Source organism: Natrix helvetica (genome assembly GCF_964273705.1).
Source record: "Natrix helvetica genome assembly, chromosome: 6".
NCBI classification, from domain to species: Eukaryota; Metazoa; Chordata; class Lepidosauria; order Squamata; family Natricidae; genus Natrix; species Natrix helvetica.
The window spans coordinates 27,927,349-27,984,548 of NC_138553.1; the positions used below are offsets into that span (position 1 = coordinate 27,927,349).

General features: G+C 39.5%; 1 protein-coding gene across 2 annotated transcripts; it reads right to left on the reverse strand.

The window, feature by feature from the left end:
- Window positions 1-31,232: 31,232 nt before the first annotated feature.
- IFT27 (intraflagellar transport 27) lies at window positions 31,233-40,860 on the reverse strand. 2 transcript variants are annotated; one of them, XM_081958776.1, is made up of 7 exons: window positions 40,095-40,499; window positions 38,530-38,609; window positions 37,957-38,016; window positions 35,657-35,716; window positions 33,860-33,977; window positions 33,477-33,586; window positions 31,239-33,335 (listed from the first exon to the last, which is right to left on the reverse strand). In XM_081958776.1, exons 1-7 carry the CDS (start codon window positions 40,126-40,128, stop codon window positions 33,237-33,239), a joined length of 561 nt encoding a protein of 186 aa, XP_081814902.1. In that variant the 5' UTR covers window positions 40,129-40,499; the 3' UTR covers window positions 31,239-33,236. The 2 variants fall into 2 exon arrangements, with proteins under 2 accessions (XP_081814903.1, XP_081814902.1); XM_081958777.1 differs by lacking the exon at window positions 37,957-38,016 and having other exon boundaries at window positions 31,233-33,335; window positions 40,095-40,860.
- Between the last annotated feature and the right edge of the window lie 16,340 nt (window positions 40,861-57,200).

Below are 57,200 nucleotides of genomic sequence, written 5' to 3' on the forward strand. Positions count from 1 at the left end.
GAGTGGGGGGAGGGGTGGGGGTGGGGAGTGGAGTGAAAGGAGGAGGAGGAGGGGAGCAATAGAGACTCCTACAAAGATGGGCGAAAGGAGAAAGCCCCCCCCCCGGCTCTCCTTCTTGACACCCCGCCTCCTCACCTCCCCGCTCCGCGCCAAATGTCCTGGAGCCAGAGGTACGTGTCCGAGGATCTAGAAGCGCAATCGCACAACCACAAAACACGGCGACAGCCCCCTCCTCCCCCCGTATCTCTGCTAAGGGTCGCTTGGCTTCTTCCCGACTGTTTCCAGCGCTCTCTCTCCCCCATCAGCCAACTGCCTAAAAATCCCTAAAGCCAGAGAAGGGCGCCGAAATAAGAAGGGGCTTTTCTCCTTCCTCGCCCCCTCGGTCCCCTCCTCCTCTAAGCCCCCCTTTCTTGAGCTTTCTAGCGGACGCTATTCTTTCATCGAGAGGTCACATCGCGCTTTCATTTCGCGGTTAAGGAACGGGCTGCCTGCCTGATAGGCTGTCGGGTTGGTTGGCTGGATGGATGAACATTGGAACGTATAATCTCACTTCCCTCGAGGTGGACGCGCGCCCTCGGGGGTGTATTTGAAACACCCTCGATTAATTGGCTGCTTTGGCTTCCCCACCCCCCTACCCCTGGCTTGAAGATACCCAGGCGGAAGGTCCTCTGCAGAATATGTTAAAAGGCAGCGGCTTGGAGAGAGAAAGGGCACCAAATGCAGTATGCGTCAAACAGACCATCGCTCAATGAAGTCACTTAGCTATTCAAAACATGTTCTGCCATCACTCAACCATTTGCACCAAGAACGGCGCGCGGGGCGGGTTGGGGAGGGGGAGGGGGAAGATGCTCTCTTTCCTGGCTGAAATCGTTTCCAAAGAACAGCCTTTGCTTTCTTTTTTTTCCCCCTTTCAATTTTTTTTTGCTTTTTAGGCGAGAGAGCGAAAAGAAGGACTATTAGGCCAGGTTGGCACATTTGATGTCCTTGTTCCTGCTTCTACAGACGATCCCGCTTTTGCAATCTTGTGGGATATGCTTCTCCGTTCTCAAACCCTGGCATCACTCAGGACTAGCTCGCTCTTGAGGAGGGGACACAACACAAGCCCTGTAGACTCGTGTCCACTCGTGTCCTTTTTCCCATGCTAGTTCTAATCCTAAAGAGCACGGGGTATTAGGAACTCCTATCAACCACCCCTACCCTCCAGATGATCTGAATGGTCAACATGCGATTTTCCTCTCCATAGTTGTCATCATCATCATCATCATCATCATCATCATCATCATCATCTCCTCCTCCTCCTCTTGCACACTAATACTCCTACATCTCTTGCAAACTGATTCTCTCCTCTTCCAGTGCCTGATTTTTCAGAAGCCAGCTGCCTGCGGCTTCTTCAGCTGCCACCCCGGCATATTACGGGTGAGAGCAGACTTGGCATGTTCTCCTTCACTTTCCCACTAGAGGAGGAGGAGGAGGAGGAGGAGGAGGAGGAGGAGGAGGAGGAGGAGGAGGAGGAGGAGGAGGAGGAGGAGGAGGAGGAGGAGAGGAAAGAGTTAGAAAGGGTGTTCACCCTTCCTGTTTCCACCACTTGTTCATTTGGGGATTTGAGTGTATAAATCCCCTTCGTCAGCCCCAAGTTCTAGAAAGGAGAGCAAACAAAACCACATCTATCCCAAACTATACATTGGTTGCCTGGAGACCATTATGAAAGCTCCCCCTCCCATTGCTTAAAAAAAGAAACTCTTCTGGACCAAGGCAACGAGGGACATTTGAGCTTACCAAATGAGACAGCTGCCCAGACATAACAAAATCTACAGTTTAAGAATATCAATGGTTGCAAAGAAGATCAGCTGGATAGGAAGTTTGCCTTTCTTTCCTTGGTTTCCCTGTCCCAGACTCCATCAATCCAGTTCAAAAAAAGAAGACCACTTATTTTTGTAAACCCAATAACCCATTCTAATTATGTAACTTTTGACTTGCATTTTATAAAGGAACTCAACAGAAACCAGAAATTACCAAGCAATTCAGGGCATACGGAGACAAATGGAGGGACAGGGGAGGGGAGAGTGGGATAATGGGAACGTGCTTGCCTTATATTGACAACTTAACTGTATCTCTTCTGTAACTAAATCAAACACCCTGATTTCTTTGTGGTTGGGATTGAAGTGAGAAAATGGTGGAATGGGGAGCATAGGGAGAAAAGAAAGATGAAAGAATTGAAGAGATCTAGATTTAAATACCTTCCAAGCAGCAGGTTCTCCATAATCCAGAATGGGTCATGACTTCTTCATTCTTTTTGCTGGTTTCATTATCTCCGGTTCCTTTCATCTTGCAAACCCCTCTGGAGTAAAGCCAGTAATCGGTTCCCACAGCTATGGTCATGAGGCTGAAGGCAGCGAAAGCACCAACGGTGGTTAAAAGCATCTGAACACCTCTGTCAAAGAGCCCCATAATTCTTCATTATACAAATACCCAACTGCTTTCTGATTCTTGGGCTCCCTGTGTGTGTGTGTGTGTGTAATGTTAGTAAAAGAAATGATAATCTTAACTATTTGAGATCAATAGAGAGAATCTATATATAAAAAAAGAGGTAAGAAAGCCCACCGAATCAGTGTAAATGAAAAAAAAAATCACACAGAAGAGGCTTGATTTTCAAAAGGAAAAAAAAAACCGTTCCAGTTGTTAATATTTTATATAATATTATAAAGAAAATAAGAAAGAAAACAGGTAACCCTCCCCCCAAAATGAGATGCCTTAATCCCTTTTTCTAAAATTCTGGTCTCCAGTTTCCATATGTGATGGCTAATTTGGAGATGGCTTCCACAGTGAACAGGGGAGCAGCAGCAGCGGCAACCGAAGCAGCATTCTCAACACACTCTCTCATTATCTGGACCTAGACAGTTAGAGACTGTAAGAGTAGAGATGCAACCTTCAGTCTTCTTGCTTAGCTCTGCAGCCTGCGCCATGAACAATCCTTTTCTTCCCAGTGTATATTCCTTGGATTTCCCCCCCTTACTTTGCCTGTTTGCTGGTTTTGGTTTCAATTCTTTTTCTTCTCTGACCCCGTTTTTCTTCTCCTTTTTTTTCTTTTTACCACCAAGCCAGACTTGACAGTTTCTTGTAAGCCCTTGCTTTCAACTGAACAGGTGCTGAGCATTTGCCTCCCATGGCTCTTCCTCCAAGGCAGTGGTAGAGAAGTAGTTGTTATTCTTTTTTATTTTTTTTAGATGGTGAGCTTCAGGAGTGGTAGTAGCTAACAGTTGGGCAGGGGAGGGGGGAATTTCTGCCAGATGGGTTTTCGAGATGGATTTCCCCTTCCTGCCCCCTCTCTGCAAAGCTTCTGAAGATAAGGAAACCAGAAAGGCTTGCTGCAGGATACGCTGCCCGTCAATGTCTCTCGCCTCGCTTTCCGTGTGAATTCCGCTCTCCACCTACTGCATTAACGTGGTGGTGCTGAAATGGACAGCTCCCCTGCACTGATCACTCCGCGGTGCTGAAGAACAGCTCTGTTACCTCTTTGCCCGGAGTGCTGCCGGGAAAACCGAGGAGGCATTGGAGATTGGGGTGGGGTGGGGGTGAGGGGAATCTTTCACTTCCTAGATCCTCTTCACCAGCATCTGTAAGTGAGAATAATTGTCCTAGCTCTCAGAAGCAGGAAGGGCGGGGCTATTAGCCTTCCTGCTTGTCCTTTTCCATTTTCACTCCTCTTCTCCCAGTCCCTGAAGCATATCTGGATTCCCCCCCCCCCTTCTGTCCCCCCTTTATTTGCACTTCAGTCAAACCTGCCTAATGCTCTAAATTCAATTGTCACATCACAATTAGACGAGGAAAAAACTTCAACTAGAAGACAGTGAAAATGAAATAGAGAAAAATATAGCGCATTATGTGTGTAGGCAAAACAAAATAAAAGCAAGAAAAAAATCAATACTAATCATTCTTCAATGTGTGTTTGGGGGGGAACAGATAGCTACTATTGCTCAATGTTTGTTTTATTCCTTCTTTAATAACCTGAAATCTCTTTGTTTCTCTGTGTGTGTCTCTCTCCCCCCCACCCACCCCCACCCAATTTAGAAGATTTTGTAAGAACCCGATATATTTTCTCTGTAGAATATAGACTGAAGCAGAAAAAAGAATATGAATATTGTATTTGAAACACCTTTACATTCTTAAAGAGAGAGGAGAGCACAAGGTGATAAGAAGAACCCTGCAGGATCAGACCAAATCACTGCCAACCCCATTACTTTGTTTCCTGAAGTGACCTGGGAAACCCATGAGTAAAATTTGAGCGTACCCTCATTTAAGTCACCCGTGTATGATAATTTGAACATATGTGCTCGTGAATCTGGATGTAGCATACAGAGATCATAACTAAATGTATCCTCCATGAAGTAGTTAAACTCCTCCCTCTTTAAGGCCATGGAGGTTATTTTAATTTCTAACTATGTAGTAGGATAAAAAAAACATTGGACTGATTGTGATTCAGTGTTATGTGCTTACCACAAAGTTAAAGCCTAATGTAATTCATTCGTTTGGTCATAGAAAGTTACGTGAACACAATAATTGCATTCCTTTCCTAAGCCGTGTTAAGATTTGACTCGCTGCCTCAACAGTGGGTATTGTATAACAAACTATTTTGTGAAATTCCAACATTGAGATTTCTTTGTTAAACAAAGGTGATAACCATTAGATCATAAAGCATTTAACAAATAAATTTGCTATAGTTCGTTGTCTTTCCATCTCTTTTCCAATTGTAATTAGTTAATAATAGACCTAAGAAATATGTGAAAACTCTAAAACATATAAACACTAATTAATATAACAGTGAAGGACACTATATGGTTCTCATCTGCTTTCTGATCCAATTGCAGACTACAAGACCAGGAGCACTACTCAGGTGACCCTGAGGACACAGATAAACCTACAAGTGCTCTAAAAGGATGCAAATGATCAGATGTCTGCAAGGATTATAAATCCTTCCATTCCCCACTATCCTGTAAAGCTGAAGAAGCTTCTTGGATGAGAAGTGAAATGTCTTCAAAAGAAAAAAAAAACAAGAAAGTTCAGTTGCTTCCTGAAAAAGCACCTTTGGGATTTCTGATCCAATCAATTTTATTTATCTCTAAATAATTTCATACATCAGAAAACTAGATAGACTGGAAAGACCAGTGCAATTTTGTCAGAAGACTTTGTGGGGAAGATGAATTTGTAGATGAGATTGAGATGTGTTACATTTTCATAACCCTGTTAGCCTTTCTTGCTCTCTCTCCTTCTCTCTTTAAAGGCTGAGCAGGTTTGGTTAAACAATCATTCAAGGATCTGATCTCCATTAATCAGTATGTGAAAGATAAATGGCTTACCTGCCAGAGTCATATACAATGATCAGTCATATACAATATGAGAAATATTCATCATTCTTTAAGATTACTTGTTTAAGATCTTGAGGATTACCCATATAATGATTAAACCCCATTTGATCATTGGTGGCCAGTTGCATTCCACAATGTGGCTGGATGTGGCATCCTATCTATGGATTTGGATGCCAGGATAAGGTAGAGATGCTGTTGATGTACAGCTTCATCATCCTTTTAGTAAAGTTGTTTGACTTCATGCCCAGGATAATGATGGGTCCCCCAGCCTCTGGTGCAGGGAAGTTTTAATTTTGATATTGTGGTAGGAGAACTGGATAGGTTTAGATGTCATAGATTTCCTGTCAACTGTGGATTCATCCCAAATTATCATAGGCCTGAACTGCATAGGGGAACCAGTTTGAGCCAGCTTGGTCTAGTAGTTAAGACACTAGGCTAGAAAGCAGGAGACTGTGAGTTCTAACCCTTTAGCTGTAAAAAGCCAGCTGGGTGACCTTGGGCCAGTCGCTCTCTCTCAGCCCAACTCAACTCACAGGGTTCTTGTGGGGAAAATAAGGGGAGGAAGTTGTGTTGGGTATTTGAATTGTTTGTAAAAATAATAAAGGTGGGATACAAACAAACAAACAGACTTTGGATCCAACTTTTACTGTAAAATAATAGGAGTTTGATTTGGAGATGGAGGTTATCTCCTTTGTCATGGAAATGCAACTTCCTGGTTAAGATATGGTTAGATGACTCTGTTAGGAAGATAAAATAAGAGGGTCTACATGAGTTGCCTTATGGATTCTGATCATTTTCAGAATGAAGTTGTGGAGTTTGCCAACAATCTGACATACTGTTCTATCAGATGTCTGGCTGACAGTAAGAAGGGGACAAAAGTGCTTAACAGGATTTCTCTTGAGTGGCCTCTCTGGGTAATCAACCTAGGGAATTTCTTGAATTACTGAGAAAATTGAATGTCACAAGAGACAAGCAGAGTTATAGGAAAGACAAAGAGCAAATATAATTGACTGTAACCAGGAGGTAAGGGTTGACATCTCCCTAGTGTTGCTGCAACTTTGGGTTGCAAGTAAATACCCTGTTTAGGGTTACCTATTTCCTTTTGGGGAGTAATAGAGTGGGAATTTTCTTTTAGGGTACTATGACCTATTTGCAAAACACTTTCAAAACAAAACCACCCATATTCATTCTGAGATGGGTTGGTGAAGTCTCATGACAGGTGATTTGAGATTCAAACTTGTGAACTCTGAGGAAATGGTCAGAGTTGTTTGCAAGATGAACTCCATCAGCTATATACATGATCCTTGCACTGCAGTGGAAGCCACAAATGGCCATGCATGAAGCAATTTATATGGAGCCCTTCCAGTCTGGGTTCGGTACAGGGCAGAAAACAGAAAATGGTTGACTTGTTCTTGTAGATGAATTGCAGCAGGATCTAGATTAAGGGAGCACGCATCTCCTTGCCCTGCTTGGTTGCTTGGTTACATTTGATACCACTGGTCCTGGTATTTTCTGGACCATCAGTGAGCAGGGGATTTTTGGAACTATTCAAACTTTTAGTATAAGCATAATTTCTGTGACAGGGATGTTTCCTAAACTTCTGGTGTCCTTTCAAAATTGCTACCGGTATTATTCCTTTCTATATCTGTGTTTCAAATGTAACCTGGCCAGTTTTCAAAACGGATGTTATTCTCTTACCCAGTTTGCAAAATTATCAGTAAGCAAATATGGTCCACTGAGAGGAACAAGACAGTTTCTGGTCCCACTTGCTTTGCAGAGGTGCTGGCCTTTCCAAGGAGTTCTTTGCTGTTGGATATGCACCATTTCTTTGCTCAAAAATTCAGTACAACATGAATTAAGTCTGGGAAGAAAACATTTTTTTAAAAAAAAAACACAAACATATCTTAATTCTGTTTGATCTAATACAGAAGGGAAGCTGACCTGCCTGAGCCTGAGATTTTAGCACCTTGCGACAGGTAAGCTTCCATTACTTGCCCCAGTTCCTGTCTACCTAGTAGTTTGAAAGCATGCAAATGTGAGTAGATAAATAGGTACCACTTCAGTGGGAAGGTAACAGCATTCCGTGTGCCTCAGGATATAGTCATGCCTGCCACATGACCGGGGGTGGTTCGCAAATGTGAGCGCCCGTCCGTGCATGCACTCATGGTTCCGCGCATGCACTTTGGCTAAAAAAAGTGCCAAAATGGGATGGCATAGAGCCAGGATGGGTGGGCTGGCCCATTCCCACCCACAATTTCTGCTACTGGCTCAGGCGAACCAGTCTGAACTGGCAGAATACCACTTCTGCACATGACCATGGAAGCATCTTCAGACAATACTGACTCCCTCAGCTAAGAAACAGAGATGAGCGCCATGCTGGACATGACTGGACAGAGAAATCTTTACCGTTAGTATAAGTATATATATAAAAACAAGAACATGGCAAAACGGAAATGCCGGCACACATCTGAATCCAACAAGGAGAATAATTTGTTGGCGAGTGGGAGAGGTAATTGGAAGGAGAAAACAGATTTGAAAAGGATTACACTTTCCGTGTTTTTTTTCCCTTTGACAATGTATGTATTTTCATCTGTGCATTTTTCCAATTGTTTTTTGTCACTCTTTTGAAAGCAATAAAAGAATAAATTAAAAGTCTTTGAAAGGATTAAATAGTTCCCCTAATTATCACCACACTAGTACAAAACTCTCCTTTCAGTTGTTTTTCTTACATCAGAGAAAGATTATTTAAATAACGTAATGAATTTTTGCACTGTGGAGCATAGTTTTGCAGAGTTTTGGCTTGAAACTTTATATCACATCATCACTGGATGCTCTCTAAATGCCTCTAGGATTTTGCGTATTGATGAAATTACAGAAGTTGAATAGTTGCTTACATAAAAATATAGAAGATCATCACTGCAGAATTGCTGTATTAATTCCTTTTTATGCTGGGGGTGTAAATGCTAGTCATTGGAACTGGCTAGAGGATTCTGAAGAAGCTATGTAGCAGACATGCCTAAAAACAGTTCTGTTGAACCCTTTCTTTATCCGTGGATGAGCTTAGATGTATGTCAGGACTAGGTCATGGCCTATAATAGCTGAACAGAAGAATTGTGTAGTTTAAGGTGAAAATTGTGGTGGTTAACTCTGAGCAGAGATTTCCATCTTACCCAGCACTCTATTTCTAATTCTTTTGACACTCATCAAACTGTTCCTGGTTTGGGAGATGTATCACATAGATTGAGCCAACAGAAGCCTGATGGGCTTTATTGTAACAAAGCCTCCATTTGAACACAAGGTAATATACCTGTCCTGAGATTTTAGTTCAGCACATTCTGTTAAATGGAAGAATTCTGAATTGGGTAGATTTATAGTTTGGGATAACTCTGATGAACTTGAATGGCATTTTGAAGTCAGCAGGAGGGACAACCTTTATGCCAAACTGAAATAATAAAGACACTTCAAGTCCATGGGCTGGCACGACACTGATAACAAGAACCATTACTGACACCTGTTCTGTTTGGAAGTTATCGTCCTTTTCTTTTTGTGAGGTGTGATGCTCTGAGGAAGAGATGCGTGACTTTGTCTCGGTTTGTTTTAATAGTTTTATTTCATACTGTTCAAGTGTATATTTCTCTTTTAGAGGGATATCTTCTAACCAAGTGTCACAAAAAGACAGCCGGACAATTCTAAAACATACACAGTTCTAGAATATACACAACCCCAAGGCAAAATGAGGGTGTGGTGCTCAGTGGTTAAGACACTGAGCTTGTTGATCAGAAAGGTTGGCAGTTCGAATCCCTAGCGCTGCATAATGGAGTGAGGTCTCATTACTTGTCCCAGATTCTGCCAACTAGCAGTTCGAAAGCATGTAAAAATGCATGTAGAAAAATAGGAATGACCTTTGGTGGGAAGGTAACAGTGTTCTGTGCTCCTATGGCATTTAGTTATTCCGGCCACATGACCACGGAGATGTCTTCGGACAGCGCTGCCTCGGCTTTGAAATGGAGATGAACACTGCCCCCTAGAGTCGAGAACAACAAGCACATATGTGCAAGGGGAACCTTTATCTTTACTTTAAGACAAAATTAGTGGAAAGTTTAGTGGCCAGAATAGAGTTTTCAAACTTCCTCTTTTTTATATTCACACATTTTAAAAAAGTGGAGCTTTAATCATACCAACATGACTGCCATTTGACTTTTTTGACCACATCCTGTAGCAATCTGAGCACATGAGCTTCACTCTCTCTTTTAAGATAGGAAACTCATGAACAGCCAAACTGTTGACACTGAATGGCCAGGTTATCAATAACATCAACAGAAATCCCAGTTTTGCCATTTAAAAAATATTGGTTCAGAATTCAAATTTTTTAGTATAAGCATAATTTCTGTGACAGGGCTGTTTCCTAACATTCTGGTGTGCTTTTCAAAATTGCTATTATTCCTTTCTATATCTGTGTTTCAAAATTAACCTTGCCAGTTTTAACAACTGATGTTATTCTCTTACCCAGTTTGCAAAATTATCAGTAAGCAAATAGTTTCTGATCCCACTTGCTTCGCAGAGGTGTTAGCCTTTCCAAGGAGTTCTTTGCTGTTGGATAAGCACCATTTCTTTGTTCATAAATTAAGGCATATTATAGCATGGGAAAGGAGGTGCGTGGGGGAGCCCCATTCTTCAGTCCTGGAAAATACCATCACTTTTTTTTTTGAAGCTGCCGTATTCAGCTCCCATAAGAAACAAGGGGAATAAAGGAGACGTCAAATCACAATACTGTTTTTTGTATCCTTGAGTTGTTTTGTTCTCAGCCACCAAATTGGTGGTATATTCACCTACAATTCACACCATCAAACACAGTGAAAAATTGGGAGGAGGTATTTCATAACTGCTCTATTTAGCTTTGTTCCATTCCCAGGCAATAGGCTTTACAGGGAGTCTGGAAAATGGAGGCCAGTTGCTTGGCATTGCAGCAGCTAACTAGGTGGCCCACTGTTTCTTCAGCTTCTTCGCTGAGACAGCATTTGCTGTCTCTTGCTGTCATCTCAATTCTGGCTTGGTATGTTTTTGTTCTTAAGACTTGATCTTGTGCAGGCAGGAGTAGCCCTCTCTCTCCTTAAACTTTACTGCTCTTAGCTATTCCCAGATTTTGCAATTCTCTGCTTTTCCTGTTAGTTTTTAATTTAATGTATGTACTGGCCATGTGATACTTTGCATTGCCTTGTCTCTTTTCTATTCTTCTAGTAGGTCATTTTTGTCTCTTTGACATTCAGTAAGCTTTCTTGGTGTACTAGCTTCAGTGCATCTTCTTCACTGTCCTTCAGATAATCTTCCAATAACCTTTTATCTTCTTTAACTGTCTGGTGTACTTGCAAAATTCCACATTCACCTATGCTCCTTGGTAAGATAAATCTTCAACACTGTTGTGTGGATTTATTTATTTATTTATTTCTTAGATTTTTAGACCGCCCCTCTCCCAAAAAGGGATGAGAGGCATGGTTCATTGTCATTGTTTTTCTAGTCTTCCTACCCAGTGCCTCTCATTCAGCTTGAGTCCAGTGCTCTGTTCTAGCTCTATGTATCTAATGACTGGATTTGCCCAGATGTTAATTGTCTTAATGGCATTTCTGCCACTGAGTTGGACTTTTAAGGATGCCCAGGTATTTGGAGTGATCCAAACTCTTGTTATTTTCATAAAACATCTTGATTCCTTTGCTTTTCACTCTGGTTTGCCCAGGTTTTACAACCATGATTGAAAAATGCTGGTTAAAATATGAGCGCTTGAGCTTGCCATCTTTAGCACATTCTTTTATGTTGAGTTTTTCCTGGTGAGTGTGCTCTGGGAAGCCAGAGGTGTCCAGGATATTTGGAGTTCTCTTTGACTGAGGAAGAACTATCTTTGGGAGCAGATATCAAGTTGCCTCTTTCAGCATTAAATTTAGGGTCTCGATTTCACTTCTCACACTAAAACAGATTTTGATCTGAGGATTCAGTGGACTCTTCTGATTCAGTATTTGTTCCCAAGGAGCGAGCACTAGGAAAGATACTATGGGATTATATACATGAAAACATTATTTTTCCTGACGTGTAATCCTGCAAATACAAGTAGAAATAATCCAGTCCACTGGGCAGCCCTTGGAAAAAAAAATCAATATAGCTGATCGATATCTAAGTCTATTTTTCTAAGTGTATGTCTCCACAGGAACCACTCTAAAGGGTTCATTTGGAGGAAAGTATTACAGGTCGTCCTCAATTTAAAAGTATTCATTTAGCAACCATTTGAAGTTATGACGATGCTGAAAAGAGTGACTTTTGATGTATCCTTGCACTTATCACTGTTGCAGTATTCCCACAGTGATGTGATCATGATTTGAGTGCTGTGCAACCAACATATATTTATGATGTTTAGAGCATCCCAAGGTCATGGGATTACTATTTGTGACCTGCCCAACCAGCAAGGTCAATGGGAGAAGCTGGATTCACTTAATGATTACGTTTCACTTAACGACCATAGCAAAAAAGGTCATAAAATCAGGTGTGGCCAGGTAATGACTCACTAAATGACCACATTGTTAGGAACAGACATTCCAGTCCAACAGTGATCATAAATTGAGGACTACCTGTAATGAAGCTGGAATTATGTTTGTACACGAGACCTATGCCAACTCCACATCTGGAGTGCCTTAATTTTGCCATTTTTATATTGCTTTGCACAAACTTCAACTACAAGAACACATGCTGTTGAGGGCCTGGTTACGCAGAGTGTTCCTTTTGAGCTCAGCACATGCCAAAACAAGAAGAGGAACACAGAAAGCGAATAAGAAAATAGGAGACCCACATCTTCTAATGTTTTTGCTCTGCTTTTCTTCTATTCTGTCTATATATTTTCAATAATGGTGAATACCTGTAACTGCGGTATAGGAAGAGAGTGAAGGTTCATTCTCCGAGCTTGTGAGTTGGTTTCCAAACCTTTCATTCCCAAGCTAGGTAACATCTTCAGTGGAGTTTAGGGGATGTCAGTGTCCTTCTCCAACCAGACTACAAATCCAAATTCAATGCACAGCTAGCCAGAGACAGCACCGATCCTCAACCAACCCATGCAAGTGTCATGACCAGTACTTCATCTTCCAATGACCCACACCTGATGCAACCTCCCCATCACAAGACTCCCACTGATGACTCACACCTGGCCCATTGCAAGACCCTTACTTGACATACCCACACCTGACCAATCACAAAGACCTACTGGCTACACGAAGGCCTTATAAATAAGAGAACATTGACATCCCCTAAACTCCACTGAAGATGTTACCTAGCCTGGTAATGAAATATTTGGAAATCAACCCACAAGCTCAGAGAATGAACCTTCACCCTCAGTGTTTACTTTCGTTTTTCCACCTAGATTATTTTCCTTTGCTTCACTTCATTTTTTTAAATTAAACCTATAATAAAATATTTGGGTGTTGTTGTTGTTTTGCTTTAATAGTGATAGCATGCACCTGACATTACCTGATGTCAGAACGGCAGGAAAGGCCCTGTTAGTATCTGAATGGGAAATGAAATCTGAAAGAAGACCATGGCAAATCATTTCCATAATGCTGCTTAAAAAACTGCATGGATGCAGTTCTTAGGAGTTGGGCTTAACCTGAGAGAATTGTTACATGGTATGCATATTTTAAATTAGCACTCTCTGATTTTCTTTATTTGACTATCTTTTGGGTGTGATATATAGGGCTGCTAAAATTCCCAGTCAGTATGGTTCCTTAGTATCATGTAGATATGGAGCTCCCTGAGGAGCAATGTGCTTCTGGGTACATTGAAGCTAAATAGAGGATTCTGATCTTTTGAGATATTCCTGGATCTGACATTCTCTGGATGTGTCAACCCTTCAAGGTAGATCAGATTAGCATGATATCATGTAGGTCAGTACTATTTTTATTGTAAGGCTACAGTAATGGAAATTTGCAAGTCTGAGTGCATGTCCCTCTCTCTTTATCTTTGTCATAACTAGGGAGGCTCTTATCTGAGACATTTACTCAGGTTACATTCCTGTCCCAGACTCAGGTTTCTGTTATCTAATCATGGCCTTGGTAGCAGCTCCTCCTCCTGTCCCTCAAGGCCATTCTCTCTTCCCTCCTACTTGCTTTAGAAATGCAGACTCAATTAGCCACCATTTACAGAATGAGTAGAATTGATACAAACCAAAGTGTATTCATAAGAACCCAGAGCGGGATGGAGCCCATTCAATAACTCGTGTGATCAGCTGTCGCTGGGACGGGAGGTGGGGGGTGATTTTATTACATTAATTTCTTTGATTTTTTTATTAGTTTTATTGTTTTTAGATGTGGTTTTTATATTTTGTAAGCTGCTTTGAGTTGCCATGGGTGAATAGGTGGCAATATAAATTTAATAATAAATAAAATAAAAAAATAAAAAAAATAAGAGCCTTTTCTGCCAATCTGCAGTTGAGCCCTCAATAGGATCTGAGACTCGGCCCCGAAAGATTTCCTTAAAATCTTGGCTCTACTTAAAATAGTGACTTGTTTTTTTCACTGAAACCCTGAATCTGACATACAGACATATATAGCCTAGCTTATTGTAGTAGTTCAACAACACAATTATACTCTAGGGGGGTCAGCTGATCATTCTTGCTAGGAATGCTGGAAATTAAAATCTGAATACTGTACATCCGCACTAGGTTATCAAAGTGTGGAATTACTCCAATTCCACAACACAGGCAAGTGTTAGAGTGGAATGTGTCATCCCACTTAAGAGGAGTTTGTGAGAATGTTTCTCTTCACCTCCAGATGCAATTATTATATTATTTATCCATTGCTGGAGGCATCCTCCTTTATCACATATAGAAAATCAGCATGACTTGGTGCATGTAAACTGCATGTTAAAATAGGAAATGCTTAATCTTTGTCAGAATTCACCAACTTTTAATTATAGTAACGGATCCTATACACTTGTTGTCATATTACAGGTGAAATTGGTTATCATCTCTAAAGCCCTGAGTGGCCTAGGACCAAGTGATTTGTTGGACTGTCTCTCTCTAAGGGTTCCACTAGGTCTAAAAGGGTGGGCATACTTCTGGTTCCTTCCGTTACATGATGCCATCTAGTGAGACCCAGGCATTGCACTTTCTCTGTAGCTGCCCCTTTCCTCTGGAATGCCCTTCTTCCTGAGATCGGGCAGGCACCACCTCTTAGCTTTCTCCAGAGATTTAAAGGCCTTTTCACACAATTCACAAACATTGATTTAGTATGAGACTATTATAATTGGTACTATCTTTGCTTTCTTTTGCCACAGTCATTCTGTTATTATTATCATTACTACTATTTTACTATTGTTTGTGATATGCCCATGGTTATGCTGCATAAAATGGGCGACTACATAATTTCATCCTCTCCTCTCCCCAATAAATAAATGAATAAATAAATCTGGATCCATGATTTGACATTTCTGAATTATTCACCTTCAGCATCTTTACATTATTGCTGAAATAATAAAGCTATCTACACTGTTATTATTTTAGCACAGTGACGTCTGGATGACTCTCAAAGTTGACAGAAATCATTACTACTATTAGTAAAACTGTTACTTATCTGAATTTAACTGCAGAAATGGAGATCGTGGTAAAGAAGCATATGGGATTGCAGTGGAGAACAACAGTGAATATCAAAAACAATTTATAGGGTCAATAGAATTTACATAATGTGCTTTTAAAAATAATTTGTTGCCTTTGGTTGCAATAATTAATTAAATTCTTAATGAAGAGAGCCAAGGGTAATAATAAACTCTGGAGCAAGAGGAGAAAGACCAGTTTGACAGTAAAATCAAATAAGTTCAGAAGCTTAGGTGAAGAATATTAGCGTTCTAACCTCCACAATTATGGAAAATGAACAGAATATCTTTTGTTCTCTCAAAAATATACGGTACTCCAAAAAAAGATTGGAGGGTGCAGAGAGATTTCTGAGACAGGAAACAGCGACAATTACTCTGATCACACTCAGAGCAATTCTGCAGTGTAATTCTACATCAAATATTTATTGATGGATCTTTCATTAGCTTTCAAAGAGAGATGGCCAGAAAATGGGATCACATAATCCCAAAACGCCAAAGACTGGAATCCATTAAATTTGTGGTCTCACAAAATTTTCAGCAAATATGCAGTACTTTGGGACCTTTTCATAATATCCATATAGGTTTAATGTGCTTTTGTCTAGTCTGAAAACATTTTCAGATCTGAATGCATATTCTAATATGCACTCAATAGTTGTTAAACCAAACCATGAACCTAGGATAGTTTTATAGGTACATCTAAAATGCAGATCAAGGAAAGAATCAAATGATTTCTCTTTTGAAAGGGGTAATTTCAAGCAGTGCTGTTACATTTTATTTCAAATAGTTATGGTAAGAAGGAATTGGATGAGACAAATGAGGGTTAAGATTAAACAACAAATTAAATTAATCCCTTCTATTTTAATTTGTCTGTCAAGTGTGCAATGTAAAATGCTATGATTTAGTTTGGATATTTTAGGGATTCCTCTGACTGATTAAATAAAACAGGGCAGGACATTTGTCAAGTCTAACAAATACCAGAATCAAGTCCAACAGCATCTACATTTTCACAATACTGGCAAATACCGGTATGTTGAACGTATGCTTGTAATTGAATTTAAGAGTAGTAACTGAATTGATGAGAGATAATACAATTATTTTATTGGCTTTGTTGCTTTTCAGTGGCCCTTTCCATTTCTGAAATTCTGCTGAAGTGAACAGGAATACAGCAGTGTAAGACAAACATTTCTGCCAATGTTTTTAATAAATTACCAAGAGGCCTCAACAGTATATGTCTAATAATAATAACAATTCTTATGTAATAATAATAATAATAATAATAATAATAATAATAATAATAATAATAATAATAATAATAATAATAATAATAATAATAATAATAATAATAATGAGAAAACATTACAATCCCACCATCCGTAATTGTCTTCTCAACACCATTTGTTCATATTGCTATCTGCCAATGGATAGAACTTCTGACCTTTAAGAGTTTTCACCCACCATTTCAGCTTTTCGGTTCACCGATTCAGTTTTATATCTGAAAGGTCAATTTTGGCTCCTAATTCTTATCATAAATTCACTGCAGAATTTTCCTTGCCATTCATATGGCTTTCCCATGTGCTCAATTCACGTTATCTGATAAATTCTGGCTGACTCTTGTGAATTGATATGTCCTATTGAATGCAGTAGGATTTAAGGCTTACAAATTAGAACAATTCATCAGTGGAACAGCTTGCCTCCAGAAGTTGTGAATGCCCCAACACTGGAAGTCTTTAAGAAGATGTTGGATAGCCATTTGTCTGGAATGGTATAGGGTTTCCTGCCTAGGCAGGGGGTTGGACTAGAAGACCTCCAAGGTCCCTTCCAACTCTACTATTGTATTGTATTGTATTGTATTAAATGTTTTTAGTGCCACACTTCATTTCTTTGGTCACCCTGTTTTCTTCCCATAATTTACCTAGAGCATCTCCTTTTCTTGTATTACTTTCCACATTTATAAATTAACATTTTTCTCGTTCTTAAATTATTCTAAAACAATTAGTTTTTCAAATATCAATGTCCCCTTTTCAAATTACATTTTTTTTCAAATTTTCTTTTCCTGCATCTTGTTATGTACAATACCATGCACAGATTGACTTGTAAAGAACTCCCAATAAGTGCTTTTGATTATAGGTTTTAGCTAGCAAGATTCAGGTTGTCTTCTCATACTTTTAAGATTACACAGGTTTTTATATTTGCTACTATATAAGAGTGCTATTTTCTACTAATAGCACTTTAAGAAGTTTAATTATTAGCCATACGAAATAAACAGCGTAATAATTACAGAGAAAAGGCAAGAGAAAGGATTAAGTCTATTTTTCTTCAAATTCGGACAATCATATATGCTTTTTAACCTATTAGAAATAGGAGCTAAGTAGACCCCCATAAGAACCAAATAACTACTCTTTTTAATACTCCTTACTGCATAACCTCAAACAACGCAGGTAAACATTTTTTTAACTTGACTAGAAAATGTTGACATTCTTTCAGCGTTTTCCAAATGTCCACTGGGACAACGTTATTTTATTGTGGAGACAATTACCAGTGGATTGTTATATGGAATAGACTCTTCATTACCGTGAACTGAGACTCGGCAATGGGATACAGATAATTTAATGAGCATCTGGAACATACCAAGTATTTTGAACTAGCAGATGTAAAATTTATCTATCCCATGAAATATCTATCCCAAATGAGACTTCTACCCACTATTTCCCCCCTCCCTTTAAATAGCAAAGCACTTCTATGTTGTTGCCAAGAAAGTTGTGTTCTTGTGGCCTCTGTGACTGAGCGCCCTAATGAGTGGAGTTCAGAGAGCCCTGTCCTGTTCTGTGTAGCTTTGGAACAATGAGTCACATTATCTGCATGAGAGTTTGTTTCTGAACTGTTTTTATCTCCTTTCTCTTTGCATGTTTTGGTGGGATGCGAACATTCAGCAGCTGCCTAATCAATAGGAGAAGGGAATAAATCAATGCTTGTCAGCCATTAGTTCTAAATAGAGGGCAGGCTGTTAATAAGCCATACCAGCTGAAATAATGGTTTTCTGTTTGTGTATATGGGGGGGGGGGGGGAGTTTGTCAAGAATATAGGTAAATTCTGTGAGAGAAATCAGACTGAATATTAAAATTCATATTTATGAATTATTATACGATTATGCCAAAAGCTATGATCTTTCTCTCATCCGTAGACATACAAGGAAGAGAGAGATATTTTACCAATTAAATACTTTTTTTTTGGCTGCAAATCAAATTAAGCAGGGAATTCTCTATTCTTAAATGAAGATATCTGTAATGTACAATGCTCTGAAACTGGAGGAAGATCTACACTCAACTTATTATAAAGTTGAATAAAGTTGAATAAAGTTAAGTTAAGTTATTATGCACTGCTGAAAAACAGAACATAATCAGAACATCCTTATTACAAATATCTGACATGGAAATCTTAGGGAGTTTTATCCCTGCAAACAAATCCTTAGGATCAGTGGTGGGGTTCATTTTTTTTTTTACTAATGGTTCTGTGGACGTGGCTTGGTGGGCATGGCAGGGAAGGTTACTGCAAAATCCCAATTTTTTGGCAGGGGAGGGCAGTCAAAGGTGGTATTTACTGGTTCTCTGAACTACTCAAAATTTCTGCTACCAGTTCTCCAGAACTGGTCAGAATTTGAGTATAAAACAGAACAGTGAGCCTTGATGAATAGTGTTGACTTTTGGCTTTTGACATAATAAATCAGGCTTTGTTAGGTGTAGTAAGAGACATATAGCTATGATTTAATGATAGTACAGTGCAGCAAATATAATGACTTATTATCTAACAAGCTGCGTGATGTTATGCCTTGATTCAGACATCTGATGGCCTTACTGTAGAAGAGGCAAGGTTGGAAACAATATATATACTTAGTTATCAGTATTTGCTAGAGCAACCATTGCCCAAGGGTTAGAGGGGGAAAGATTAAGGAGCATATCTCATGGATGTTTTTCAAAGAGGTGATGTCATGTATTGAAATACCAAGGTAATTGACAGATTGTATTAATTGATTGATTTATTTGTATCCAATCTTCATTATGTTTATAAATAACTCAAGGCAGCAAACATGTCAAACACAACTTACTTCTCCTATTGTCCCCAAAACAACAACCCTGTGAGGGAGGGGTGTGTGTGAATGTGTGTGTATGTATGAGAGAGGGGGGGGGAGGGAGGGAGGGAGAGGGAGGGAAGGAAGGGAAGGAGGGAGGGAGAGAAGATGTCTTTCTCTGGCAAAGAAATGTTGATAATATTTTCCAAAGAAACTATTGTTTGTGACAGTTTAATACTGAAGGTATCAGAAAATGAGGAAGAAAAATCAAGCAGAAACTAATGTTTCTTTTTTTAAAGCTCTTCATTGTACCCTTTTTTGCAAGCTTGTTGGCATTTCAAACTAAGAATTGAAGTGTATATTACATACAGCTAAGTCAACCCTAGGTTGTAAAAGTAAGCAATGTACCGATATTAGAAATTGAGTTTTAGGTATGAATGCAAAAGATAAACATGAACTCTGGAATACTTTTTGATTTTCCAGTAGAGACATCTTTATAATTCAGAAGATTGCTTCTGCATTCTCCCATAAATGCCTTCTTTCCTTTTTTTTTTTTTAAAAAAAGTCCAACAAAATTTGAAGACTCCAGCAGTAGCAGAATTTGCTAGCCATGTTATCCAACATGCTGATAGAATGAAGTAAGATAATAATTTCTGATTAAATAAATATTTATGATGCAGCTAAGCTGAGAATTTTCCATCTAAAGGGCAGGACATAAGAAAAATGAGAGAATCACAAAATGAGAGGCTATTATATATCAATGTGAGGACAATGAAAATGCAAATACATTAAAGCTGGAATTGGGCTAATGATTCTTACAGAGCAGTGACATTGCATACATTTTTTATTTAACATTTCGTTTGTTCTGTGATGTGCAAATCTGAAACTGTACCTACTCTTTAAATAAAAACCCTTTCTATGTTGCTGTTACTACAAGTATACTAAGCCTACTTTCATTACAAGCTCAGTTGCCAGCCCTTTTATGTATTTCATCTGTTAGTAGATACATGTGCAACGAACAATTCCAAAATTGCTAAATTTTGTGTAACAGTTTGTTACCTATTAACAATTGTTCAAATGCTGAATGCAGTCATTGATCTGTCACTTTTTTATCCCTTTGCTGCTTAATTTAGTTTTAATTTTGGTACTTCGTATTTTATTCAGTTTCTTATAATTGAGTACACTGTTGGCTGCGCTGGTCTTGTGACCAGAATAAAATGAAATGAAAACAAAATGCTGATTATTTCTCATGTGCAGGCGGCAAAGAAAAAGACAAATCAGGTGTTTCTTCATTTGCTGAAGCTACTTCCCACAGTTTCCATCTTGGCTTAATACTTACAAATTAGAACCCCTTCTAAGAAACCATTACCTGAATTCTGTGCAAAGCAGACTTGCCAGCCAGAAACAGCTTGTGGGGAGTAATAATAAAAAAACCCTGCCACCATAAAGAAGCCCATTGGTCTTTGAAACTCAGCTCACAATTTTATCATAGACACTGGCTAACCCTGAATTTTTTCCCAAGCGAACTATAAGGCAAACAGAAAAAAAACTCTTGACTTTTGTTCACTCTCACCTTCTGGCATTTTAAAATTTAGGGACAAGCCTGCATTATTAGAGCATCATGGCTAATAGCAACAAATCGACTTTCCTGTTTACATCCTTCCTTAAAACTCTAATCAAAAGGTTATTGCTTGGTCCCATTCTTTCTGTCTTTGATCATCAGATGCAGAACCTGCTTAGGCTGAGGAGTGAGTTTCTATAGATCAGGGGTGTCAAACTCACGTCGTTACATTATTGTCACATGACCTACTGGGACTTTTCCCCCAGTGGTGGGATTCAAATGCTTTTACTACCAATTCTGTGGGTGTGGCTTGGTGGGCGTAGCATGGCTTGGTGGGCGTGGCAAGGGAAGGATACTGTAAAATCTACATTCCCTCCCCACTCCAGGGGAAGGTTTTTGCAAAATCCCCATTCCTTCCCAATCAGCTGGGACTCGGGAGGCAGAGAATAGATGGGGGTGGGGCCAGTCAAGGTGGTATTTACTGGTTCCCTGAACTACTAAAAATTTCTGCTACTGGTTTTCCAGAACAGGTCAGAACCTGCCAAATACCACCTCTGTTTTCCTCCCTTCACTAAACCGGGGGGTGAGCATGGCAAGCACAGGACGGGCCCATGGGCCGGAAGTTTGACAGCGCTGCTATAGACTCTTCTCGTTCTCTGATATCCTAAGCCTAAAAACATAATTTCTAGAGTGTTGTTAGATAAAAATCCCAATGGTCAAAAAGAATTGTGGCAGTGAACATTTAAAGAGACAAGACCAGATAATTGGAAAAGGGTTGTAGAATAGATTGGAAAGCCAAAGAAAAGACCTGGAAGAAACCAGCAGCCAATCATTTTGGTATCCCCCCTCTCCCACAATCGAACAGCATGGAAACCAGGAGCTGAGTTTGATTCAATAGAATCTTTAGCTAACAAAATAGTAATTCTGCATTTCATTAGCCATGCTTGATTTTTTAGAGACAGGAACAACCTCGGTAAGAGAAGCAGACAAATCAAAACTGTATGAACTCAGTGAGAAGAGGACTCTACAAGCACTGTTCACTTAGAAGTCAAATAGCAAACTGGTAGCCCTCATTTAGTGACCAACTCGTTTAGCAACCGTTCACAATTTTAAAGGTGATCAAAAAAGTAAAGATGTGTGAGTCGTATTTACAATCTGCAGAGTGAAGGAAAGTTTGTAAAGTCAGGATGTTTACTTACTGCATGTCCCCATTGTGGTCATTAGATGAAGACTACCTGTAGTATTCTGATAGGAAACTGATTTTGCATCTAAACATAGATATAATACCAAGGAAAAGTAACCCTTAACAAACTAACTAAAATAAGAAACTTGACAATTAAGATATAGCTACTGAAGGAAACTCAAAGACATAACAAAAAGCAGTCTGGTGTATTAGTTGAACTGTTAAGACTATGAACTAGCAAACCATAAATGGCATCCTTCCAGTGACATTGGGCCAGTTGCTCTTTCTGAGACTTCTGGGGTAGTAGTTGTAAGAAGAAGAAAAAAACAGGAGAAACCACCGGTCACATCACAAAAATGAAAACAAAACCCCTGTAAGGCAGAAGCAGAAAATAAATAGAAAATGCTATTTCTATAATGTTGCCACTTAACCGATTTGCATTAAAAGCAAAATGGGGGCAGTGCTGAATTTCTAAAATTAAAAAAAAGTACTATGTTTTTAATCAACTTGGAAGTCATTTCAATCCTTTCCCACTGGCTCAATATGTGTGATTAGTTTTTGATAATAGGAGTGAGGGGAAGCCAGGATATGGCCAAAGAAAGTTACCCCATTTTTCAAAATCTGAATTCTTTTAATTTAAATTCAGTTCAGAGTTGAATCCTGGCTGTAATCCTAGGAAATAGGCAGAATGCCCAGTGTTGTTCTCACAGTTGTTCTCATTAATATCATAAGTATGGATGGGAGACCAAGGGTGTGTTGAAGCTCTGCAAAACAGTCTCTTGCTTTCTGCCTTTGAAGCACCTGATTTTTTTTAATTCATTTGTCTAATCTATTTTTGACTTTAGTTCATTTCCAGATGCTTCTGAATGCATGGTTTACCATGTATAAAACTCTGAATTGGTGTAAGGACCATGAGCGGAAAGAAATGGTCTATACAAATTAATGAGCAAATGAATCTGAGCTCAATAGTGAAATGTCAGTGCAAGCGGAATTCCCTCTAATTTTACAGAAAATAATAGCTGATTCCACATTTGCATCACAATGTATATTGACGTAGCTGGTTTTTATTCATGGGCAGTTTTTAAGCAATCCTGTTAACAAAGTGGCAAGAATTTAAGTTGCTGGGTTTCGATGTGTAATCAATTGTTGTCATTATCACTCTTCCTCTTTAGGCCATTGTGCTATGTCATGTTATTAAAAATGCGGTATGTGTTAAGCAGAACTGTCTGGAGGCCAAAAATCTGGCAGCATCTGTTTATACATTTTGTAAAAAAAAAAAGGATGTGTATCAAGAACTTTACTGTTGCCAATTTACTGAACTATCCATGGAACTGCTGGGTATTGTAGGAGAATAGTAAGGGAGAATAGGCAAATTTTTGAAGATTTGAATGGAAAATTACAACCTACAAAGTAACTAACCCATCTACTGGATGGGAATGCGTGAAATTCAAAACTACTTTATCAGACAAAGTATTTATATGTAGTTATCTCTGAATTAGAACAATGTGTCTTTTCTAAAGCTATATCTTTTCATAAATACACAAAAATATGTCCATTGCAATGAGACATATTAATATTCCAAAGTAAAAAATTCAAAGGGTGAAATTTCACAAATATGTAACATTTTTCTACAACACAAGAACAACAAGCTATAGACCAACTACAAACAATGGATGACAAAATAGCAACGGTGCACTGAAATATCTGCAAGGAATACTATTTGTCTGCAAGCAAAAACTGGTGGGACCATAAAATAGACAAGGTAATAGAAAATAAAGAAAATAAAGTGCCCTGGGATTTCAAAAATCAGACTAGCAACAGGCAGAAAGTCTGAATTGTGGATGTTGCACTGCCTGGAGACAACAGAATGGAAGAAAAATGTAAATGTGTTTTGGGACTGCATGCAAAGGGCCCATTACCATTGGTAGTATGTTTGATGTATTTTGCCACAGTTGTTCTACTTCTATTTGCAAGTTTTTGTATTTTTTAAAAAATAACAAAATACACAAACTTGCAAATAGAACGACTGTGCCCCAGACATCAAAGATAATACCAACAGGTAATAGGCAATCCCAAAACATCTGGAGCATCATTTGAACATCATCTACGTTGACAAATCATCAACAGCGATTTGCAAAAGGCAGCTTTACTTTGCAAAAGGCAGCTTTACTTGGAACAATTTACATCTTGTGAGCGTATCTTTAACACCATCAAACATCCACAACTGCCTTTCCCAGGTCCTTGGGAAGGACTCTGGTGGATAAAAATGCCAAATCCAACCTAAACATCTGGCTGACTGTGACTAATCATATCTACTGTTATGACAAAATAGTCAGAAAGTTAATCAGTAATATTGTATATATATAAAATCTCTTTACGCTCTCCCTTCCCAATTTATGCTACAATGCCATATGTATTTACTCAGAAGTAAACCTCTACATATTCAAAATTATCTACTGTTTTCAGGGCCACAATCTTAAATATAATAGAAAGGGATACAAATGAAAAACATATGTCATTCCAACTGTTCAGTTGATAGGCATAACATCAAATAGTCTCCAGGAGCATATCTATTCATATTTGATAACCTACCTTTCTTCCAGATATATTGATTTCAATGCAGCTTCTCCATATAGCTAGTGGTAAAACACGAAAAATTGCCCTCCTTATCAATTACCAATTACCCTGTATGAATTTTTCATATCGTATAGTCAGGGTTAGGCAGGCTCTGGGTCCGTTTTCTTAAAAACAATAATCTTCAGGGCCATGAAGCTGAAGTGTCTCAGTTGTAGTTCCCATCTTTGACTTTTAAGAAAGCTATTAACACCAGACTAAGCAGGTCCTGGGAATGACTGATATAAGTACCCCTTTGAGGGATGTTTCGTTATTTTGAATGTTGATTAGATGCAACACTTTTTAATTGATTGTGATTTTAATTGAATTTTTAATGGTTATCCTGTGTTATTCTTATTTTTCATTTTTAACCTTCTTACTGGAAAAGTAAGATATCCGTAGTCATTTTGGATTGGAGTGAACCGTAAGTCAGAAAGTGTTCATGCTGTCATAGGAAGCCAAACTACTCTTGAGACAATCTTTATCTTACATGCAATGAATCCAAGAACTGCTATGATTGCCTTTTGCAGAAAAGTAGTGATTGTCCTTTTATAATAGCTACGCATGCAAGTAACACATCTTCAACTGAAGGATGAAGCATCCAATATATTTTATCCATGTGATTTCTGCTATATGCCATGTTCTTGGTAGCTTGCCCAAAGCCACAAGATACCCCAGTTTTACACAGTGTCTTATCTATAATTGGCCTATATTCATCGTTAGCTCCATTTGTTCTGGGCTGTATTCTCTTTTGACACAAATACAGTACAGCCCCTCCCCCTTGAATAAACACCTTTGCACATTCAAGGACAAAGTAGAAATGAAATGGATCACAACTTAACCCGCTGGGATTTGCAATTTTACAGCTTGTCCCCTTATGATGCTGACAATATTCTCACTTTACTTCAATAGCAACAGAAGGAGATGGACTAAAAGGAGGTAAAAGGGACCTAGAAGAGGTAAATACAGAGCTGAGAGTAATACTGTATACGAGAAGCATTATATAAAGGAACAGAAGTGACATACATTAGTACAGAGGAAGACAAACCAGGAAGAAGGATAAAATAATACTAATAAATTAACACAAAAAGAAAAAAGAATGCATTTCCACAATGTTCCTCTGAATGAAATATTTAAAAGTAACCAGTATGAACTGCAGTTTGAAATGCACAGGCAATAAGCATATCAGTAGTATTGTTCATTCAGATGCATAAGCCAATGCAATGAAGTGATTGAAATATTGGACTGGAACCAGAGAAACCTAGAATCATGTCCCAATTAACATGAGATCTTTTAGTAGTTTTGTGACTATCACTTTTAGCACAATTCACTTCCTAAAGTTCCTGTTCTGAGATAAAAGTAGGGAACTTCGTGTGTAAGCTACCTTGGGTTCTCATGTCATGGGTTTTTTTTAAAAAAAGTGAAATAAAGCACATTTACAACCAAGTTGGAACTGCTTCTGTAAAGCTGATAAAGGGAATTCCATATTATAGATGAAGACAGGAATTGTTGTGTATATAGTGCAGATAGACTTTTCAGTATGTTAAAAATGGGAGAGGGAGATGTGGAATTCAGATAGCAAAGTTTTTTGGGTCAGCTTTGAAAAAAAATGCATTCAGGCTGCAGGAATAACACCATATATCAACACATCACAACCAATTACAAAGTGCTGCCTAATTTGTTCAGAATGCCAACATTTCTGCCACAGAGTCTCTTTGACTGCTGTAACTTGCATACAGACCAACTAATATGGATTTGATGGAAACATTTCTCCCTGAAATTGCCACTACTCATCAATTATTTGTATGACCAAACTGATATGACATCTATAAAATTAAAAAGAGGAACCTTAATTACTTTTACCCTTTTAAACTACAGCTGAGTTAATGTGTCTCCTCTATACAGTTGAGTGGCATATTAAGATACACAAGCATGAAAAGCAAACTTGAGTAAACGCGTACGGATCATGTGGATTTACAAAAGCAAGCAGAACTGCTTTGTCAAAAAAGACTTAATAGCTCACTACACACGTACACTATCTTAGAAGAAAATAATCGAAAAGATAAATGACCTTATGAAACATAATCCTAGCTAGACTTCAGTTTCTAAGACATTAGTTGCTAAGAAATGCACCATAAAGCTAAATTTTATTACAAACAACATTAGCTAAAACAAACTACTAGTTAGAGATCAGTATTTATTCATAAGCAACAAGACAGCATGCCCTTAAAGACAAACCATTTTTAGTTTCTGCTAGTTCCTATAGTTTGATTGATATTAAAACTAAGTTTCATGGAATCTAAACCTGGTTAACAATTAAATTTTAAGTAAAAATGAATTATCACATTATGCATAAGGGTCCATGTTTAAGGAAATGACTGATTTTGTGGACAGTTAATATAAACATAAGATATATCACAGATATATGTATGTATGTTCCCTACATATTTGCATTTGCAGAGGAATAAAAAGCAATGCTGTTTCAGGTAATCCTCAACTTATGATCACACTTAAGCCTCAAATTTCCTTTGCTAAGCAGGACAGTTGTTAAGTGAGTTTTGTCCTGCTATACAACGTTACCAGTCATTAAGCAAATCACTGCATTTGTTAAGTTAGTAACACGGTTGTTAAGGGAATCTGGCTTTCCCATTGACTTTGCTTGTCATAAGATTGCAAAAGGTGATCACCTGATCCCAGGACACTGCAACCATCATAAATACATGACAGTGCTAAACATCCAAATTTTGATCATGTGGCCATAGGGGAATGCTGCAACAGTCATGTGAAAGAGTCATTGGCTCACTTTTTTCAGTGCTTTTGTAACTTTGAATACTAAATGGTTTTAAGTTGAGGACTACCCATCGTGAGTTATGAGGAATATAAACTGAGTACAGCTTTTTGGCTGTGTTTAAGCAAAGTTTATTCATCATGTACAAAACCATGGTTTATTCAATTAACCCAATTTTCTGGATTCATAGGACACACTGAACCATAAACCAACACATATGCTTCGTTCAATTCATGCGAGACTAAATATGGTTCTATGAATGTAGTAGTTGGGTCTTTGCCCAGAAATTATAGGAAGTATATCATCCATACTGGAATGGATGGACATTTGTAAAAATATTCAAAGAAAAGCCTAGCTGCTTTAGAAAAGAATTAGCCCATCTTGTTATGGTCTTGGGCTATGGTGTATAAGCACATGTATGCAGTGATGTAAAACTATTCCTTTTTATAAAGCATACATATGTGGCATCTTCTCTCCCATTTGTTCAGGCAGGGAAAGCTTTTCTCACTCATTTTAAAGAGATAAACTAATCTCATTTTACTTTAACATCTAGAATATAATAAAATCAATTCCCCTTTCCTCCCATGCTATGGTGCCTATCTAGCTCTTTAGAACTTGTCTAAGTAATATATTTTGGCCCCTGCTGTTCATCTACTGGGATGTAAATAAGACATCTTTTCTTGCATGGACTATGGCAGGGGTGTCCAAACTTGGGAACTTTAAGACTTGTGGACTTCAACTCCCAGAATTCCCCAGCCAGCCATGCTGGCTGGGGAATTCTGGGAGTTGAAGTCCACAAGTCTTAAAGTTCCCAAGTTTGGACACCCCTGGACTATAGGTCTTGAAATTCTAGCCTCAAAGGGCACCTTGGCTAATGAGAAGCCACCACAGTTCCTCATGCTATATAAAATCACGTAAATGTTAGGACATCTGTATACGTGTCCTAACAGATCTGTCAATATGCATCCTCTGATGCAGCGAAGATGCATTAAATTGATGTATTAACAGCTTGAGGACTTGTGGTGAAGCCTCGGTTTCAATTCCAAGAATTCAATTCAATTCTCTTGGGTCCTTGGCAGGTGGTGCTTAAGAATCTACAAAGCTCATCCATTTCATCCTGCTCCTTCATGGAAACTGAGATCTTAAGGAGGAAAGAATCTCTTTAAATGTTAGTCAGCTGTCAGCAATCAAACTAACTGTTGGATCTGCTTTTACTTCATCAGCCATAGAGTCCATCCAAACATGCTCATTCCTGTTAATGAAGTTCCAATTGCTTGGTGAGGTCCCCAAATTATGGCGAAAAGATGTTAACAGAAGGGGCCCTGCTGATACCACCCAATACTTGGTAATAACTTCCTATTTACCTATGCATTAAAACCACACCTCTGGAGGCTTTCTTGGTGGTACCCTTACTTCAGAAGAATGTGAGAATTATCACTGATATTACAGCCACAAGAACCATTTGCACAAACTATCCTCACATAATACAGAAATTCCGAAAAGACCTGCTGTCTGGGTCATGTAGTAGTTGACCCAGATATACTGTCCATTTTGCCATTACAGCTTATGCTCCAATTTTAGTCTCTCAATCTGACATCATCAAGATTTCTTTTTTACAGTGTTGTGACAAGTTTGCTTTTGCAATTCTTAACAAATATCTTAGCAAGCTGTGCTTTTTTTGTTTTGTTTCTGGAATCATACCTAATAAAAAAAATATGGCTGCAGTTTGAAATGTATTGTTTGGAATTTTTTTGAATATGTTGATTATTTCTTTATGGTACCTTTGAGATTTTTAACCACCACTTTTGGTAGAATTGTTCTTGCTTTCTTGTGGCATTTCCAGCCATCAGTCTTGATTCAATACTGTTCCTATTTCCTCATTGCTAGAAGGACAGATGAAGTCATTTTGTCAGCAACTACCAATTCCACGTATCCCTGTCTTAATATCTCAGTATCTTTAAGTGATCTGGTTATTTAATCTCTCTTTTACTACATCTGAATGTAGCCTATCATTCTGTCTTCATACCACAGTTGCTTGTCTCCTGACCCTCCCCAAATCTTGCCTTCCTACAGCCCATCTTGTTGCATCTCAAATATTTCCAAGCACTTGTTCTCCGATATGGCAGCAAATTTTTTTTGTTGCTGACCGCTGCATTGCTAGGAGACAAACACATGCCTGGCCTTGTGCAGGCCAGTTTCCGCCTGAGTGCCCCAAGTCACATATCTCCAGCATCATCTACAGCACTGAAGAGCAGATGGTAAAATAAATGAAAGCAGTCTTGCTAGGAGAATGAAGGGGATGCCTGCTTAGGATAACCCTAAATTCAAATATATTTTAGCTCATATTAATACTCTTGATTATCACATTTCAATTCTTTCCTAGCACTGTGAAGTAAATAATAATTTTGGTGTCAGTATCAACTGGAACATACCATTGGCTGGAGAAATCCTAAACTCTATCTAGGATTTTATATAAAAATATTCTTGGTCAGCTAAAAACAGGACAACATTGAGAGATGATGGGCTTTATGAACAGGGTAAAAGACTCATGCACAGTGCTAAAACTTGTAGTATTTTCCAAAAAGATGACATTTGTAAGTAATAAACCCAGATCCAGTAAATAATTAGGACAATTTTTGCTTGGCGAAGAAAAACAGGTTTATAGAAAGTAGCCTGCTCCCATGGTCTTCTTTAACTATGTGCTCTCTATCCCTTCTCTTCTGCTAGCTGTCACTTCTGTTTAGCCATTTTTCTTATCCGTAAGGACTGAAAGCCACACCATGTAGTGTAGTATGAAGATAATGTTAAAGGAGCATTGCAAGAATGATTACATAAACAGCAACGAGAGAGAGAAGGGGGAGGGAGGGAGGGTGAAAAAAAGTAAATTCAAGAATATCTCATTTTGATTCTCTTTGATGCAAGAGGGAACAATATTCAGTTATTATACCCTAAAAAAATGAAGGGTTAGGGATTATGATTTTAATCTTTAAAATTGTCAGTTACCGCTATACTCTATTCAGCACTAGGCTGAATTCAAGCACCATTAACTATCAACAGCAGTAGCAGCTGTTGTGGTTCAATTCTTGCCTAAGAAAACCATTCTTAGATCTCCAACCATGATAATATAGACTATAGAGAATAGAAAGAGCTTTGTTTAGAGACTCAGCTTGTGCATGTAACACACTCCCACTAAAGCAGAGTTTAATCTGCCCCTTTGACACAATCATACATTTGTTTATATTTAAGAGCTGTGCATCTCTCTCACAGAAGAAGTCTGTGCAATAAAATATTGAAATCAGTGTATAAAATTTAAGAGGCAAGGAATGATAGAAATTAATCAAAAAGTAGGAGGGCTTATTAGCCATAAACAAAATTTGGAATAGCAATGTAAAGACTTTTATTGCTGCATCATTTACTTGTTAATTGTCCCTACAAAATACAAACATTTTTTAAAAAAGTATTTTTTAAAGAATGGTGGCTAAAAAAAATATGTTCACATATTGATGTGAATCTTGGTAGAGTCTAGGTTACATACAAATGTTATATTTCAAGTTACAAATGTTTATGTTTTTCCTGTTAGATTATGGATTGGCTTTTCTTAATCTTAATCCAGAACCAAGTATGAAGTTGGACTGGGCTGTCTCCATTATGACTTATGAAATAAGCTATTTCAGGTGTAGATTGCTCTGTCAATCATATTGTGCTATTTCTGCCATTAACTATATGCAATGTTCCATGTGGCCTCTGAGCTCATTATGCAATCACAATCAATGGTTATCAATGGCTTGGATTTAATTCATATACATTTTACTATATGAGTGGGCATAATAGATCAATACTAAGAAATGATCTGCCAGTTTTTTAAAAAACTTGCATGGATTTTTAAAAGCACAAATTCATCAAATCAACCAAAGATTCCATGTCTGCCTGCTTGCTTGCTGACCTGAACTTGACCATTGTTCCTTTAGTCCTTGGAGAAGCAGTATCGTCAAATGAACCTCACACACAATCACACCTTTTTTTATTTATGCTGCCATCTGACAAGTACAAATAGGACAGTAGCTCACAAAGGTTAAGAAAACTTTATATCTGAATAACCCAAATATAAATCTTCCTTCAGGATCATCGTAACAAGACCAGGAATGGAAAACCTTTGACAATTCCAATGCAGGCCTGGAAATATGGTGTTTGCCAAACTGCCCAACACTCTCAATTTGCAATTTTCTCTACCAATTATTTCAGCTTAAAGTGCACTTAGAACATGAAAGTCAACAATGGTAGGAATAAGAGGAATGCAATATCCTCTTGGAGTTACCCAAACATACTAATTGTATATACTGAAATAATTAATGTATTCATTACCTGTTGATGTCTTCTAAGCATCCAGCAACATGTAGCAACGTTAATATTAATAAGTATGTGTGTGGGATACAGCAGGGTACAGCTGGGCTGTGCAAAGCACTTTGTGAAATAACCAAAGCGTGCCATCAAACCTATTGCTCAAGTGTCAAGAAAGCTGTATCTCTCAAAGGCTTTGTGCAGCAATTTCAAGGGTAATTTAAAATTGCTGTGTGTCTAAACATACACATTCAGGTGGTCAGGAAAGGTGCACAGCCCTAGGGTACAGTTACCAGATTTAAATCTGAAAGATACATTTAATTAAATATTGATACACTCAGAATAGTGTAGCTTGTGACCTAACTATTCAACTCAAACTTGTTGAAAAACGTTTGATATGGTCTTTAAATTGCAGATTTTGCTTTCTTAATGAGCCAGATGACCTTTTGCAAAGAGCACTGAGCAGCCACACAAGAAGAAAAAAAGAAAGAAAGAAAGCTAGTTCAAGAAGAGCAACAGTTTTGGAAAGCAACTCAAGTAAATTAGAAGGAGACTTAGGCAGAACGATCCATTTCTTGCAACAGGAATAAAATGTTTTCTCCTCTGGTAGCATTGAAGACCTGATAGTTTGAAATCCCACCCTTTTCATATAATTCAAATTTACCCAAGCAATGCACCAACCTCATTTTTGATTCACTCATTTTGTATGTAGTAAGATACCAAATTCAGTATCTGTGGATTGCTATCATTTTTGTGTGAAATTAAATCTATGATGGATTTCTGTTCCATTTCTAGCTGGCAGAATCATTATTGAAAGGCTTTAAAAAAACCAATAGGATCTTTTGGAGCTATACGTCATGACCTGCTCTTAGCCCCCAGCTCATTATGACAAGTCTTTCAGTATAACTTTCAGTTCAAAATAAACAGATTCTTTATTATTTCCAGCAGATTCTTTGTACACCATTATGGTGATGTTAAAAAGTCCACCAGTTAGTGTTTCATGATACGAACAATACTAGTAAGATATGAAAAAAACCTGGCAAATTGATCTACTAACCTGCAATGTTTTTAGAATATAGTATTAAGAATGACATTGTGCAAAGTGGCATCTCAACCTTTTTCCTCCATTAAAATAATTGGTACCCCTGCAGTTAGAAAAGGCAACAAAAAAGGCCTATAACAATGGTTTAGTTACTAACATTCAAATACAACTCCAGCAAATGATATTTCGAGATGGCAGAAAAAAAGTTGCAGAAGAAAAGATTCTTAAGGATTACTAAACTAAACTAAACTAAACTAAACTAAAGTTGAAATATATCTTTTATATTGATTTCTGAATAACAACTTCTTGATATAACTCAATTGTAAGAAACAGATTGTCCGGGTTGTTGAAATGTCCAGAGTAATGGCATGTTTATTAATTTTTGATAGATTTCTCCTTATGAAATTTGTCAAATATTTCACAGTATTTAAACTTTGAATACATGCAAAAATGAGAATCAAAAACAATGTTTCTTGTAAAAAGATCCATCACAGGAAAAACAATAAGCAGATGAAATCTGAAATAATAATTAAAGAATTATAATTCTCTATGATGGAAAGCAAATGACCATACAATAAAAACCTACTTTCCATTTTCATATGATTTCGTCTTAGTTAGTGTGTTTTCTTTTAAAATTCACCATCTTGTACTTAAGGACCCCTCATACCAATGAATGAAAAATTTCTACTTTCTCTTTGTACAATCGGTGAAAAGAATTTGCCACAATGCGAAAAGGAGCTTCAAAATTTTCCATCTCTTTCTGTAAAGAGAAAAAGAAACAATTACAAATGGATGAATGGAGTTATTTCATCAAGCTACTGCATAAATCAACCAAAGTAATCCAGCCTTTCCTCAAAATGAAAATAAATGCATTTAGATCCAGTAAAGTAAAGCTACTCACTACTGATATTTCACAGTATTCCAGGCCATTTGCTTCTGCCCACTGTTGTGCTTGTTTGCGCTCTACAACTCTCCTATCACTTAAATCAATCTTATTGCCCACCAGGACACCTAAAAAAAAGAAAAAGAAAAGAAAATATTGGATTGTTACAGATAAGCAAGCTAACAAGAATTGTTTGACATTTATCAAGAGAAAAGGATCACAAAGGAATAACCTAGAATATAAATTTAACAATGCATATCTGAGTAAACTGAAGAAAGCAATTGTTTGGAATTAAGGTTGTTTTTCAGCATATTTGAGGAGTATGAGATGTAGAAACAATATATATATGCATATATGCAAATTTATTATATACATTTTATATATATATTAACATTTCTTACCTGGAGTATGAATGCCTGATGTTTGAATTCTCAGCCTTTCTAGCCACTTAGCAGAGTTATTGAAAGATTGCTCATTGGTGACATCGTACACAATGCATAGGGCATTGGGCTGTTCCCACTATATAGTAAAAGGAAAACACTATAAATTATGCTGAAATAAATCACCCATATAAGAAAAATGACAAAGTATTGTTGTAGAAGCAGCATAATAAAATCCAGTTTAAAATAGTCTTTTTTAAAAAACAAAAATCCAGAATCCATTCCATTTGGAAATATCATTTATTTATAAAAGGGGACATGTATCCAAAAATATAGGAACGAACAAAAGAACATTTAATAAGAGTTCATTTGTTTTAAAGTCTGGAATATCAACCATGTTCAAGGAAACAAAGCAATTTGATTCAAGTCAGAAATAAATTAAGAGGAAGAGAAAATGATGCCTTTAATTGCAATTAAACTTTCTACTTTTTTAAAAAAAATAGAGACATTGTTAAGTAAATGTGGGCTACCTTTACTCTTTGAATTATCAATTAAGAAAAACAAATTAAAACAGTTACAGCTACTTCTGTGTTTTAAACTTGCAAAACAAGAATACATATTCAAGATATCTGAACAATTAAGATATAGAAAATAACACAACTGTACTTTCTAGCACAAGTATCAGACCAACTACCACTGCATGAAGATGTATAGCATGTTTTCTTCTAAATGGGCATATTTGCTCTCTAGGACACCTCCAAATGATGGGTTATGGTTTTCTTCCACAAAGCTGCACCCCTTAAAACAATCCATCTCTGCCCTTTTTTTCTACACAGACAGAGGAAAGGAGTGAAATGTACTCAGTTAAGAAACTCAGCAAATAAGGCAATTTTAAGCAGCCAGTTTCATTCTTTGACATTTTTTATACTGGGAAAGGTAACACATGAACAAAGGCTTGGAAACTGCCTAGTGAGGAACTGGTAGTGCTTTCCATTGGGAAAGAAGGCTTCAGGGAGGGAATGGCCTTGGTTTCATAGGCCAGATGGGAGTCCTGTTGGGACAAAAAAACAAACCTGAGACACAGAATTTCATAGTTTATCTAATTTCTTTGGTAATGGACTTGAACTTTGGTCATCTTGCATTTGAGCCACTGCAGTGTGCTCTATCTGGGGTTGTTCTTAAAGACCATTTGGAAGCTGCATCCCCCCCCCCCTCTAGAATGCAGCAGCAAAGGCAGTTTCGGGCATACTTAATACAACCATGTAAAACCAATGCTTCATGGTTCCCAGCTGTCTTCCAGGTAGAATTGAAGGTGCTGGTTATCATTTATAAGGACCTTCATGGCATAGAGACTAGATATGTTAGGTACTATTTGCTGATCTGGCATTCTCAATAGTCTACTAAGCAATTCTACCCTAATGGAACTCTGAAAATAGAACCTTTTTGTGACAGTGGCTGTGCTCTGAAATGACATTCCCGCTAGAGAGTCGTATGTCTGTTTCCCCAACCTTGTTTAGACAAGCCCTTAAGAGCTAGCTTTTTCCCTTGGCCTTGGGATAGAGTGGGTGCACCTCCTGCTACATTGTCTGATTTGTGAGATGGTATTTATTTTCTCCCAACATTTTTCTATTTTGTGAAAAAAATTGTTCTACATCTTCTATATTGTACAGTCTTAAAAATTAAGTGATATATACTATAACTGACATATACTATAATTGAAATAAAACAAATACAATAGAAACATTTTAATTAAGAATCATAGCATCCATAGAGCTCTTTCAGGAGAAAAGACAGGTAAATAAACATTTTTACACTTGCCAATTTATCTAGTATTTCAGAAAAGAGTTCTTTGCCTGCTGAATCAAAGAGGAAAAATTCCTGAAAAGAGAACAAATATATTGTTTAATTAAAAAATATTCCATAGTTCAGAACAGCTTCTGAATTTTAGAATTTTCAGCCACAGCTGGGGGGGGGGGAATGTCTCTTTCCGCAAGTAGCTAATCAGCTTGCAGCATAAAAGATAAATGTAATTTATTGAGTTAAATCATAAATTCACACTCCATAGACAGAATAGCTCCAGGCCATACCTAAGTTGCAAAGATGCCATTTTCGCATGCCCCCTCAAGAACTAGCCTGTGGTGCTGAGTCACCACAATACATAGCTGCAATGGAGTGAGTTCAAGGAATGGTCCATAGATCTTGAACAACTTTTCTTTACATAAACCAATAGGTCCAGTTATTATTATTATTATTATTATTATTATTATTATTATTTATTTATTAGCGTTTATATACCGCCCCCTCTCCCGAAAGGGACTCGGGGCGGTGTACAGTCCGTATCAAAGTACAACAAATTAAAACATAGTAATAACTACATAAATACATGTATGAGAGGAGGATAAAATATGCCAAACTGTACAGCTAAATAAATAAATCGATACAAAAGTTTAAAATCCCAATGCCGTATCAGGTTAAGTTTAAAACACTATCCCTCTAAAAACCAGTAAGAATGTATATGCCAGGAGGTAGACGTTACAAATTATGCCAGACCAGCCAGTCGGAACAGGTGTTATTCCCAGTTAACTTAATGCATACTGTAATGAAAATAGCAATTTAACAGTTACATATTTCTGGTGCAAAAATACAAGTCTTTCAATGATTATGAGATCTTAAAATAAATTTGGCACAAAAGATGTAAAAAAAAGTTCACATAAGTTGTGTTGTGAGTATATTCATTCATCCTCCTCTTACTGCGTTTTCTGATGACACAAAAACCACCTTTAAAACATTTGGTTCAAACAAATATACACACAAGCCAAAATACTTCTAACAAAAGTACTATGTTGAATATTCCATGCAAATTGAGATTGTTATAATATTTATTAAGCTTACATAATGCAATTTGTATTTAAAAAAGACTGGAGAAGGCAAATACAGGTAGCCCTCAATGGAGCCACAAATGAGCCCAAAATGTATGTTAAGTGAGAAATTTGTTAAGTGAGTTTTGCCTCATTTTACCACTTTTCTTGCCATTTTTGTTAAGCAAATCACTGCAGTTGTTAAATTAACATGGTTGTTAAGTGAATCTGGTTTCCCCATTGATTTTGCTTGTCAGAAGGTTGCAAAAGGGGATCATGTGACCTTGGGATAGTGATAAGTCACTTTTTTTCAGTGCCATTGTAACTTCAAACGGTCACTAAAAAAATTGTTGTAAGTTGAGGACTACCTGTATAGTATCAAAAAATGAAGTAAGTAATTTGCACAACTGGATTATTGTAATCGCAATAATAATTATATTCCTCTTCACATGGAATTGCCCCTGAAGACCATCTGGAAGCTAGAGTTGATACAAAATGCAGAACTGCAAGCATTAATGGATACTTCTCAGGAGACCCACCAGCATTGCTGTCATGGTGATTGGTTGCCAATAGATTTCAGGTGCAATTTAATATGCTGGTTATTACCTATAAAGCCCTTAATAGCTTAGGGCCAGGATATCTTAGGGCCTGCCTATCTCCAATTTTTTTGGACCACCAATATGTTCTAGCAGAGTGGGTGTGCTCCAGATCTCTATTAAAAGGTGTCGTTTTATAGGACTAAGAAGTGTGCCTTCCTTCTTATGGCTCTGTTGTCTGGACAGCATCTTTCCAGAGGTATAGACATCCCCCTCTCTCCTGGGGATATGAAACATATCTTTAAGACTTGGCTTTGGCCTTAATCTTGGGATGATGTGTTTGTGAGACTGTTTCTGTTTGGTTTGTTATTGTTATGACTGCCTTAGTTTGAGGTCCCTAAGGGTAGTTTGTATTTTTAACTGCTGTTATTGTTTTGGTATTTATAAGTCACCCAGATTTCATGGAAGTGGGTGGCTATAATAAATTTGAAATAATAATAGTGCAACTAATTTTGACTTTTTCTATTTTTTTAATTTGGGACAAATTCAGATAAAAAGATTCATAGACAATGAAGGGCCATTTTACAAAGCCAATATTAAAGTTCCACATGCAGCTGAACACAAATAGCTAAACTTAACAAAACACAAATAATATTTCTGAGAAAACTGTCTGTTCAAGGAGTTTTAAAATATATATGTATATCTAAATCATAGCCAATCTTACCACACTATCATTTGTTCCTGGAATAGGTACTGTCTTCACCAATAGTTCCACTCCTACTGTCTTAACGATCAGAACATGGAAAAACATATCAATAATAAAATCAGATTATTTTACAACTTGTTAGGTCTCTCAAGTGACCCTTTACAATACCCAATGCTAGATATTTTTCAGTCAGAGAAACTCAAATTTAATTCTAAAATCTTGGCTGAAAAAAAACAAAATTAGGCTGAAAAAATGATTTATTCATTTAATTTAAATACCTTCTTTACTAAAAGCCGTTAAAGTTAATTCTATATTACTTTAGTATGGGTATAAAGTATACAGGTCAGATCGGCATTATATTTGCCAGTTCCAATTGAGCTTCTATATAAACAGGCCACTGTAGGGATGCCCATTGCGTGTGTGTGTGTGTGTGTGCGTGTGTTGAAAAATGGAACTGAATAGTTTTCCCACCTGAAAATAACTAGGTATAAACTGATTCTAGCATTTTAAAAAAATTGTTCTAATATTGATCTTAAGGATCATAATTAATACTTAGTTCTTCAGTATCTCTCAGTCTATCATAAGGCTCACCAGGGTATAGTTTTTCTGAAAATGAGCCCCATCATTGCAGAACATCTGGACCAAAGCAGTCTTCCCCACAGTTGAATCACCTGCATCACAAATGGATGAAAAAGCTCTTTGATTAAGCCATTTCTACTTAAGAAATCATGAGTTATCTCCCATTTTATTATTATTGGCTATGTTAAACAAGCCTATATTCATACTAGGCTTTTCACAGAAAAGGAAACCCATAGAAATTCAAGGGTGAATCAAGGGTATATTACCCTCCAGGTTTTCTGGCTGATTTGAATTTTATTTAGTTTTTTTTAAAAAAATGCTTGATGTTAAATAGTTAGCAGGCATGCTACAGAATGAAGCACCAACCTCCAGTATCCTCTTTAATATCAGTATGTGGGACAAATTCCATGCTTGAAATAATTAGGAACAAAATTAAACAATAACGCTCCCATTAGAATACTATTTTAATCTATGGTGACTTGACAGTAGTTGCAATCATCAAATACCTCAGAACGATACTATGAAGCTGAAAATGGGCAAAAAAGGGCACAAATAATAAAAAGAGGTGCTTGGCACAGTGTTTTTTTAGGGTGGCAGTTCTTTCTAGTGATTTTTTGTTTTAAAAAATGCCAATGGCCCACCTGGTGGCCTGTATGTGGTACAGACCTTATTTAGAACAGATATACACCCCACAATTTGGGGTTGAGGTATCTTTCTTCTACAATTGCCTATGTCATACTACAGGCATTTACCCAGCTACCCTTACCACCTTTCTCCACCATTAACACACCCTACGTCTGTCTTAATTTACTGTTCTGATCCACCCTGATTCTCATCACCCACTGCAGTGCAGACCCTGTGCCAATGCAGTGTAGATCTTGGCAATGTAGATATTTTGATAGGTTTTGAGAGAGACTAATAGAAACCAGGGGAAAAAAAGTCTTTATTGGTGGTCTGGGGATTAATTTTCAGCTAACAGGTTCTGCAGCCTTAAGTTTGAAAAACCTTGGATTTAGAGACATCTAAAAGACACTCAAACTAACAGACATGTAGGGAAAGAACACTGTCCTACAAAGGTAAGGAAATAATGTGTGCTCCATCCAACTGCCTTGCAAGTACGGTAATCCTCACTGGTTAAATATTTTAGCACAACAGTAGAACACACGATTTGCATCAAGGAAATCTCAAAAGTTTCAGATTGCTGGCATCCTTAGGTTTAAGACAGGAAAAACTCCAGCCTGAATTGTTTCAAAGTAGCAACTAGCAAACGATTGGATCCACAATTCCCCTGAGTAAGACTAAGCAGAGTGTTATGAATACACCAGCATTGACACCAAGCCAAAGGAGCCAATCTTATAGCTCAGCTGCCGTTAGGAGGAATCTCAGCCTACTGTGAATCAAGCAGATTCCTCATTTCCAAATTACCTAATTCATTTTAAGCGCAATTTTTAAGATAGGGAACCGCTGGGAATTAACTGAGTTTCCTGACCCAAGTCTTGATTTAAGATTATCCAGGCCTTATTTAAAAGATGATGACAATACAACTGAAAACCGTGGTGGCCAGTTTAGGGACTCACCCGCCACGATGCATTTGGCCGCCAGTTTCACCATGGCCTGTATTGATCTTCACCATAAAAATGGGCCTTCGGGGAAGCTGGAGGAAGAGACGTGCATTTATGAGGACTGAGATTTTGAAAATTAAATGGAGCCCAGAGACATCACGCACTCATGGAAGCCGGGGGCGGGGGGGTTGATGTAGGGAAGAGAGAGAGAGAGAGTGAGTGAGTCCCTCTGGAGACCCTGCTAGAAAAAAGGCTGTTATGAGTTCCACTGTGGAGGACACAAAAACCGCCTTTTCCTCTCAGTCGCGGGGAAACACAAGCCGAAGCTCTCTTAGCAACAGCACATGAAGGACCCCGCTACCCTTCCGTTCATTCGCCGATGCCTTCCATCGGAGGATCCCAAATAGCAAAAGGCGATTGGTTAAGCGCTTCGGCATACCGTTTCCATTGGCTGTCACTTTCATGTTTTCCCGCCTTTGGGCCAAGGGGGCCGCCCATGGCTTCGGTGCATTGGTTTTCAGCATATGCCGCTCAAAACAAAATCAGTTTGTGATTGATAAGGTCGATGGTCAATCTCTTCTCCAGCGGCGTGTCGCCGTCCTGCCCCCTCCGACTCTCAGGCAAAAGGATGATGTCATTCGAAGCTACAATTTTAGCGTGCGTTGGCCTTAGCGTTTTAGTTCTACCCGGTAATTTATGATACCCCTAAGAGAGTATTTTATGATTGGTTAAAATGCAGATGGATTGTACCATTTGGACAAAAAGACGGTCGTTTTGCTTGTTTATCAATCTTCAAAGAAAAGTTTGTTCTGATTGATGAGAGAAGCCTTTGCATATTTAGTTGTGCTTTCTCTGGAGTGTCCAGGTAGGCCCCAAAACGATGGAGAATAGAATGAACCGTCGCTTTCATCCCCGCCCCCCGCCGTTCTCAATAATGGACTTTCTCACACCGCTCTTTAGCTCTCATGTACTTTCTCGCGTCTGGCTCGCTCCACGCAAGGTTAACTGAGTTTTTGACGCCTGCGTACTCTGCTGCAGCCGCTCCCTTCCCCCCATCCCGCTTTAGGAAAGGGCAGCGAGGGGTTGAGGCTGCTGCGCGTTCGAGGCATTTCTCCAACGACCGTTGGCTTCTACCACTCTTGCCTTCTTTCCCCCTTTCGTTGTGATTGACTGACAGCCCCATCTAAGGCTTGTGCAAGCCACTGCCCTCAAATCTGCGAGGAGCAGAAACGGCTTCTGGTTAACTTATCTGCTGAGCAGCCTCTGCTATCAGCCCACCCAGGGCTCCCTTCATGGCTTCCCAAGTAAAAGCCGAAACTAAATCACCATCATCACCATTATTATTCGTATTATTTTACCAGAATAATTCCCTTTCCTTGGAGGAGTTCAAAATGGAACAGTTTATCTTGATCTCACAAAACACACTAAGGCCAACATATCCGTTTGCAGGAATATTTTCTCCTAACTTCCTTACCTGTTCCAGCTTCTGTAAAGCTGCCTTTATTGTCAAGATCCTTTGTGCGGGACAGAATGGAAGGTGATTTAAGTCTTCCTCAATTCCTGAATCCAGGGTTGATCTCAATTAGACCATAGCAGCAAGCTGGATCTCTTGCGTAAACCAAATGCTGTAAAAGTAATGCATTTTGGATGGTGAAATTAAATCAGAACAGCTGAAATAAGAAAATGAGTCTCTTGAATTGTAAAATGGACGCTTCCTTTCATCTGTCATCGCAGGTTGAGGTGTTTATTTTTTTTCCAAATTGGAAACAGTTCTGCAGTAGCAAAACCTTTAAGTTGCATTGATTCTCTGACTGACAGGGTCAAGGTAGCAGCTCTCAAGGAAGTTTGGGAAAAGCTTGGCATAACAGAAAGGTTGCCTATGATATTCCCTTGGAACCTCCAAGATATAGTTCAATTCCCTCTTGTACTCATTTCTTAAGATTCAATTCACACTATACTTCACTTTCTTTTCTGAAGAAGTTAAAAACAGTTTTGTTTTTATTTTACAAAACGATGAGGCAGTATGAGACACAAAACTAGCAAAAAAGGGTATAATTACAGTGCCAGTATAACTTATTCTCTGAGTATGCTCTAAAATCAGTGTCTTCAAAAACCTGTCAGTCCACTCTAAGAAGCAGTCATTCAGTGGTAAAAAATGACAGTGGGAAAAAAAGGAGAAATTCCAAAACAAGGACAATAGCCAAACAAAAAATGAAAATCATTGATGATGAAACCATTATGCAAGGTTTATAACTTTTGCTATTACCAATGAAATTTATATTAAGAATTTTATTTGCAGGGATTATACATTTATGAAAAGCAAACATGAGTTTGAATATGATACAAGAGAAACTACAAAGGCATACTTGTGGGTAATTTAATCATAGTTTATTCAGCTATTCAGCTCTGGATTTTGGGTTTACATGACATAATGTCTATAGTGTTGATATTTGATATTCATTTGCTCCATCTCTTTGTAGCCTGAATTGAACTGATCTGAGCAACGAACTCAGCAACTGTGAACTACCTATATTTTTATGGTCATAATATCATTGAGACTCTAAGCCATTTTGTCTTGTATTCTTGTCTTGATTTTTCTATTTTCTGTTGCTTTCAATTTTTTCAGGTTCATTTAATAATACTTTGGATTAAATGTGGCTAGCAGTTTTCAAATAATTAAAAGGCTGTCATACTGTAGAACGAACAATGTGATTAGTAAAAAACAAAAGACAGGAGAAAAAGCACCTGCAGAGAATACTTAAACTAAATAGACACTTCAGTCTAAGCCATGGCTTGTTTATCTATGGTTTGTTAAACCACAGTTATAATTTCTTCTGATTTATTCCACTTATATGTTATATGTTAAATGTATATTGAGGAATTGGAAAAGGATGACCATCATTTTTAAAACTAGAGGAAGAAACATCAATAAGCTAAGCTGTACTGATGATACTACCCTGATAGCTGAAAATATGAATGATTTCCAATCTTAGTAATGAAAGTCAAGGAGTACATTGAAAAGGGATCTAAGATTAAGTATAAAGAAGACTGAGAATTCACAGTAAAATTATGTTGAACAGCTCTGCCTTTAGGATTAACAATAAAGGAACAAAAAGTCAAGGGATATACCATAGACTAGCACTTGATGGTGTAGCAATGAAGTTTTGAAAAAGATACTTAAATGTTCTGATGTGTCTGCCTATAAAGATCAAAATTATGTAGGCAATGTTTTCCCCTGTTACTTTACGGAAGAGAAAGTTGGATGTAAATAAGCAGAATAGATAGATAATTTATCATTTTAGTATTACAGAAGACTCCTGAGCATTCCACGGATAGCCAAGGAAGCAAACAAGTGAATCATAGAACAAATCATTTCAGAATTCTCACTTGATATGGCCAGGTTCAAATCATCATATTCTGGATACCTAGCTCTCTTGATGGTCTATAATGCTGGGAAAGGTGGAATGAAAGAAAAGAGGGCTATTTCAAGATTTTAGGATAGGAAACAGTACTATTTTTAAATTAGAGTTGAAATATATAATCATGACCCTCAACCTCTAATGTCTATTTTTTCCTGTGAGGGAGATGGACAGTTTTTAAATGTGATAAATACAATATATGCTGGGACTATCGAAAGCATAGTCTTGATTGCATCTCAGCAACTAAGGAGAGCTTAAACATATTGAATTAAACAATCTATTTGGTACTGATTTGTAATATGTGCATATAATATCAGTTTAAACATTTTTGCAAGAATAGATAATCATTGCTCTCCTTAATCTCTTACTAATGGCCATATTGGAGCTGATAGAAATTTTACTTCAAGCTATCTGAAGAGCACCAGGTTGCAAATACATTATCCCTGCGCTTGCATATGTAGACTGACGAAATAGAATCATCATCATCATCAATTTAGTTATGAATTATATTTTGATAGTGTAGAAGTGCTGCGTAGAGGAAGCAAGAGTTAATATCACTGTAACGCTTGGGAGCTGTTTAATGAAATATAAAGAGGATAGCATTTACTAATAATCTTTTCTTGATTATCATTGAAGATTAAAGGGCAAGGGCAGAAGGACAGTTCTGATACAGCAAAAAACGCTACGTATCATCTAAACTGCTACATGTCCAGAATTTGAGATGTATTTTCATGAGCCAAAAGAATAAAAACCCTATGTAAATTCTGATCACATTTCTGCCCAGAATGTTCTCTAATGAGAAAACTATCCAATGTGAATTCTAAAGTTGGTGAGTATGAATTGAAGCTGGAGTAAATCACAAATGTTAGGACAAGCAGCCAACTGTAAAAGTATCAGCAAAGTAAAATACTTGGATGACAATAGCACAAAATCTTTATTTTCATTTACTTGTAATTCATCCTTTGATTTAGACAGATACAAGAAGGTAGATGGGTTGAAACATAGCAGCCAAATGAAGGAATGCTATTCAGTGTTTCTCTAACGTGTCTTCATTCTTTGTTTGCGATATGAAATTTAAAACACAACAATAGGAGAAATTTCTGCAGGGGAGTAGAAACCACCAGGTTTACAAATGTATGGCACAATCTCTTATTTCTGTGGAGTTCATTGGTACTACAGATCCAGTGACGTGCGGTGAGGTTTATGGCTGGTGAGGCTGGTGACATCATCAGGAAGGCGAGGAATGGGACCACGTGTGCAGGAGGCTGAGGCTGCCTCAGCCTCCCTCCTGCACATGTGGTCCCATTCCCTGCCTAGGATTTCCTGGGTCCCCATCCTAACCTAAGATTAATCTAATCTGATCCCCCTTAGTTTTCTTGGAATCAGCTATGGTTTTCTAAGCACTACGTTTAATATCGTATCACAAAATAATAATTGTAAAAAAAATACATCTGCTTTTTCTCTCTGTCTCTTTCAGCATGCACATTTGCCCTGGAACCATGAGCTCTGGCGTCAGAACCTGACAGAAGGCGGGGAATGGGACCACGTGTGCAGGACAGAGGCTGAGGCTAGAGGAGCCTCCTGCACCTCCCTCCTGCACACGTGGTCCCATTCCCCGAGGCTCCTCAGCGCCTTTTCCCTTTCCCCCTTTTTTTCTTTTCATGATGAGAGCGGTGAGGCTCTGCCTCCCCTGCCTCCCCTGACCGCAGGTCCCTGTAACAGATCTCTGCAGAGAGGGAGTCCTGTTCTACTAGTCCACCCCAAATGCCTAATAGGGTTTATTGAATTCCAAAGGGCATTTGGATCAGATTATAAAGATATAAATTTTTATTTAGTTTAATTCTTTACATTTGTTTTTTCAATGCTACAATCATTCATCCGTATGCTTGGAAGAGGGTATCTGCATTTTGAAAAAATCAAGATGCAGCCAGGCACTGCTTCTTTTTTATGTGCATTGCACAGGTGTTAAGATATGTGTCAATATTATCCAAAAGCTAATGGAATAGCAGCAAATTTCTACCTCAGTAAAATTATGAAGTATCTGGTTCACTGGATAGAATACATTTTCTTATTATTTTCCCTCTATGACTCTGTTATATTGGATACTGATTCTCACAGCTGGAAAATATTGAAAATAATATTCAGGGTAAAGTTCCAGGTTCCACACTCCCTATTATTTGCAAGTTCTGAGTGCCTAATTTATGTGCCTAACAGAATATAGTTTAGTCCCTGTGTGAGCAAGTTTGACCTACATTTCTTTTAGAACTGCCTGCATCTTCCAAAGCAATTGATTACTAATTCTACAATAGCAGGTTGTAATTACTGAATATAATACTGAATGATGCCTCCAAATACCATTTCTCCTTTTTTGTAAACATTTCATGAAAATGTATGAGGGCTTGGGAGACCGTTAACAGGCAGACAATAATTTTGCTACTTATAAAGAAGCAAGCTGATTATCTTGAAAGTGTGCAGATAACTTGGATGTATGATCTGAAGTAGGTGTGTAGGATGGATTTTCTATTTTTTATCTCATAATGAATGCTGTGTTGCACCTTTCTGCTTAATCATCTGGACATGTTATTTTTTTTCCTATTGCTTTCTTTCCACTAGAAGATAAGCATGGTGTCAGCTCAAGAAAAACCAAGAGTTTTTTTCTTGACTGTGTTGCAAGGACTATCTGCTTTGCTTTTCAATATAGTGTGCCAGATGGATCATATACATGACAGGTAGGGCAGGTGTCTTGCTATGTGGGTGGCAGTGGCAAGGGAGCATTTATCTGAAACAATGCTGTCTTTAAATAATCTCATAGACAAGCCATGTGATATGTGTATGCTTAGTAGGGTCTAGGAAATGCATTGTACCATAGTCCCAGGTTTATACTGCTTTAGTTAATGCTCACTGTAATGTCTTTTCTATCAGGTTAATTTCAAGAATATTGATTATAAATTGACTTTTTAAAAGGACAAATCAACCTGTTATTGACCAGTGTGGAACAAATAACACCACAATTTAGAGCCATTGAAAAAAATATCAAATGAAAGTTGTATGGAGCTAATTCATATATTTATAGGCATAATTTGATTAATGAATAATTATTATCCTATAAAGTTAGCTGCAGGTCTGAATCAATCCTACTTAAGAAGTTTGTGCAAAGTCATGTGGAAGTCAGTCCTGCTATAGTTCTATATTACTTTCAGTAGAAGTATGCGTAACATCCCAAGTCCGCAGAGGGATGGTCTAGGGCAGGACTGTCAAACTCACGGACTGTGGTCCAGATGCGCCACCCGCTGGTCACGCCCATACCCAGTTTAGCGAAGGGAAAAAGTCACAATATGTCACATGACGCCGTGAGTTTGACACCCATAGTCTAGGGTACTAGGGAAGGATCAGCAGCCAAACAACAGGGCTACTGTATATGTTTAAGGCTTCAGACTGTTGTTACTGTATGAAACCAGATTATCCATAAAAAATGGACAGCAGAGAAGAACAGTTCCCTCACTACTATTACATGAGTGCCCTGTCGCACTTCCAGATATGGAGGCAGCTTTCCGAAAGGATGAACCTCCTCTATTAACAATATGTGTGCACTATTGTTTTCAACTATGTGTTGTGGCCCACCACCTGCCAGTAGAGCTGGCAGCAGACTCGAATGATGAGGAGGTTGGGAAAGAACTTGGGCCAGTTCTGGAGTCTGGGAAGGCTTTGATGGATGCTCAGCATCAGACACAGAGATAAACCCAGGGCTGTCCAGCATTTCCCAGTCACCGGAGAGGCAGCTGCTTTTGAAGTCAGAAATGAAGAACAGCTAGGGCCTGTTCCAGATGCGCGGATGTGCAGAGCACATAGGAGAGGTGAACAATGGAGGACAATGAGTCAGCTCGGGAAGCAAAACAAACATGGATGCAGAATGGCCCCTCCCTGGCTGGGGAATAAATAGGAGGAAAAGGGAGGAGTGGTAGTAGCAGACATCCGCATTTCTAGAAAGTTTGCTCCTTGTATGTTTCATGGGACAAAGACTGCCTTGCCGGAACTGAGGTTTGTCTATTTCTTTGACTTAATTTGCAGCCTTCCAGCTGGGAGCTCACAGTCTTGCATTTATCTTAACAAGCTGATAAGCACTATTGCTTCAGTTAACTCTTTGCAGGACTCTTGCCTGGACTTTCTGTTGGTGAATGCAGTCAAATCCCAAGGCGTAATTAAAGAGGAGTTTTTCTTTGCGAGGAGTCTGTTTCTTGCTTCTGCGAAGGCCCGGGTCAGAACATTATGCCCACATGTCCTATCAAACAATTGGGCAATATTGCAATTCAGATTGGGCGTGCGTGCAAAGGAGACCTAGATTTTCTGTCAGTTTTCCTTCCTGCTCCCATTAATGCTGGTAGCTACCGTAAAAAGTAACAATCTGATCCATACTGGATATTGTTAAAGAATCCAGTATTGATACAAATCGATACTACCTGATTTCTATAGTATTAGTTTTCTTTTCTCTTTATTTTAATCATGATGGTGCATGTAGGATTTTTATTTTGTCATCATTGCATTTTGTTCCTGTTGTAGTTGTTATATTTCACCAATAAAACTATTTTCTAAAATATACGAAAGACCAGCTTTTATTCAGATTTTCTCCATCAAATTAAGAGATCTTTAAAAAAAACCAGAAACAGCTTGTGAGGGACTGATTTTTCTCCCTTGCATATTATTACAAAAAATGTAAACTCATGCTTTATTACTAACCTATCCCATTGCCGTGATTTTAAAGGGAAGGGATCCAAATAATGCTGAGTTTGGCATAACACTGCTTCACCTAATTATTGCCTTAAAATTAACGAACAAGAGTTACCTTAAAAAAAACACTCCACAACTCAATACCCATTCCTACTATATGTTCAACTTTATGCCAGTTCTGATCTCAGATAGCAGGATGGGAAAATGCCTTAACCTCACTGGCTCCCTCGAAATTGCTGCTAGTCATGATTGATGATGCTGGACTAAGAACAGACTTCAGTATGACTCAGGAAAAAATCAGCTGTTTTCAATACCTCCGGCAAAGTAAAAAAGATAAAGGTAATCTCTGTGTTTGTTATTATTGCAAATGTTCTGCTCAGTTGGACTGCACTCAGGCAGAACCTATTTATTGCTATGGGAGAAAGATGACTCTTTCTAGAATTGTCCATAGGGAATGGGGATAAAAACACCAACTGCGTTAACAATTTAACCTAGGTTTGTTGATTGCAGGCATTTTACATTGTACTGTAATTATTGCCAAAGGCCAATAATTTGACTTAAAGATAATGCAGTGCCACCTTTTGGCCATGGGAGGTCAGTGGTTGCTGAGAAAAAGATGCTTTAAGACACTTTCTGAATTCACAATCCTGTATTGAGAAAATGAGATTTAGTTTTCAAAACCTGAGATGTCAGTCTTGATCACAGGAGAGAGAAAAAAACTGCTGGTATGTGTCAGCCTAAAGAACTAAGGGATGATCATCTCGGATTTTGGGGGCAGTGTGTGGATTAGATGTTAAAGTGGCCCAACAGGGCCGCAGCGTTGCACGAACCTGTCCAAGATAACCGTACACTGATTTGTGTCAGCATTTGGGATGTATGAGTAGTACCTGCATCTGTGATGTAGATACCCTGTTGGATAGAAGCCAGCCGAACCAATCCTGAAAAGGAGTGTGTGCGTGCAGCATATACGACTGCCGCACATACTCACTGGAGCGAAAGGCTTCCAATTGCACGAGGAACAATTTGGCTGTGAGGTGCATTAGCCCAATGACAAATTGGTATTTCCTTTCCTCTAAGGCAGAATATTAGGGCATTCGGTGGCTTATGCTGCATCAGGAAGACATAGTTTTTGGTAAGCTTTTCTTAGCGAGTCTGTTTTCTGAACTGAATAAAGCCAGAAAAAGGACTTCTCAGAGGAGGTGGACTTGTGGAAGACTGTTTTCATGGAGACTTATCTGACACGGAGTTCTTTTTTTCCCCCCAATCAAAGATCTTATTTTTAAAAAAATCTCAGTTACATTTTCAAAGTGAATTCTTTTGCTTTAGCCTGCTTTTTATGTGCCACAGGGAAAAGAAAGTTCAATGCTTTTAATGGTCCCCTTCCTATTGGATTGAATTGTGGCAAGAGAACATATAAGTTTCCATGCCACATCATCTCATGTGTCATATGGTAAACATGTGCAACAGAGAGTCTAGATATTCACCTATATTTCGCTCTCGTTTTAGAATGATACATGGTCACAGAATGAAGTTACATGTAGACTCTTCGGAAATAGAATAGACTCCAGAAAAGGAGGAGTAGAGCAGATTCCCTTCCTTCCAGGAGAGATCCATCCAAGGTATCAAGTGTCAAGCTTCAAAAGGCGCTTTTGCGGTTGCAACTACTATTGCTTCTCAGCTTGCCAACCAACTATGGGGGGAGGGAAAGGGGAGATAGAACTTACCATAATTTTCGGACTATAAGATGCACCGGAGTATAAGACGCACCTTAGTTTTTGGGGAGGAAAATAAGAAAAAAAACATTCTGCCGCTGCCTACCAGCATCCATGGTATTCATCTGGCTAGCAAAAACAAGCAAAAAACGGCCTGCTTTTTGCAAAAACGGTCTGTTTTTTTGCACAAAAAAAAGGGCATGCAGAGGCTCTGGGAGGTTTGTAGAGTGCTCCTGGAGGCTGGGAGGGGGCAAAAATGAGCAAAAACGGGCCATTTTTTGCTCATTTCTGCCCTCCCAAACCCCTCAGGAGCACTTTGCAAATTTCCCAAACCCTCTGCATGTCCATTTTTGCAAAGGGGGTGGGGTTTCGGTAGGCCACAAATGCTGTATTCATTGTATAAGATGCACCCAGATTTTCACCCTCCTTTTGGGGCGGAAAAGGAGCGTCTTATAGTCCGAAAAATATGGTATATATAAAGAGTAGTTATTGAATCCTGCTGAATCAGTTACTTGTGTGTGCTTTCTAAATGTGATTGTTGCTGCAAACTCTGACACGTCCTTGCAGCAAATAGCGAACACCCAAACCGGTAGTAGCGGCGGCAGGAGGCTCCATCCACCCACCCAGATGCTTCTGCGCATGTGCAGAAGTGTTGCGTGAGCGTGCTTGAACCGGTAGTAAAAAAATTGGCAACCCATCTCCGTTTTGCCCTCATCTGTACCGGTATGATGTACTCAATAAAGTTTTTGCAGAAAGAGATTGGATCATCTCAGCCGTGCTTGCTTTGGTTGGGTTGTCAGTTGGAACGTTGACATCAAGAACCAATGAACCAATCCAGAGGAGGGTAAAGCCAACTAACATTCTTCCCATCTCCCCTTCCTATGACTCCTATGACATGTAGAACTTGAAATGGCATGAATCCCAGAAAGACTTTTCTCTCTGTTCTGTTGCTTTATTTATAAACTAGAAATACATTTTTAGGAAAGATTGATATGTTCATGGTTCTCATAGCCTATTATTCAGTGACAACCCAATCCTAAATAGAGAAAAATAAATTACAGAACATCTTTTAGTGTGCTTTTGATGCCATTGCTTAGATAAGCCATTTCACAAATGGCTGTGAAAGTGTTATCTTGGGTTTTTTTTGAAAAGTTTTTTTTATTTTAATTAAACAAAAATACAAAAAAAAAGAATCATCCTTCCTTACATCTTGTAGAAAGCGTGTCGATTGGTTACAGATAACTTTCGTGCATTTCTTCCACTTATAGTTCATATTAGATTATACACTTTAAATCAAAAATCTTTGTATATCTTACTATCAATGTACTACAATTCTCATTTGACTACAATTATTTGAACGTGCTTTTACTTCAAATAATTCATACTTAAAGACACAACCACATAATGGCGTTCATTAGCTTCTTCAAAAAATCCTCCAATAACATTACACCTTTGTGACATGTTCTAAGTAAAAGTCAATTAATAAAGTTTCTAAACCTTTTTTTCCCTTTTTTTCAACTCGCTGTTTAGAGTTTGTATCCAAGTTTCTTTTGCCAAAACTAGAGCATATATATATATATTATTAAACAATATCCATTGACATTTCCTTGTTGTTATTATAGTTGGCTAAAAATCATTTACTATTTACATTCAACCTCCTCTCGTCAAACCCAAAAAACATTACACCTTTATGACAAGAGGAGGAGCTTCCGGGGGCAATGGCGGACCTTCTCGGAGCTCCGTGAATGATGGGGCTCCCTGGCAGGGATAGCGGGTGTTTTCGGCCCCCACCTGTCATTCTGGGGGTCTGGAATTGCTGAGCGGCTACCCTGGCTCTTGTTGAGAACAGCGTGCCCCCCCCCGGGGGGGCCAGGCAGCCAGGAGGACGGGAGAAGGAGGACACATCGGTGACTTGGAAGCGAGAATGCACTCAGAGGCTGGGCCGCGGCAACGGAGTAATGGTGAGGAGGTCTGCGCGGCTGCCAGGGCGGCGGAATAGCGGAATAGCGGAAGAGCGGTGAGGAGAACGGTGAGGAGAATGGTGTGGGAGCTACATCTAGGCGTATGGGGGCGACGCTCGGGCCCGACCGGTGGTGGTGACAGCGGCGGCGGCGGAGATGGCGCTGGAACATCGGGCGCCATACCTTTTTTCTATTTCTTTCACCGTGGTGAGCTGCCTGATTGGGAGGCCGGTGGGGGTCGGAGAGGAGCCGCAGGAGCGAAGAAGAAAGCCAGGGGGGCCGCCGGAGGACATGGGCGGCCTCCAGAAGATCAACAGGCCGAGAAACTGGCCTTGGCACTTTGTTTATCCCCCCCCCCCCCTGCTGAGCTGCGATTTCCGGCTATACCCTAAGAACAGCCTCTGGGCCTTGCTTGATTGATTGTGATTTGGATTGTGGATTGTGGTTTGTTGACTGTGGATGTTCGCTCCCTCTCCCCTCTCACTTGCCTTTTAAGTGCTCTGCTTTCCCATCTACACCTTGGACCTGCTACAGATGAAACCCTGCCATAGCCACAGCCATGGCCTGTTACCAACATCTTAATTTACTCAAGGTCTGACCTTTTACGACTGCGAGGGTCCCCTCTCTCGCAGGCATGCCCCCCTGCCCTGGCTAGGGCCCACCTCGATGAAGGGTTTATTAACCCAGAGAGGTGGAGGAAGCGGGGGATTAGGGGTTTTTTAGTAAAATGTTTTTAAAAATTTTTAAGGGGTTCCAGGGTTGGGGGGGGGGGAGATGGATCAGGTCAGGAGTGATGGTAGAGCCAGGCGAATAGGTGTGGTTGAGAGAGGAGGGAGCGGAGTGGGGGAGGAGAGGGAAGACAGCATTCCAATACAGGGCTCTTTGATACCAACGGTCGTGGGGAGGGGCAGGTGTGAGGACAGATTAAGAACACGTAGTCGGTTGGGAGACCGTGGTTTTTCGTCATACCCGGTCGCTTGTACCAACCCCCGCATACTAGGTGGTCAGGATCTACAGACCCAGGGCCTGAGGCTGTTGCTATGCAATGCGAGGTCCATTGTCAACAAGGCCCCCCTCATCAATGATCTGATTCTGGAGGGGGAGCCGGACCTCGCAGGAATAACTGAGACCTGGTTGGGCCACGAGGGAGGTCTACCCCTCATGGAAATGTGCCCACCAGGTTATCGAGCATTTCACCAGCCTCGGGCCCAGGGAAGGGGCGGTGGGGTAGCAGTGATTATCCGAGAAGACTTAGAGCCGAGAGAGTTCACTGTGCCGCAGACATCCGGGTGTGAGTCCCTTGTCGTGAGATGGGGCCCAGGGAGGCAGTTGGGCCTGCTGATAGTATACCTGGCTCCTCGCTATATATCAGCGGCCCTGCCCGAACTCGAGCTGATCGCATCGGTGGCGGTTGAGACCCCCAAACTTTTAGTGATGGGGGATTTCAACCTGCCGTCGATGGGAGAAGCGTCTGAGGGAGTTTGGGAGTTCATGGCTTCCATGACAGCCATGGACCTGACTCAATTAATTCAGGGCCCTACACACGAAGGAGGCCACACGCTGGACCTTGTTTTTGTCTCTGGCCAGTGGATGAATGATCTGGGAATAGGGGATTTAACTATCACTCCCCTGTCATGGTCAGATCACTCCTCCGACTTGACTTCCCTGGTGCTACCCCCCGCTGCGGGGAGGCGGAACCGGAAGGCATTAGATAGTTCCGCCCCAAGCGCCTGATGGAACCAGATAAGTTCCAGACGGAGCTTGGGCCACCTCCTGTAGACCTGACCCGCCCCCGGGTAGAGGACCTGGTAGCCGCATGGTATAGTGCGACTGCCGGGGCCCTGGACCGAGTGGCGCCTTTGCGGCCTCTCCTGCGGCAACGAACCACCCTGGCCCCTTGGTTTACCGAGGAGCTAAGGGTGATGAAACGCCACAAGAGAGGCCTAGAGAGTCGTTGGAGATCCTCCCGCTCCGAATTTGACCGAACACAGGTACGAACCTACCTTAGGACGTACCTTGTGGCATTAAGAGCGGCCAAACGTCAACATTGTGCCGCTCTTATTGCGTCCGCAGATAATCGCCCTGCCGCCCTGTTTCGGGTGACCCGCTCCCTTCTGTTTCAGAGGCCGCGGGAAGCCCCCCTACAGGGCAGGGCAGAGGAATTTGGGAAATATCTGCAGGATAAAGTCACTCAAATCCGGAGGGAATGGGTCCCTTTCAGTGGTCCAGTGGAGACGCCAGAGGCGAGTCTTGAGAGACCATTCTGGGAGGAGTTTGACTCGGTTGCCATCGAGGATTTGGACAGGTTACGTGGACGTCTGCGACCTACCACATGTTTATTGGACCCGTGTCCCTCCTGGCTTGTACTGGCATCCTGGGAGGTTACACGCGACTGGCTCCTGGGCTTAGTGAATGCTTCGTTGGGCGAGGGGTCTCTGCCGGCCGCCTTGAAAGAGGCGGTTGTGAGACCCTTACTCAAGAAGCCTTCCCTGGACCCAACGGAGCTAGCTAATTATCGTCCGGTCTCCAACCTTCCCTTCTTAGCGAAGGTTGTAGAGAGTGTGGTGGCCCAACAGTTTCCATGTCACCTGGAGGAGAATGATTATCTAGACCCGCGCCAGTCCGGCTTCCGACCCGGGCACAGCACGGAGACGGCCTTGGTCGCATTGGTTGATGATCTCTGGAGGGCCAGAGATAGGGGTTGTTCCTCTATCCTGGTCCTATTAGATCACTCGGCAGCTTTCGATACCATCGACCATGGTATCCTGTTGCACCGGCTGGAGGGGTTGGGAGTTGGGGGCACCGTTTTACGGTGGTTCGGCTCCTACCTCTCCGGCCGGACGCAACGTGTGTTGGCAGGGGAGCAGAGATCGACCCTGAGCCCCCTCACTTGTGGGGTGCCACAGGGGTCGGTTCTCTCGCCACTCCTGTTCAACACATATATGAAACCGCTGGGTGAGATCATCCGTGGCTTTGGGGTGGGATACCATCTGTATGCTGATGACACTCAGCTATACATTTCCACCCCGAACCACCCCAACGAGGCTGTCGAAATGATGTCCCGGTGCTTGGAAGCCGTACGGGTCTGGATGGGTGACAACTGACTCAAACTCAACCCCTCCAAGACGGAGTGGCTGTGGCTTCCGGCTCCCCGGTTCAACCAGTTACTTCCATCTCTGGCCATCGGGGGCGAGCAGCTGGCCCCCATGGAGCGGGCGCGCAATTTGGGCGTCCTCCTAGATGCCCGGCTGTCCATGGATGACCATGTAACAGCCGTGGCAAGGGGGGCGTTCCACAAGGTTCGCCTGGTGCGCCAATTGCGCCCCTTATTGGACCGAGATGCCTTACGCACAGTCGCCCATGCGCTGGTGACGTCTCGCCTGGACTACTGCAATGCTCTCTACATGGGGCTTCCCTTGAGATGCACTCGGAGACTGCAGTTGGTCCAGAATGCGGCCGCGCGGGTGATTATGGGGAGGACTAGGTACTCCCATGTAACACCTCTCCTGCGCGAGCTGCACTGGCTTCCTGTAGTCTACCGAGTGCGTTTCAAGGTTTTGATTACGATCTTCAAAGCGCTCCATGGCACAGGACCTAGTTACTTGCAGGATCGCATCCTGCCCCATACATCCCTACGACCAATCCGCTCACACAGAGAGGGACTTCTTCGGGTGCCGTCCGCTAAACAGTGTCGGGGGGCGACACCCAGGAGCAGGGCCTTCTCTGTGATGGGCCCAGCCCTGTGGAATGACCTCCCCCTTGACATCAGGATTACTTCCGATCTCCGCTCCTTCCGTGTAAAACTCAAGACCCACCTTTTTCAATTATCTGGCCTGGCTCAACCGTAGTTTATCCTCTCCTCCTGACAGTCCTTTTAAATTTGTAATTTTATTTGGGGTATTTTTAATGGTTAATTTTATTATTATTATTGTGATATATGTAATTGTTACCTCCTCCGTGTATGTATATGTATGTGTATGTGTGTATGTGTATGTTTATATGTATTTATGTATGTTTTTATTGTACGCCGCCCCGAGTCCCTTGTGGAGAGGGAGCGGCTAACAAATTAAATTATTATTATTATTATCTGAATAAAAAATTGGTTAATAGAATTTATAGGTCTTTTTCCCAGATCGCAATTTGCAATTTATATCCAAATTTCTTTTACTAGTTTGCCAGTACATGTATATATCATTTAGCTGTATCCATTATCATTTCATTATCTGTATCCTTAACGGGTCCCCATGGGGCGACTTTCTAGCAGAATGTACTTATCGGGAAGCAGGAAGAAAATCCATAGTTGATTACTGGATAGTATCATATGACCTCCTGAAGTTCTTACAGAAAATGGAGGTAGACTGGAAAGCGATCACAATACAATACTCCTTACTCTCACATTGCATCAGCACAGCCTACCTACCCAGGTTAGAGACTCAAAATACTTTTATAAATACAGGTAAAAATTAAATGGAACGAGAAAAATGCTAAGGAAGTTACCAAATGGATGTTAGCCCCTGAAACCATAGAGCTACATACATCTCTACTAAGAAATAAGTGTGGAGGATCTTACCTAGAGGGGTTTGAATCCTTAATTTTAAATTTGAATTCAGTTCTCAGTAACAGATCACTAGCTCACTCCAAAAGGCCGGTTTCAAAGAACAAAAAATGGTTCGATAGAGATTGTGTGCAACTAAAAAGGATATATAATATGGAATACAAGAAAAGTAAAAGTGCCCCCTTTGAGGATCACACTTACTACTTAAAGCAGCTGAAAGCACAATATAAGAACCTTCTAAAAGAAAAGAAAAGTGCGGCTCTGAAGGAGTCTTGGCATAGACTAATTACGGCAGTCAAGACAAAAAATACATCCCTTTTTTGGTACATCACCAGGGGATTGGGAAAACCTCCCTACCCCCAACAAATCAGGTTCCAATTCATGCCTGGAAAGAGTATTTTAGGGAGCTTTATACAGATCCTGACTATGTAACCAAAGAGAGCCAAGCTAGTTTGGACCAAACTCCTTACTGTCCCCGTATTACACTAGAAGAGATATCCCGGTTGATCGGAGCACTAAAGGCTCATAAGGCACCCGGGGCTGATAATGCCCTGCCAGAAATAATCAAAAAGAACGCCAGTTGGTGGGCTTCACTTTTAGCATCACTGTTTACATTTATAGATAAAACAGGCCATATGCCTAGAGATTGGGGAGTAGCAATTATCATACCAATTTATAAAAAAGATAATAGAAATGACCCAGGCAATTATAGACCCATTAGTCTTCTAAGCGTTATTAGTAAACTATAT

Excerpts from the sequence above, each read along its gene's own strand:
- IFT27 (XM_081958776.1), bottom strand. The coding sequence starts at position 40,128 with ATGGTGAAACTGGCGGCCAAATGCATCGTGGCGG. Across the intron at positions 35,717-37,956 it reads CAGGAACAAATGATAGTGTG|GAATTTTTCCTCTTTGATTC; the intron begins GTAAGATTGGCT and ends TTCTCTTTTCAG. Across the intron at positions 33,336-33,476 it reads AATACTGTGAAATATCAGTA|AAAGAGATGGAAAATTTTGA; the intron begins GTGAGTAGCTTT and ends TTCTCTTTACAG.